Source organism: Plectropomus leopardus, chromosome 8 (genome assembly GCF_008729295.1).
Source record: "Plectropomus leopardus isolate mb chromosome 8, YSFRI_Pleo_2.0, whole genome shotgun sequence".
Taxonomy (NCBI): domain Eukaryota; kingdom Metazoa; phylum Chordata; class Actinopteri; order Perciformes; family Serranidae; genus Plectropomus; species Plectropomus leopardus.
The window spans coordinates 17,769,527-17,829,169 of NC_056470.1; the positions used below are offsets into that span (position 1 = coordinate 17,769,527).

At 41.7% G+C, this 59,643-nt stretch overlaps 2 protein-coding genes across 4 annotated transcripts; one reads left to right on the plus strand and one right to left on the minus strand.

Annotated features, from left to right (window-relative positions):
• Positions 1-1,966: 1,966 nt before the first annotated feature.
• Positions 1,967-3,457, plus strand: sp5l (Sp5 transcription factor-like). Its single transcript, XM_042492582.1, has 2 exons — positions 1,967-2,020; positions 2,420-3,457. The coding sequence occupies exons 1-2, from the start codon at positions 1,967-1,969 to the stop codon at positions 3,455-3,457; spliced, it is 1,092 nt and encodes a 363-aa protein (XP_042348516.1).
• Positions 3,458-5,239: 1,782 nt separating this feature from the next.
• arhgef25a (Rho guanine nucleotide exchange factor (GEF) 25a) lies at positions 5,240-59,332 on the minus strand. Of its 3 annotated transcripts, none has more exons than XM_042491801.1 (17): positions 58,977-59,332; positions 57,881-58,019; positions 22,777-23,084; positions 22,075-22,185; positions 18,018-18,142; positions 16,644-16,710; positions 16,111-16,214; positions 15,804-15,873; positions 14,254-14,343; positions 13,220-13,312; positions 12,692-12,742; positions 12,502-12,579; positions 12,181-12,372; positions 11,737-11,917; positions 8,791-9,020; positions 8,411-8,545; positions 5,240-7,199 (listed from the first exon to the last, which is right to left on the minus strand). In XM_042491801.1, exons 1-17 carry the CDS (start codon positions 59,070-59,072, stop codon positions 7,074-7,076), a joined length of 2,196 nt encoding a protein of 731 aa, XP_042347735.1. In that variant the 5' UTR covers positions 59,073-59,332; the 3' UTR covers positions 5,240-7,073. The 3 variants fall into 3 exon arrangements, with proteins under 3 accessions (XP_042347735.1, XP_042347736.1, XP_042347737.1); XM_042491802.1 differs by having other exon boundaries at positions 5,240-7,196; positions 58,977-59,331; XM_042491803.1 differs by lacking the exons at positions 57,881-58,019; positions 58,977-59,332 and adding an exon at positions 45,620-46,127.
• Positions 59,333-59,643: the final 311 nt, after the last annotated feature.

Below are 59,643 nucleotides of genomic sequence, written 5' to 3' on the forward strand. Positions count from 1 at the left end.
TGCAGCTGAAGTCACTGAGAGAAATCTTTTGTTTCGAGCTGAGGTGTCTCTGTCAAGGAGATAACATAAGATGTCTGCTCTGCCTTCACACCAATAACTTCAAAAAGGCCTGAACCAAATGGTACAGTTTAGTGACTGTCTTCACTGCCTTTCATTTCTTTTCTTTTTTTTTTTTTTTAAATCTAACAATTATAACCAAGTGGAATACAATAACTTTTTTTCTGTTCAAAATTAATTATAAGGTGTGCATTTTCAAGTTAATTTATTTCTAATTTTATCTGGCTCCTCCTCGGGGTATGTTTATTTAAGGATCACAGTCTGTGAAACAGGGAGCAGCAGATAAGTGAGGAACCAGGAATTTACATGAGAAACAGGTTCCCAGCCTGGATTTAAACTCTTAACATTGTAATGGTGAACAGAATGAGATTAAGCCTCAATCTGCATTTAATGGAGCAGATCTGAGGTGGCCTCTACTTGAACTCTGAAATGTGAGAATGTCACACAGGGCAGCCTATTTGACATGTCACCCACTGGTGAGAACTCGGAGGCTTTGACTGACTTTTATCAATTAGCTTTGTGAGGGAAAATACTGTTACTGTCTTCAGAGTGTGTGAGCCTCACGCCTGCCGGGCCGCAGAGCTGCAGCGTTAAGGCACAAAAGTTTGTGTCATCAACTAATAATAAAACAGTGAATTACATTAAGCCCACATATTTATTTATTCATCTGTGTGCAAAAAAACAGGTTTTATGCTGATCATCTGCTAATGCACAGAAATATAATTATGGTATGCATTAACTTTAGCCCCATACTGTAAAATGCTCAATTTCATTACAACAAAAGTGCTTTTGAGTGTTACCAGAAAATTCACAAATTGCATTTTTGCCCTGACATCAATCTTTCTGACATAAAGTTTTAGTTATTGCATTAAATGATGCAAGATGTCTGATTAAAACAGCTGAAATTATACTTGTATGATTTCCTCAATCAATTATTCTACATATTGCTGTTTGTTTGTCTCAATATTTGTTGACTGGAAATGATAGTGTGCCCAACTTTTTTTTATTTAACACTGCATCACTTATTGTTGCCAAAAATAAAAAAAATCCATTTATTTACTATCTTTACTTGAATTCCCACAGTGGAGTTGAAGCAGTATGCAAATACTCCCAGAGTGGAAAAATATATTTGACTAAGCTGGCTATTTTATTGTTAGATCTTTTAACAGACTAAGCATTTTTTGCAATATGAGGTCCTAAATGTAGAAATTGAAAGTTGCTGAAACACTAAATGTTAAGACTTTTGTTTGTTTTAAATCTTTTTTTAAAGCCAGTTGTGTGGTTTTATTTGAAATGTAAAGAAGTGTAACATAACATGAGATGTCCAGAAAAGTTTAAATACTCTCAAATGTAGATATTACAGGAAACCGCTTATCTTTTTTTTTTTTCAGAACAATTGGGGGAGGAGTCCGCTCTTAGGGTCAGCATTTGGTTGAAATTGAGTGAAATTATGAGTAGCCCACCCCTTCACCTAACAGCCCCCCTCCTCCCTCCCTCCCTCACATCTCCTCTCTATTGACTCGCTCTCCTGCATCATACTGGAGACCCCGTTGAGAGGATCTTTTCTCTCTATAAAGAGAAGATGCAACTGAGGCGCCTCTGAGATGATCGCAAGGATTTACCGCGCGCCTCACTGTCTCCAACTTCACACGGGCATCATCCGCTGCTTCAACACCAAAACTATCTGGACTGCTCGCGCTCTTTAAAATATTTACCTGTAGTGGACTGAAGGACATTTGAATGACGCGGGATTTCCCAGTCTACTCTGCCAAACTGCCTGAGTCATCCGAGACCTGAATGTGAGCATCTTTATTTCTCTGCGCTCCCGAGCTGTAGTTTAGACTTTGTGCGTCGTCGCCTCTCGGCGCAGTTTGTGTTGCAGGTGCGTGGAGAAGGAGCGCGAGGACAGATGGCTGCGCTGGCGATACAAAGGACTGACAACTTTTTGCACACCTTTTTACAGGTTTGTTGTATAATCATGTTTTTGACGCATTGCACGCGGATGTGTTTCCTGCTTTTTTGGTGGCGAAAGAAGCGATATTCATTCATTACGCAACTTGTGCGTAATGAATGAATATGTTTCACGTGTTCTCGTGTCTGTGTGAGGATAATCAAACTTGTTACTGTGGTAAAATTATTTTTACAAATAACAGAAAAGAAGACTAAAAAATGTTCAGAAGAAATGTATTTAAATATCAAAAATGTTTTGTTTTGTCTTTAACTTTTTAATTTTATATAGTTCCATTTTCTAAACAAATTATGACAGTGTCATTTAAAATAAAATATTTGTGAAAATAAAAACAAGCTTTAACACATTTTCTTCAAAGTGGTTTATGATGTGTGTTTGCTTATCGCCACACAGGACCGGACGCCCAGCTCCTCTCCAGAGGGAGCACCCAACGCCCTCTCCTTCCTGGCCACCACCTGTAGCCAGGCCTGGCAGGTGGGAGGCACAATGGGCTCCGATGGCTCCCAGTTCCCGTACGAGGGCACCGTCAGTTCCACATCAGGAATGTTCCAGCTCTGGAGCAACGACATGACACCCAGCACAGCCCTCAGCACACACCAGATGACCTTCACGGTGCCTAAGGTGCAGTTTCCCGGACACATGCAGCCCAGTCTGGGTCACCATCATCATCACCCCCATCATCACCACCACCATGAGTTGCCTCTCACCCCTCCGGCTGAACCTCCTTCGTCCTACTCCTTTGAACTTTCCCCTGTCAAAGTGTTGTCCTCGCAGCAGCAAACCACCGGCCCCTATTACCCTCAGCACAACAGTATGGGACAAAACTTCCCCAGCTTCCTCCAGAACTCCTCCGCCAGGCATCATCTGCCTGGAGGCCATGTGGATGAAGGGCAGCAATGGTGGAGCCTACCGCAAACCAATGCCACACCATCCAACCATCCCTTCTCCATAGGCAGACAGCTGGTTTTGGGCCACCAGCCGCAGATAGCTGCTCTTCTCCAAGGCACCTCCAAGGGCCTCCTGAGCTCCACACGCCGCTGCCGCCGCTGCAAGTGCCCCAACTGCCAAGCGAATGGTGGGGGGTTAGAGTTCGGAAAGAAGAGACTGCACATCTGCCACATCCCAGAGTGTGGCAAAGTGTACAAGAAGACCTCTCACCTCAAGGCACATCTGCGCTGGCACGCTGGGGAGAGGCCCTTCATCTGTAACTGGCTCTTCTGCGGTAAAAGCTTCACCCGTTCAGATGAGCTACAGCGACATCTCCGCACACACACAGGGGAGAAGCGCTTTGGGTGCCAGCAGTGCGGCAAGAGGTTCATGAGGAGTGACCACCTCTCCAAACACGTCAAGACCCACCAGACCAGGAAGAGCCGGTCTGGGCCGCCTTCACAGAGCACGGACCCTCTGCTCACCAATATCAAGAGAGAGTGATCTCTGTGGTCCGACAATCAGAATTCAATATAAAAAGACTGTGTGACTGACACTTACTGCCATAGGTTTGCACTAGAAGGCGAGCATCAAGCTCCCCAAACATCTCCTGTTGTCAAAACCCTAGTTTTCGACTTCAAGTAGTACCATAAAAATATATTTAAAGACCATTTTTAACAAAAGTTATTGTGTGCTGTTTGAGGCAAGGCACCTTTAAGAATACTTGAAGCCTTTTTCAGTGTAATGAGTGACATTTTGGCTGAATTCAGTGTACTTTACGCCACACAAACTGATGTTATGCCTTTAAAAATTTAAGATTTGTTGAAAATGCAACTCATGTGAAAGTCTAAATTTTTTTTCTGCATTCATTTTGTAAATATTTTATCCGTGTGAAGGACGTGGCAGACATGAGCGAAGGCTTACCTTAATATGTTGTCCTTATTATCATGTTTAAAATAAATGTATGCCTTAGTACAGCTAAAGGTTGCTGTATAAAATTATAATTTCTTCTTTGGAAAACAGGTTCAGAATGGAGCTTCTGTTGCTGTTAATTAGATTTTTATTCCAAAACACATCCTAATTTGTCGGCTTCAAGGTAGTGATCTTTTTTGAAATGTAAGTCTTTGATCTACAGATTTATCACATCTGCTCTTAAGCAGTAATGTGAAGCTCCAGATTAGGAAACATTTTAAATGTTTAAATTCTTTGTAAATTATGTATAAATATCATGAACAATTTTATTGGGGTTATGGCCGCATGTAAATTTTAATAAACATTGTCCTTGCTGAAACAATTTCACTGTTTCTAATATTTTCTTACATCTCAGCGACAGATTGTGAAGTAAATATCTAATATGACTCATTAATGCTTTTAACCCTCTTAGCTCATCCGGTAAATGTGTGAATGCCCTCGGTGCTCCTTAAAGATCTAACGTTTTATTTAAATGATAATTCGATTGCAGTCAGAATAGAAAGGCTGCTCATTGTGCTGCTGGTGTGAAGGAAGAAGCTCCTAAAGAAGCCCTAACATGGTGGGCTGTTCAAAGATTTTCACACCTCAAAGTAAATACTCAATCCATTGACGGGCCTGTTTGTCTCGCCTGCTGCAATCAAGTTCACAGTCATGTGGCTTTTAATGAGTGTTTTCTTTCTCCCAATGAAGAAGATTGAGTCAACAGATGCAACAGAGGGCACTGGAGAGGAATTCCCTGTGAATGGGACCCCTGTTGCTGAGACCCCCTCGGTGGTGACAGGAACTCCCTTTGATTTTGCACCCTTGTGAAAGTTAATACCCCCTTTACCCCTCCTCCCTCCGTCCCAAGCCTCCATATATCACAGCCGTGTTACGATCGGCCTTGCTTTACAGCCCAGAATGGGGCTTTATTCAGAGGCCAGCCAACCAGATGTCTGCTCATCCAGGGGTTTCTTCTCTTTGTTTTTAATCCTGTTTGAACTTTCTGCAGAGGGGGATGCCACAGCAAGCAAAATGCTTCGTCTTTGTCTTTGCCAGAGGCTCCCATATGTGGAGTCTGAGTACCTCCATGGGGTCTGTAGGAAAAATAATGCATCAGTTAAACTATTACTTGAAATGAGCTTATTGAGAATACATAAAGATGACAGTATTAATCATTGGAAGAGATTGGAGACATTCAAACTATGAAGAAATCCACAGAAGAGCAAATCTACAAAAGAGCAGATCTAAGTCTTTGTAGACATTAAAAGTGTATTTTAATAAGAATTTTTATACTTAAATTATATTTTACATAGAGAAATGCAAACACTGCACTCCATTTCAAAAAGTCACTTTTTATTTGATATGACACAACAGTTTCTATACAGTCAGACATGGCATTAACCAACCCTCTCCTGATTTTATGTCCCTGCTTTGGTTCTCTGTAGTGGTATTAACTTTGTATTAAAGCAAAACTGCCTGATGGGTAATTCCCATGAAAACACGCCCGTTCACATTAACTGCAGATGGGTTCTGTGAGATGGTTGCACTCACCTTTCAGTTTGTTTAGTGTCATTTATTATTGTGCTTTGGGACAGCAGCTTCTGCTTCACTGTGAGCACTGAAATATGAGGCCTACTGATCTTTGGTGCAGCTGTATGATCTAACTGGAAGTGGAAGTCTTGTGGGGACCTCTACTGGCCACGGAGAAGAACTGACCCGATACTGACAGGATTAGCCTCCCTCATCTACTCCGCTCTTGGCGTTACAATCCAGATAGTAACACGGGTATCTACAATTGTTTTGGAAGAGTAGTGGCAGACTGAAGTATAAGCATGAAACATTTGAGTGGTGAGCTACTGCTTTTTTTTGGCACTGTTGTCTGAGGAAGAGGGAGCATGCAGATTCTTCAGCATCGCTCTGTTTATCCAGCAACCTTCATTTTGATCAACGGTAACGCTTGTCACACTTCTTGGGATACCTGGGTCATTCTTCATCTAACAAGTGGAAATGTGTGATTGCCTTTGTGGTATGCACTGTACAGTATTAAGTCCATGAGGGCAAAAGCTAATAGAGATTATAGATATGGTGCACAGCCTTGACATGACAACAGTGGACTAATAAAACAATTTTAGTTTAAACCAATACACTTTTAAGGACTCATGTCCCCAAAACCACAAGCACTCTGCTTCAGCCTGAAAAAAAAGATCTGTGTAAAGTAGCATCGTGTCAGTCAATCACCAAGGAGATGTTGCATGCAACACTTAGGGTCAGCACAGCAGTCCCTCTGAATGCACCTAGCGTATCTCACAACTCCTCTGGAGTTGCCCAAAGAGCAAAAAGTATTCCAAAGTGACGTCATACCCACTGAAAACCTCCAGGGGGCTCCCTCACACCTTTTTTTTGTCCAGATCAAAGAAGGGCTGGTCAAACAGAATAAGAGAGCACACTGGGGCTCTCACCACTGTGGCAAGAAAGAAAGTTCTTCGCTTTCAGTTGGAAATTCGAAGTCTTTGTGGCGTGTTCACATCAAGTGTTCTGCCTTTCCCGTTCTTGTCGACACAAACAGCAGTTGTCAGCAGGGGAATGACAAAATGTATTAATGTAGCTGTACTGGTCTTCACAATGGGGCATCAGAAAAAAAAATATCAAGGAAACTTACCAGAAGGTACAAGAGGAGCCACTGCCACTCTCTGCACACTCTCATGCACTCAAACACATCCACACATTGCTGCATACACTCAGGCACACACGTAACTCCAGTGACCGCCCCAATTAGGAATGGATATTTCTTCAAACAAGTTCCCCTTGCCCTTTGAAAGAGAGAAGAGTACGATATACAAACTCTCAAAAAAGGTAAAAAGCAGAAATTGTCATAACACTGAGTGTTTTCACTCTGAGCTCGGTAACGTCCTACTGGGTGCTGTTCATGTACGCTCTAGGTGGCCGAGGCTAGTCACCTCCCACTGAATGGCTCCCTAAAAACAGGAGCAAGGTCATTCTATAGTCCAAAATTCCTCCATATGTCCAGGTTCCTTCATTATCCTCAAGAAACTACGAATGAACCAGGTTAATGGTTCAGCCTGGCATAAAGTAGACAAGTCCTCTTGTCTCCAGCTGTGGCGGTAGCTGTTGTCCTCCTGACCCAAGGGACAGGAAGTGTCAGAGTTCATAGGTCATCCTCAGCCAGCTGAGCCAGGTTGCTGGGGCGTCGTCCAGCTGAGGGGCCCGACAATGGAGCCTGGCTCCCTGCATCAGCAGCTGGACCTCTTCGGCAGCCCTCTCCTGCTCTCTGCTGGGGAGAGAGGGAACAGTCGTCACACTGATATAGAGTACGTCCATCTACTGCACTCATTTATCAGTCGCATGTCTCTGTGAACCAGTCAAATTACAGTCACACTTTATATCCGTGTTTATCCAGACTCATATGCAGCCATGTTAACTGCAGTTAACAGTGCTTAAAATTTGGCAGCAAAGATGTCTTCCCCCTAACAGCACAGAAGATTTATACAGTCACCAGTTTCAAGGTGGACACCCAAGATTAGGGTCTCCAGTTCAGTATCTGACCAAATGGCTCTACTTTTGTTCCTGAGTTATGACACTGTGTAATGGCCAAAATCTTAAAAAGAATATATATATATACAGTATATATATATGTATATATATATATATATATGTAGTTATTTCACCTTTACCAAACAACAACAGTAAAAATAAAACATCAGTAATTTCTCATTTACAGCCGCAGGCTAAAAATGTGCTGGCCCAACACAAGTATGGGAAACAATTATCTGACTTTGATAGGCATCTCTGACTTCCTCGTTTGGCTCAGCCTGCTTCCTGTTTATTATGTGTCGAGCCTCTCCAGCCTTAGTAAACAGAGAGAGAGATGGAGAACAACAACTGCTGGCCTGTCAACAACAGCCCAGTGATGACAGAGAGAGACGTCACTAATGGCAATGTAAAGCCCAACAACAGGATGCTCCTATTATCGACTGGCCAAATGGTTAAAACTTCAAAGTAAAGGCAGACAGGCCTGAAATGGAAAATTTTATATTTTGTGTAAATAACTGAGATAAGGGAATTTCCTTTCTTTGTATTTCACTAACTGAAACAAGCACATCTAACACTGTATTCCATTTCCTTCAGAAATACCCATATTTTTATTTATACCTTTTTCATCCAACAGGGGGAGAAATAACTCTTCATATAACTTAACAAATCCCTTCACTGTATGTGTGTCTAAATAAACGGTTACCATTTACCAAAGTCTTTCATCTTTTAATTACCCTTAATGAGCACATTGGAATTATCGTTAGTCGTTGTACAATGGTCCATTATTTCCCCGGTGGTTAGCTTCCCGTGGCTTGTTTTGTCATTAATTTTCTCAGTGCTGGTGTTGAATAATGACTTGCTATACAACTCAGCAGCACCATGTTCAGCTACATGCAGAATAATTACAGTTTAAATGTTAGAGCTGTATCTAAATGCACGCAGATACACTACCTGTGCGCTTTGTGTGGTGGGTGTGTACAGCCCATTTGACACAGCTTGACAGTTTGGCTGATCAGTGAAGCCCAGTTGGACATGTGACGGAGAAACAGTGTGGGAGTCAGCAGGGCATGGCTGGACCACAGTGGGCTGCAGATGCAAACAATAGGTCGGTCACTCACAAACACTGTAGTGCATGCACACATACCCATTTGCTGTTTTTATTACCCCATCTGTGCGACAGACCAGTCCCACAGCCAAAAAAGCTTTAGAGATATGCAAGGCTGACAGTGTGTTTCATAAATAGAAATATTGTGTTTGAGTGGGAAGGTACTGCAGAACAGTGTCTATGCACAGGATGTGAGGCAGAGAAAGAGACAACTAAAGGAACCTACGTCTCGCAGTGAGTATGTCTCGCTGGGTCCTTGGCCCTGGCCTTGGCTGGGCAGGTAGAGCGTGGGCAGGGAGGTGTTGTGAGAGTGAAGGGAGGGCAGCTTATGACGGTCAATGGAGGCAGAGGAGTGCGGCCGCAGGGCACTGGCGGCAGACAGTGGGGGCCTCATACTGCGGCCCAGGCTATTAGACTTGCTCTCTCGTCGCTGGTACTCAATAGGTGACTGTAAGGCTGAAAGACACAGAGGAACAGAGATGGCTCTTATAAAGCTATGCACTTTATTCTGGATGTTTTACAGAGCATTATATCGTGTGGATTCAGCATTTATTTTGTTATACTTGACTTCAACCCCCCTGTTTAGCATTTCTAAAGCCCTGTATGAGGATTTATAACTATAAGCGAAGAAAGGACATTTAGGTTTATATATGTACACTGTTTATCAACAAATATAATTCCACCTATGAAGACATTTTTATCATTACAACTGTGTTTCACTATGTATTGTCAATCATTAAATGCTCATACACCAGCCTCCACTTTAACACCTACAGGAGGATTTGTAATGAACTTATATCTACTTAAGACTACATTATAGCAGAGGTGTGAACTTGAGTCACACGTAGTCAAGTCACAATTTTTATGGCTTTAGACTCGACTTGAAGAAATCAAAGAGCCTTGCAACTTGGAATTTAACGACAATAATTTAAGAATTCACTTGAACTAGAGTATTTTGAAGATGCTTGATAAATTTAACCAGGCTAATTTAGGAACAGAAAGTCATTGACATTTTTCTAATATGAGATGAGATCAATTTAACAAGACAAGACAGAAACAATCCCTGCTATTGTGGTAAAGTTAAAACTGTTGTATGCTACAAATATGGAATATTAGTATTAGTATAATATTAGTACTACTTTTTAAAATGATTATATCGAGTCAAACTTGTTTTAACAAGTTTGTTTTAACAAAATATCTATTTAAAAAAATATTCATGATTTTTGTACTTTTGACTTGTTTAGGGCTTAAAAGTCAAAGTTTAGGGCTTGGGACTCAAGTGCAAATACTTGAGACTTACTTGCAAAACAATGACTTAGTCCAACTAAGTCCATTATAGTGTGTTGCAGACTTTTTATTAAGTGATTGCACTAGAAGTGTCTTGATATAAGTGAAATATTGATATGGTGTTGATAACACATATATGATAATATTGTGTAAATAATCCAGCACATCCTAAATTTGGGGTAGATCTACTGGAGCATCTACCCATCTTTCTTCTTCATCATAATCATCATGGTCCTCTTCCCCTGCCAGTATGTGAACCTCTTGTGCTATTGTGAGCATATCAGAGCTACTGTTTATGGAAGACTCAGTTTCCACTTCAGAAAGTGACAGCTAAAATGCAGTCACTGCAGTGTCTAGACCCTCCACAGACATAATAGACTCTGGTTATGATGTTCACAAATACATAAAATACAATCCAAATACACAATTCATAATATGCACTCAGTAAATAAACTTGTTAAAAAGATATCAAAAGATAGATCACAACACTAAACCTCCTCATTTGAAATATGCCTGTCCCTTAACATGTCCCTTCATGGTTTGCTACTAATGTGACGATATGATTCTCCAGATTCCAGCTGCTCAGTAAGAAGTGTGAGAACCAGTTCCCAATAGCATAATAAAAATATTAAAAATGCAGAAACAAATTACACAAGAGCCTTCACAGTGGAAAAGTGCCCCCTTCATAACATTAAACAAATGCTTCTTTAATGACAAACTAAATATGTTTATACATGAGGTTGGGGTTATATTGTGTCTCAGTGAAATACACCAAAAACAAAATCCATTAAAGCCTGCAGCGCTGGTGTTTTCACAGAAGAGTTTACTTGCCTCATGATCACCTAAGAACAGCCCAGATGCAGATGATGTTGAGAGGCTCTTTAATATTCCCAGCACTAAGGCTTAAGAGACCACAAAATCACCCTCACACAGGACAGTAAAGACAGCATTAAAGTCTCCAAAGGGCCTAGAGATCAGAGTTTGTGGCTAAAATGTTAATGCTAACATGAGGTGTGCATTTGATTAAGGATGAGCAAGAATGCCTCGAATTTCTTCATTTCTTCACCTCTCTTGAGCTCTCAGGAAAGGGCACTGTCACACCCTGATTGGCCCAGAGGGGATATGCACCAAGCTGCTCCCAGTTCTTAATTAGTAGTCAGTGCCTACACCCTGCGCAACAGGTGATCTGAATAACCCTCCAATCAACTCCAGGAAATTGTGACATTCAGCTAAAATTACTTTTAAAAAGGGAAAATGACAGCAAGTACCAAATATTGAGAGTCTGCTCAAATTATTTTCTATGCCTCCTTGTCCTCTTCCTAACACAGTCTAGGTGCCTTTTAACATCAAGTGAAACAGCTCTTTTTGTACAATTTTTGCATTTCTGGTCACAGACTCCATCTCCACCCCCCTATACTCACATTTCGAGCGTAAAATAATTACCAAAAACAGACAAAACACACAATAAGTTAAGTTTGCTTTTTTTTCCAAATGTATTTTTTTTGTGAACTCTTCTGGCCATGATCTGATATTGTGCTGCCCTCGTGTGTATACTGTTTATGAATGAATAAAGAAGGGTTGATGTAAAATCTAACAATTTCATCTGTGTTGCAAAAAGAATTCAGTAAATGATGCCTGTCAGAAATTCTAATAAAAGAGGGCAAAGAGTATGGAAGCTAGTTTCGACTGTGAAAAACTTCTGTTCTAATTTTGGCACAAATGGACTACCACAGACCAAGACAACAAGGTCAAACAAAAAACTAATCTCAGCTAACCCTGATTCAACTGTGAGCTGACAACAAGGTCAATAAATGGAAAAACTGTCAAGCTGAAAGATGATGTAAGGATAGGGCAGGATGTGCCGTGGTCTTCAGCTTTAACTAACCATTGAGGAAGTTGCGCTGGCTTTCCAAGATCTGAACCACATCATTGACCCAGGCCCTGCAGGTCTCCGGGGAGGAGGCTTGCAACTGGAAGCGCACTATACTCCCATCAGGGTTGCGTGACGTCAGTACAAAGCGGGCGTCATCACCGTCCACACTGGGCTCCACCCCCAGGCAGCTCACCTGGAACGCATCACATCTGATTAGCATCTGTGAGGAGACGGTCCTGCTGAGTAGCTTATTAAATAACACATGCAAGCCTCTAAAAAGTCTCTGCTCTGGGATTATGTAAACTGTGCTGATTTAGGGAAAAATCAGTGTGGTGTGAATCTGTTATGTAACTAATAATCTGGGAGTAAAATGTATTTTCTCTTTTTTAGGTATTTTATTTTGCTAAAACCTTCTGTGAAGCTGATCAGAGTTCATGAGCCACAGTAGGCGCCAACCTTGATGCTGTTCTTAAAGATGTATCCAGGGATGGAGAAGCCTTTCTTCCTGTCGATTGGCTCACTGAAGATGACCAGCTGCTCAAATAAGAAGATCCGTCTTTCCTTGGCTCGGGACAAGAAACCACTGTCCTGCTCCATCACAGTGAAGGTGTCTTGCTGGAGCAGTTTGCCCTGGGCTGTGATCTTGCCCTGGTACCACAGCGGAGAAAAACACAACAAACAGAGGAAGTGGTTACGGTTTAAATTTCTTGAGCTGAATAGTTGGCATAAGAAATGTTTTGAAGACTTTGAAGCATGGTTTAAATTCCTGAGATGTACCTCGAAGCCTTGTAGTCTGCCCACATTCATCATGTCATTGCAACGTTTTGGCACAAAGCACATCACTTCGACTGCTTTCTGTTTGAAATACAACAATGAGGATGTTATCAAGAATACTATTAAAAACGGCACGGCTCTTCACACATAAAACATTACTTTAAACCTTATTTTAATGAATCAGCACACCCACCTCCAACTCCTCTGTGTCCATCCCAGCTTTTGTGTAATACTTCAGGAAGTCCTGCTCAAATAAACACAGCATGATCACCAGAGCATTCCAGGTTTACTGCTCAGAGTAAGTTGAGGACATCTGGAGGAGTATTTATGGGTGCTGAACCCACCTTTCATTTGAATGCCGAAGGGCAAAGTTTTATATTTAGGCAAAGTTTTATACCAGGGATGTCATTTAATGATCATCTTCAAAGACTTTTAAAGAATGATTGTTTAAATCCTCTGGTAAGAAAGTCATTATGCATTATTGCCTCTTCCTCCTTGGAAAGTAGCCCGAACAGACGCTCAATATGTCCGGTGTGTTGTCACTGTTTCTGCACAGAGGGGTGTGTGTGTGTGTGTGTGTGTGTGTGTGTGTGTGTGTGTGTGTTTTTGTGTGCATGCTTGTATGTTTACAACACCGTGACTGACCCTGCTGTGTGTCAGACAGCTGCACAGTGTATGTGTGTGTGTGTGATCAACAGCACAGCAGTGCCCTGCTTTTCACCTTGAGCAGCAGCTGGTACTTCATGATCCTCTGGACAGGTTTGATGAGCAGGTCGTTTAGTTGCAGCCTGTGGCCCAGCTGCTGCCGCAGCTCCTGACAGCGGAGACGGACACAACAACACGCCACCAGTCAACAAGACAGCGACAGCACAAAACACGGCAGCTAATGGCCAATATAATCCCTCTAAGACTGTATATCACAGGGATTATGCAGTTTGTCTGTCAGTCTTGTGTTTGTTGCCAATGACAAGGAACTGATTACAATCTGAATAATAAATGGCAGCTGAAAAGACACTCACATGTATAATATATTGTTACACATCCATGCATACTAAATGGCCTGTTAACTACAGGCCTTAGTGAGCAGCTGATGGGTTTACGAGTGATTGTCCTGAATCAATAAGTAATTCAACAAAAATCTAAAAACAAACCTTTAGAATTTAATAATTATTTATATACTAAACCAATGTATAGGATTTAGGGGTATCTATTTGCACAAATGACATATAATATTCATTCAATATTCATTCATTAGTTTTTAATCACCTAAAAACCAGAACCTTTTTTTTTTTATTACCTTAGAATGAACCGTTTCCATCTACATATGGAGCAGGTCCTCTTCCAAAAACTACTGGTTGTGTAACAGTACTGGCTGTAGACAGAGCCTTGTACATTTTCGCCTTTTCTCTTCGGCTTCTGTCCGACACGTTTGGCACACTAAAGAAGTTCAAGTTCTGCAATATCACTGCTAGATGCCACTAAATCTTACACACTGGACTTTTAACTCTATTACGGTGGGTAAAAAAACCCAAGCATTTGCTTCAGCTTTTCATATGTGAGAATTTGCTATTTTTTTTTCTTTAAAAAATGTTATATTATGGGGGTTTGGATCATTGACCACACAAAACAGAGAATTTGAACATGTCCCCTTTGACTCTAGGAACTTTTGACAGACATTGTTCACTATTTTCTGACATTTATAGACCAAAAACACATTAAATATTGATGGGTTAATCATGAAAAGGAGGCACTTACCTCAAAGTAGGTCTCGATATACTCCGAGACGATATGTTCCGACTTGGGCTTGTTCTGACAGTATACGACATACATATGCAGGCGCCTCTCCTGCATTAAGGGCCAAACAAACATCTCATAACAAAATCATTCAGTTGAACCTTTGATATAAATAAGCCACAAAATGAACTGTGACAAAAATGTTACTGTATTGCAGATTAAACTGAAACTGAGCGAAAACAACAATGTGCAGAGCAGAGCAATTATGATTTGTCCCAGAGTCCTTTGAAGCCAACTCTGTCTGGTTAGCGCTTACTCTTCAGTGACTAATTGGCATGAGAGTGCAGATGTGGTAGCCCTAATGGAGCTACATGTAGATGAGCATCAGGTTATGTATAATTCACCCAAGTTACCCTCAGTGTAACCAGAGCCTTTTAGAGCCTGCCGATTTAAGGCTGTACCTAGCAACAAGCTGCACGGCTCTGTAACCTAGAGACCAGCGAACTGCTCCACCTGAATATGGACATCGTGTTAAGCTGCAGAGTACGGCTCAATGTGAAATGTGAGTGTGCTGTGCCTGGCTTGTATCTGTCTACTAGTATCCAGCATGCCGATGTGTCTGCATGTTTACATGTGTTTATATGTTGCATGTGTTTGTGAGTGAGCACACATGTTGTATATTGGTGACACAGCTCTTGTTAAAAGCAGATTCTGCTTTTCATTAGGGGCCGTGTTCTCAGTCTGCTTGTTTTCACAGTTTGACACCATGCTTAGATTTAGTTACAAGTTTCTTTATTCCCCCACAGGCTTTATAAGTTGATTATCCAGTGGGCTGAGCCTTATTGAATTGTTGAAAGAGCTACAGACAGAGGGAGTGAATATAGCAAAAAAGAGACATTTAACTTAATCATCGTCAGACAAGAAGCAAAGAGAAGTTGGTCAAATTACCCATCATGTCGGCCCAGCCTGCATGTGCCACCACTTAACCAATATACATAAATCTAATTTTGCTCCCCTTTAGCTCTGTGACCCCATGGCAAGGCTCTATTCTATTCTGAGAACAATACAGTGAATCTTTCTTTGCATGCATCGCATCGCTACATTCTTGAGCCAGGATATGTAGGAAGAATTAGGGCACTGTTTTGGGTGGAAAAAAGCACTCATATCAAAGAGACTGAGCTGAGAGTTTGTTATTTCTCGCCTTATTCATGTTGTCTTTTCTGGCTGTTTTTTTCCCCTGGTGTTTCCTGACCGGTCCAGCCCAGACTGGAAATGGGCCAGTGTGTCGTTGGTGTGTATGTGAGTGTTTGCCGTGTGCACTGTTGTAAAAACACAGCCAGGACTGAGACGTATCAGTAACAGGGAAGTGGAAGGAGAGACGCTGGCAGATGGTTGAGAGGAGAGAAGGAGAGAGGGTACGGTATAGCAAAAACAGGAGCTCTGAATGTTTTCATAGCTCTATTTACCCTCACGCCAAACAGCACAAGGAAGCAGACCCAGACACTTCCACTGATGTGTGTGTGTGTGTGTGTGTGTGTGTGTTTCTGTGCCTACATGGTAGTCATACTCACATGTTTAATGAAGAGCTGAGCCAACCTCTCTGGCTCTGCTAAACACTTCTCCAGCTCTCCCAGGAAGTAGCTAAAGACAGAAAATACACACACGCACATATACACACACACACGCACATGTACACACAAACACAGTCATCCCCAAAACGGAAGGTCAGATTTGTCTCCTGACCTATTGTTCCTTTGTCCTCCATTCAGCCGCAAACACAATACTCTGCAAATCGCTGTTTGTCTCTCTCTCTTTCAATGTAGCTGAAGCAAGCATAACATTTTCCATATCAAATGTGTTCAAATATCAGAGACTTACTCTTTATGCCAGTCAAATATTTGGTGAATGTTTCCAAAAACAATCTTGTCTTTTCCCTTCATGTCCTCCGGTATACCTTTGGATTGCATTGTGGCCATGTAGCCCTGCAAAGGGAGAGACAGAGCTGCTAACTTTTGTTCACACCCACAAAAAACAACACCTGGCTCTGAATAACACTAGTAAATATAACTTGATTGTTATAACACACCGCAGCATCACATACCAGCTATTACTGAACTTTTATTAACTCTCAGATGGCAAGAATTCTTCTCTGAACCAAAATATCTCCAGCTATTTAAGGCACCTGGGAGATGGATTGCCATGCAACATAATACTCTTCAAGCTAATAATTCACAAAATCTACTTAAGACTGAAGATGGTGGGATGGCAGCAGACCTAAGTGTTGAGGAAAGTGGAGGAATTGTGATGATAAGGATTTAGGGCTCTTTCTGACAGACTGGGTGGATGACTAAGTTTCCTTTTCTCTGTCAGGGCAGATTGTGTGTTTTTAGCTGGCAGACTGTGAGGTTTACCTCCACGATGAGCCCCAGGTCCACCACATAGTACTTCTCTGTCTCAATAAGCTCCTTCAGTACATACCTGTGAAGATACAAATAAGGCAGGATCAGTGTTAGAGTAAAGCTACCAAAGGTAGGTTGCATGCTGCAAAAATCTCACAAACACTTAATTTTACAGGTCCCAGTTTCCTAATAATTTTCCTAATAAGGATGTTATACCACAGTTTGTAGGACATTTCCTGGAAATATGATTGCCTCTGTTTACAGGGAAAACTGAAACAACGGGTACACTTTTAAATTAAATAAATTGAATTAATTAGTAATGGGCAGACTCAGCCCACAGCAATAAACAGAGCGATAAAAATTTCAAACATGAAGGTTCAAACTCATCCTGAAAATAATAATATAAAGGAATAATGTAATATCAAATAAAATAAAATAATCAATGTCTACTGACCATATAATTCTGTAAATACTGAATAATGTCTCAGTAATTTCTTAAAGTCCAGTAACTATGCAGGTAATGACTATATATGCAGTGTTGGGAGTAATGAACTACATGTAACTGAACTAGTAGTTTCCAGAAGCTTGGTGGTAGTTCAGCTACATTCATATTTGCAGTGATTTAAGTAGTAAAATTACTTTCTTAATATTTTTTGTGTCACCATCTACTGAAACCCCCCTTAACCCCCTTTAATCACAATTAGTCATAAGTATAGATTATTGCTATTTGTTAACAAAGACCAAGAGAAGTTATTGTAGCTGTTTTAGAAGTTCCCTGCCTAAATGAGTAATGCTGCTTGGTGCAAATCGCCCCACCTGGACTCTGGTTTCTGGAAAGCTTAATTGAGTGGCATTTTTTACTCACATGTGACTTTTGTTGTAATATATTTTGTTCTAATTTCGTATCACATGTACATTGTCGATTTGATCATTTTTTACAAAACAGTTTGAACTACTTTTAGTAGCTGTAGTTACCAAACTAGACTTTTACTTTGATAGCTTTGCTGTAGTTTAACTTCCTCCAGTGTGAATTGAAAGCTTGCAAAGATATTAAAGTAGCTTCCCCAACACTGCATGTATGTAGCCTAAAGTCTTAATGAACTGTGCAACATTAGCATGCTAACATGCTAAACTAGGATGATAAATATCTACATCTTAACATCAGCATGTTGAAAATGTCATTATGAGCATAAGATGGAGACTGTAGTACATATGGTGAAATCGTACACATTCCTACATGACGGCTACATTCCTCAGCTGCACTCAAATATTTTGTTGTCTGTGCCATAACACATATTTTTACAGAACGTGAGAGCACATTGTGGCCATGAGAATTATGATTGGTGAATTAAAATGATGTGTTTGGGTCTCTGACAAAACACATACATGCTTTTCTCTAAGGCACTCCTTCTCTCCTCCTCAGTGTCGGCCGCAGCTGACCATTGGCTGGAGGTGTCGTCCATTAACACAGAGCAGCTGTCATCTGGCAAAACACTGGTGGACTGAGTGTCCTGAGAGAGACAGACAGACAAACAGACAGACAGAGAAACTCTTTGTCAAAGGTCCAGTGGCAGTAATGGGGATCATGCCAGGAATAAAGAAAGCAAGGGGAGATAAAGAGCAGGAGAGAAATGATAATGATGCAGGTTGCCAAGGTGACCAGAAAGAGCAGAGAGACATGTGGAAGATTGGATGATACGAAGATCAGATTCAGATTGTCACCGTTAATGATCCGTGCTGTGCACATCAGCCACAGATAAATGGAGAGAAAGAGATTAAAAGATAAAGATTTGGAGGAGCAACAGGCTCCTATAGCTGTAGGAGATGACAAATAAAGCTGTGAAGGTTCTGGATGGAGTCTTGACTTCAGAGGACGAGGAATACATTAACCACAAGCATGCCAGCTATTGCATTTCTGATTTATGTGTTATTTAAGTGTTTTCTTGATTTGCCACCTGAGGATTGAAACTCATATGTAAATACATCACACAGTGCCTCTGCTATTTCAGCAGCTCCTACAGCAACATCTATGTCAGAATTTCCTACTGCTGCCTTGTTGTAACAGAAACGCACAGAGGACAAACTCAAGGTTACTCTGATCTAATCGATTGTGTTCAGGCGTTATATACATGACCTCCTTTTCATGCTTTTTCCTAGAATTGACATAATTTCCTGTGGGGTTCATGGTGCAAATATAGAGTCGTTGTGCACACCACAACAAAACCTGCAAAGACTAAAATCATCACTAACTCAATGGACACATGCACATGACCCTCATGTTTGTGTAACCTATTTCACTGGCACAATAAGGCACACTTATCCCCTTTATATGGTTTGAAAATGACTCACAGCTGCCTCTCTGTACGATTGTGTCTACTAACAAAGTTCATCCCTCTATTTTTAGCCACGCTGCTCCAACATTTCTTTTTAGACTATTCACTCTCCCCTGATTGTGTAAACTTATGGGAGCAGCCATCTGTCTTCACCTAAATCCCAAGTCAAGCAGAACCTCCCCACCTTAAACACATACACAAACCTGCACACACACCACAGACATCCCTCAGACTCCCCTGGCAGGCGGCTGCCCCATGGAGAAATAAATACATAGATTGAACAGATAGACATGTAAGCAAATGGAAAAAGCGATGGAACTTTCTCCTTTTCCCCTCTCGCCTAGTTCGATTTGTTCACCTGCCATCTCCATGATGAACTTGTTGGCGTCTACAAGTTGCAAGCTTTCTATTATGTCACAGTGACATGTGAGAGCAAGAAAAAGAATGAAAGAGACAAAGAGGGTAGAGAGGCAGCCAGAGACAGAGAGACTCCATAAAGACCCTTTCTCCCCCAGCTCGTCTTGCCCCGCTAGGAGTGCTCCAGCCCGGCTGACAGGTCTTCCTAGCTCCCTGATCACTTCCAGATGTGCTGTGGCAAAGCCCACAGGAAAAATTCCCCCTTTGTCTCCCTCTGTTGCAAGTTTTGTTTTTCTACTCAGAAGCCCACGGAAAAAAAGGACAACAGTTTTAGTAAAAGCTGAGGTCATGCTTTTGTGTAAGATCTTTAAAAAAAGGTATTTTCATATAAAGAAATGCCTCTCTTTATGGTATCACATGTGATGTTTTTAACACCAATTGTCAGGCATGACACCAAGGAATATTTGCTGATGCTTGAAACTGATGCGTTTTTTAAATGTAAGGTTGTGCCAACTAAAAGGGCCCATCATTACTTAAACATGCAAGCGCAAAAAAAAAAAGGATGGCGCTGTGTCAAGGATGAACACAGTTACATCATCCACTTCAAATGTTATCTCTTGATTGAATGGGTGTTATCAGTGGTTTTCAGCCTCATAGATATGGGTAGGTAGGTTCAAAAAGAATTATTAGCCTATTAAATAGCCTTTATCAGCTATCATTGGCAGCCTAGGCGGCAACTTTAATGGTCATCTTTATTATGAAGAGAGCAACAAAGTCCATATACAGAGGAGGCATGGGTCTAACTAACATAGGACTTTAGAAAAACTGAAAAAGGACCTTGAAAAAAAAACATGGGACTTTCACCCAGGAGACTTCTGTTTGTGTCTTGTGTGAAACCAAAAGTCAGTGTCGACTTTTTTTAACTGACATACTTCAGTTTGTCATGTTTGGTTATGTCATGTTAAATTGCATTAAGTAACAAACTTATATAAACCCAAACCATAATTTCTTGTCTAAACCTTCCCACATTGTTTTTGTGGCTAAACCAAAGGAAACTCAAAGTGAAACCTAACAAAACTATGACCGTTTTCATTACCTGATAACACTCTTCGAACCTGGGGCTGATAGCTACTAATTATATACAGTCACTAGAGTGATAACATTCAAAAGAGATGGTTAAATGATCCAAAGTGCTGACAAATGCAATTTGATAGCATCGCTGCCAGTGTCGCAAAGCAAGAGATTGGGCATTGAAGAAGTCTCACAGTAACAGCATTGTTTATTTCTATTAACCATTGCTTTTCCTGTTCCTGAGAGAAACAGTATTTGTTTAATTTTTTATCTCTGGGTTGAGATGACAGACTGTACAAATTGTTCTTCGGGAAAAGCTGTTTAATAAATATTGTAATCTGCAGTTCTGGCTTCCTTTTTGACACCACATTTTGTTTAACTGCTGACATACAATCACAAAAACTTTCCATTGCCCAAAGAAACATTTAATCAAAAACTATGTTCTGCTGTGGTTGTGAGATTAGAAACAGCAGCGTTAAGAAAAGGGGAAAAGACAACAATGCATATAACACTGGACACAAGGCCATTGAAGGTGGGGTACAGAGACAGAACCCACAGCTCGGATATGACTGACCTACATAATATCATGTCTCTACTTCTACCTCTGTCTCTCTGTTTCTCTCTCTCTCCAAAGATTGGCAGTAAAAACACCAAAGCACTGACCTCACCCTCTGATGTAACCGTATTAATGGCTTTTGATGTGTTGTTGAGACTGAAGTTAGGATTTCAGAGGAATACTTCAGAGAAAGTACTCTGGTGTCGATTCACCAACAGGAGACACTTCACAATGCCCAAATGCTTCGATATCATTATTGTTTTAATGTATATTGACAGAGCTGAGGCACCCCAGTCTCTGCCATGCTTCCACCTCGCAGCCTAAAAGGAACCCTTTGAATAGCCGACTTGAAATGCTCCTTTGCCAAAACCAACTGACTCAAAGTGTTTGATGGAGAAATGAAAGCGTATGTGAACACATAAGGTTCTTTGTCACCTCACAGAAGAGGAGAGTCATCTTTCATCACATCTGCTGTTCTGTGCTACATCCTATTTATCTCCAGGCACGTCCTTTTGTTACATGTCGAAAGTGAGTCATGCATCACACAGGTTGCCGTCAAGCTCTGCCCTCTGGTCCTCTGGTGCATCGATCTGCTCTGAGAGAGCCTTGTATTCATTTAGACTCCCATAAATGTGTGTTTGCTCTATGTCCATATGGATGAGGTTTCTATATCTTTGCATCATGGTCGTGTGTGTGTGGTTGCAGAGAGCGGCACTCCTCTGTGCATCTGTGTGTTTGTTTTGCTTGATAGTTGAACTCTGCCAGCAGCTGCGGAGTTAGTCATTTCCAGATCAGGCTGGAGGGTCATGAAGACAAACAGTACTGATGTCACCTCCCCGCCAGGCTCGGTCCTCACTGAGAATGTTACTGCTACTCCTCTCAGAGACTGTCTAAAGTAAACTATCAGCTAAAATTAATTATAAGTGGATGTCTTCCTCATAGTTTAAATCTAATCATTGATTCTATAAAACCAAGGGGTACACTCAGGTTTTCTGGCATCCCATCAAAAATGATTACTTGTATTCAGGCCAGAAACATCAGCTCTGCTTCATGTTATTTTGCATGACAATGACATTGACAAAAATAATATGAGGTGACAGATACAACAGGTTAAACGGTGTCAGACCTGGGTGTTTGGCAGTGATGTGCAGCCAATCAGCGAGTCAGTTATGTAGCTGGGGGACTGGAGTGTAGCCGGCGACAGGTCCTCAGGGCTTGCCAGGCCATCTTTCCACTCCTGGAACACACACACACACACACACACACACACACACACACACACACACACAAACGGACACAAACGGACACGCGTCCACTATGTCAGAATACCACAATATCAACATGATGCCGAATGTCTGTAGCATGCTCATGCGTCCGGCCACACACGCTGATGCACAACCACAAAAGAGAACGCAAATCACAGAACATGGCAGCATGAGATCCTGCAGGCTGAGCCAGCAGTGCTGCTGTTGTGTAACAGCATTGCCTCCTGCCATGATACTAAGTCCACTGTCCATCAACTCTACATTAAACCTGTCTCTACTGATATTCTTGAGCTACCCAGTGTAAACAAACCACCGTCAGGATGTTGGTTTTAGTCTGAATTTATATAAGACTGAAGCTTTGTTTACTTCAGAGCCAGTTTATTCAAAGGCCTTGTGATAATATGTGGGAATATTTCCAGTTAATGAGTTTACTTATGAGGTTGGGTCATCTGAAATGTGTAAAGGGGAATTTGAAGCACAAAGCCAGCATGCAAGGGCTTGTTTGATTAGTTCATGTTACCAAGACAAAAAAAAAAAGATGCATCCTTGCAACAATCTTTTACCAGTTCTCTGTGGGTGACGGGCAGGATAGTGAAAGTCTCATCAAGCCTCGGGGGGCTGCCCAGATCTAGGCTATGGCTGTGGGACGGAAGAGGCGGAGGCTTTCCCTCGAGTTTGCGGACCTGACGCTCGCCTTTGGCTGTGGCCCCGACGCTGAGTTTGCGGACGGGGTTTGTGAGCCACTTCTTCAGTGTGCTAACAGAGCGTCGGGAGCCCGGGGAGCTGGGGGCCGAGCTTCCTGATGCCTGTGGGGGCAGAGATGCCACAGAGGTGGAGATGCTGCCCTCGCTGCCTGCTGCCGAGTATGAGTCTGGAGAGAGGAGACAGGGAGAGAGACAGAGCAGAGGGTTATTGGTGAAACAATGAGCGTCTGAAGAAGCAATAATGTGGAGGTGAGGATGTGATAAATAGGCGATCATGGGTCAAAGTAAAGTAGAGTAGAGTAGAGTAAATGCGGCCTCTTAACGTTCAGAACTCCACAGTCAATTAATCTATGGACCAAGACCAGAGTGCAAAAGAGCATTTTGTTAAAGGCAATGAACTCCTGATTGACTATTGAAGAGTGGCTATGCCGGTCAGTGAGGTGATGTTAGTCTGGAGGCAGACGTGTCAACACCAGGAAAGAAGAAGTAAACGGAGACATAAAACAAAGGAGGGCTATATAAATAGCCTTCCTCATCAAGCACATCTGTGTAGCTGTGAGGAGCACCATAAAAGACACACTGTTCTGTTTATGTCAATCAGAGCATGGTTTTTATGTTTGAGCTGTGCATCAAATCACATGACCAGCACACACTCCGATACAAGGCAGACTGCAGAGGTCACAATGGTGGATGTGAAAATACTCCAGACTGGTTGAAGGCCAGCTGCTGTAGAGTGATGTCAGGAGGACATGGGAAGTGAGCTGGGGGGGGGGGGGCTGGGACCGGACATCCACTTTAAGCCTTTGTAGAGGGGAAGATCCTTGCCTGGGACTGTTTGTTTTTTCTGTCTTGTCCCCCATTCCCATCCTGCTTCATCCACCCAATCTGACCACCCTTCCTCAGTCCTGAGATAGCTCTTCCTCTGAGCTGTGTGTCTGGAGTGTTTTATCTACGCACAGTTCAGCCATACCTCCCCATCCATCTCTTTGCCCTCGACCCGACCTCTGACCCTCGATCACCACTCTCCTACAGATGGAGAAACACTCTCTCCTGCTCAGACTCACTGTCAAGCCTTATTATTGTTCAAATGCAGCCACTATTTCACACCAATCTTCAGCTGAGTGTGGCATGGATGATAACTACACAACATTTTGTTTCCAGGAAAATACACTTTTCAAAAAGTTTGCATTAAGTTTTTGAATTTGTTGTTCAGAAGAAGACAACACTGACCTAATTTCAGTGTTCCTTATTTGAGCCACCGAGGAAGATCTTATCACAGCACTGAGCCAGACAGCAGGAGCCTAACTGACACTGCGTGGCCCATTTTGTGAGCATACTGTCTTCAAAGGCAAAGTCAGAATAAATTCCTTCAGTTTTAAATACTTAAAGCGATTAAGCTTTTCTGCACTGTGTTCATTCAGATGCTTTCTCTTAGACATGCAATAGTAGCTGCTGTACCGATCAATGAAAATGAGCTGTGTAAAAAATGTCCCCAACTGCAGTCAGAGTGTTTGAAAAATGGCTAACCTCAGAGCTAAACAACTCACGCTCATGACGTGACATCACTGCCAGTGCACACGCAGTTAGGTAAAACACATAGTTTATAAATCCCACTAACCAAAAAATGTGCCTGTTTGTGTATTCACCACAGAGACAACATTTCCTCTGTAATCTTTATCTTGTTTGTCTCGCCGTACATTTTACAAGCATCATGCATGTGTGTGTGATCTGAGAGTGGCCAAATTCTCCATCGTCTCCTCCCGCCGCCATCTACATGAAAGGCTGGAGATGTAAGGAGATCTGGCAGGATGAGGGGTTAAACAGAGGGAATAGACAAGGCGCAGAGAGGGGTACAAAGAAGGGAGATGGCTATACGCTGCGGGGGGATAGACAGAAACTTTGAACAAACACTGGACAGATTTATAGACAGTGAGGCGACATAAAAAAGAGCCGCAGTCTGAGCTCAAGCCTTAGCTCTTTGTGATGTATTCTTGCTGTAGAAGACAATAGGATATCAAAAAGCATCTGAGAGCTATTGTATTTATGGCTGGAGCTGTAAAAAGCCCGGGGAAAAGCATTCAGCGTATCTGATGGTCCCCAGCTAGAGCAAAGAGAGAGAGAAAATAACGCTGAGCACATGTGATAACCCCAACCCCAGCTTTTCCAACCTCTAACAAGGGCCAGGCCTGGAGGTTTGTGTTTCCCAGTGTTCCCTGCTCAAGTTCAGTCAGGCCAAGGTTTACAGGGTCACAGTGCAGAGACACAGCCACAGAAACACAGTTTCTAACCAGCTCCAGACATCTGCTGAGATAGCTTATCACAAAAAAGAAATGGGGGAAGAGAGGCTGACACCTTCTCTACGCCTGGAAGCAATTAAAAGTGAGTGGAGGCAGCAGTGCAGCCTCATGATTTGAGACTCTACGTCAGAATGACACAGTGGCTCTGTCAAATGTACAGATTTACAATGTGTAGAGTGTGCATAATTCACTGGTTTTATAATGAAGATCGTTACATTTGCATCTGTCACCATGGCAACTCCACAGCTCCCCTACTGATCGTTGTGCATTCGGGTTGGTTTCCCTGTTGACCCTGGAAAGCCTTATCTCTGTGTTGTTATGAAACCTTATACTTGCCACTACAGGGACATCATTAACAGCAAGGAAACTGTAAAACACAAAGGGAAATGATGAACTTCCCATCGGAGCAACATGCCTCAGCTCTCCCTACACATTGCAACATGAGGAGTTGATACCATTATACACCTACACAGAGGAAACTGGGAAAAAACATAATTCCTTCCCACTCTCCCTCTGTCTTGCTTCGTGCTGAAAGTGCCCAGTGACATTCATCTCCATAATGGCGCTTCTAAGAAAAGATTTCCCCCTCCGGCTGATTTCGTTAATGCAACTTGACCATTGTTTATGTGTTCACGATAATTAACAGTTGAAGGCACAGGGCAACAGGGCTGCATTATACTGGCCCGATCTGTTGTGATCAGTTAATGCTGGGCTTTCACCAGTCACCCACTCACTGTCTGAAAGGCTGAGCGGAGGCCGGGTGGGAGGCCTGCCCAAAAAGTTGTTATACCATCATGTAACTTTAGAGCCGAGTGGGTTTCTGCTGCAGAGTCGTTCCAGACTTTCTCTTGATGCTGTTCACTCATAACAGTGAAGCTTGACAGTACTCATTGCCTGAGAGGGCAACTTAACAGAGTTAGATTTAGGCAGCCTACGTTTAATTTATCCATTACCACTGTTTCATGCACTAAATCAAGCTTTTGACCCCATGTCTGGTCTTATCATTTTAGAGCTGCAACAATTGAGTATTTTATTATTTTTATTATCATTTAATCTGCTGATTGTCGTCATGATAAAGTGATTAACTGTTTGCTTTAAAACTTCAGAAAACTAAGCCGACAGTGAGCATCTGTCGCCAGAGCTGCTGCAGAGTTCCCAACGCCTTTTTTCTGCACCCATTCAGCATTTTAATTCAGCATTGGAGGCGGTGGAGCCCATCTATGAATTAAAATCACTCTCAGTGCACGAGAAGAGAAACAGAAGTAAGGAGAGTAAACAAGTGGTTATGGGAGTGAGATAGAAATATACTTGTCATATAAGGTAAGACTGTTAAACCACTGAGCTCGTTAGCAGAAATGTTTCTTGATGGTTTGTATCATTGACGTCCAATGACGCACTGTAAATGTGCTGTGTTCTTTCAGCATTGTATTGTGTTGTCAATGTGCTCACTGGCTAACTAGCATCATGACGGTCTTCTGGTTTCCCTTTTTGAATGGTGAATTTGGACTTCTGCCATCCACTGGTATGGAGTTATTTCCTCTCATGCGGGCACAGAACATGTGTGCTGGTTGGCCGTTGGCTGTAGTCTGTGTGGTGCATTAATGTGCAACTTTTTGGCTGAGACACAGGTGACAAGTGGCGACGAAACAGTCGGCTTTACTCAACGAAATTTTTTTTTTTATGCCATTTAAGTGTGTCTGGGCCTTAACGGATCCATTGATACCAACTACATTGGCATAGCTTGTCGAGAAGGAGGTGAAATAATGCTCCAAATTTCTGCTTAACTTTAGCAAGGGAATAACTAGCTGGGTGATTTCCAAAGGGGCCGCTTCAACTTTCACCTCAAAATATCTGAATGAAAATGGGTTCTATGGGTACCTACAAGTCTCCCCTAAACTCCAGAAGGCTTGTTCCAAGTAAATATTTCATTAATCACAATCAATGTACTCTGTCAAATTCAAGCTGCTTAGGCCTATTTGTCTTTTTAAGGAAAAGGACAACCAGCCGATTTGAAGAACAATAAATCGCCTAAAATATATATATACACGGATACAATAAACATTAAAACAGGACTGCTGTGGAACTCAAAATGTTAACTGCAGCGGCATTAGTTAAGGCACATCAGATAATTAGTAATATTATCTGTAATAAAGCTAACCAAAGTACATCAGAATGCATGTCCTTCACTCTCATATTGACACTTTTCAGCAAGACTACTTCAACAATATGAAATAATTCCTGAAATTCAGTTGTGGATTAAAGTTTTGGTACCCCAAGATTTTAGTGGCCCCATCTCTCTTCCCACCTGAAGAGTTTCTGAGGTTGCCACTGCTTAAAATCACAAAATACTCTGTTTAGTGGAATGTAAGAAAAGGAAAAGCAAAACATTGTTACATTTGTGACAATGGGGGGACCTTTAAATGTCTGGCATGTTTGCATGTAAATTAACCTAAACAAATAAATGACAAAGATCGATTAATTGCCCAATGGTTGTGGCTCTATTTAATTTTATATTCATCCATATTTTTTATGTTATTTACAGTGAACCATGTCGGCTCAGCAAAGTTTTAATGTAATTGCAGCTGAATTGAATTATCCAGTGCTTATCTGCCACACAGCTTACCCAGTCATCAAAACATCAGATGCAATATTCTCATGAAGGTCACAAAGGTCTGATTTGGATATGATTGAATAAAAGACACAGTTCCTGACAATTTATGTTTGAAACAGAAAACCAAAGGGCAAAGCAAATAAGGGGCAAATCACAAAGTCAAAGCAGCCTCAAGTTTTTGATTGGATGATGTGGATGGATGGGCTCTAAGTGTTGGTCCCCCTGAAGAAGTTTGGTCCAACTTCCCTTTATTGATTAGTTTATAAGTGAGAGCTGCTGAGCCAACAAATCAGGCTAAAAGCGTTGGCTGTAATGGAGCAAACTTGTTCACAGCCGCTTCACTCTGGAGCTCTCTGTCAATCCAACTGCCTCTGGGGATCATATAGGCAATTTAGGCATCACTGGACTCCAACGATACACACATACAAACAGACATGCAGGTGCCCATACACTTGCACATACACAAAAAGGCAAAAAGGCACATCCACGTTTTCCCCAGGGTAGCTGTCCAGATGTGTGGCTGCAGACGGTTCACTTGTGATATGAGCTGTCATCTATCTGTCATAGTAACCCACATGGAGCACATCAGAGGCAGGTGACCTGCTGGTCAACGCAGTGCCAAACATGTCAAGCATCCAGCTGAGTCTAAGAGACTCTTAGAGCTGCCAATCAATGCTAGCACTTCGGTCAGCGGTCAACACACAGACACCAAACACCCCTCTGAGTCATCGCTAACAACACTCATCAGAACACCATGCTAATCTTCTTTATCTTCCATCTCTTGTTCATTGCCTTCGCTACCTCATGCACTTCAGCCATGGCTCTCCTTGTATATTACATTTCACCAACTCAGAGGAAATGGACACTCTTCCCATCAGCTAGCAGGACCTGGGCTGCACCCATGCACTCAGATGTGCAGACTGATAGACCTGTGAGACAATGAGGCACTTAGTACCTGAAGCATATGACCGGAAATGCTTTAAGCTGTCCTCTGATAAACTTTTGCAGAAATATAACACGAGGCAACATTTAAGAACTCATTTTCTTGTCAGCAGTGATTTTCAATGAAAAGCCAATTTTTTGGACCGTTTGAGACTCCTTTTTTCCTCATTACATTTCATCCTGTTGGCCCCTGGCTGTTTCATGTGTGTTTTGTTTATGCTGCTTCTGATTAATAAATCCTGGCACTTGGCTGTTCTCTCTTTCTCCTGTCCTCCCACTTCCCTTCCTCTTCATCTCAACTCTTTCTGTTTTACAACATCCCCCCACCCCCCCACCCTTTGTTTTTAACTCTACCACCTCTTTTGCACTCTTCCCCCTCGCTGCACTGCAGTGTTTTTACACTTTGGCTAGGTCCTGTCCTGGGATCAGGACACACAGCTCCCTCCTCTGATGCAATGCCCTGCTCTGCCCCAAAGCTGCTGAGACCAGCACAAGCTCGACAAGCAAAAACCAACTGGCAGAAAAGACAGTGACAGAGGAGCAAACTAAAACATACTTGGAAAATCTCTCTTTTCTTCTTCAGTGGTAATTTTAAACTGTGCGAGTGAACTTTCAACCTTGAAATCCTCTGAAATTATCCCACTGATGTATCTTTGCAGTACGTGCATATTAATGAATGGCAGAAAGACGAAGAGGGTAAGAGATGGGATGATGGGGAGACCAAGGATTATTCATGATTTCTGCAAGCAGCAAATGAAGGTTAAGCACAAATGCCACATAGATTGAAGTTAAAATCTCAAATGAGAGTAGAAGATGAGACACTGAAGATAGGAAGTGAAGAAGGGCAATTAGAGCTCATGTTTGCTTTTACATATACTTGAGAGCTTATGCAATCTCATGCGTAGAAACATGCACATGTAGGCAAAAGGGCAACTGTTTTCATCATTGTTTGAGTGCGATATGTGAGCGTGTTTGCATCCAATAACTTTTGGAGACATTGCAGTCAGACAGACAAGTGAACAGAGATTTCCTGTCCTCCTACTGACCTAGTTTATACAGACACACATGCACACACACACACACTGCTGTGATTCCAGGAGCACAGAAGAAAGTATGCGATACACAAAGTCATACAAACAAGCAATGAGGGTCGATCTCCTGCATCAGCACTCTCAGACAGACTCGGTGGCATGTTTTTCATCAGCATAAAGCATCAAAGCGATAATGAAAGTCAGTCACAGAAAAACAGACCCAAATAGATGACGCTAACATTAATCCTATTGTCTGTGGGGAACAATGTAAAAGAGTGATTCAGACACTTCACCTGATGAGGGCTTATGAAACGGCCCTCAGCGATGGAAAGATCTAAACCACCTCTAGGGCCATTGACTGTCAAAATCAGGTCAACATGAGTACAGCGATGCATTTCAAGCGGTGAAGGTTGCGCATTTACGTCAGAGCTGCTGCTTCCATCTCAACAGAGGTTTCAATCAGTCCCACAGCACCTACTTTGCATCTGAATCTCACTTTGCTAAGAAGACAAAAAAGATGCATCCCTATGAATAGGCAATAGGCTCAGTTTCTTTCACCCCATATAGTCTTAGTCCTTAGCAACTGCCTGGGTTCGATTTTAACCTGCAGTTCTTCACTGCATTCTCTCTCCCCTGTTTCCTCTCACTCTACTGCAGCTATTCCATGATAAAGGCATAAAAAGGCCCAAAGAACAAAACAAAACAAAAAAAAAACATTAAAAAAATTACAATACCAAGACCCTTAAAGTGATACCAGTAGAGTAGTTTTTTGAGACATTTTTTTCTCTATCAATTGTCAACATGTGAATGGAAGCATTCAGCTGCATCAAATGCTACCAGACACCATAGACATGTTGTAAAGCCATACTTTCAAAGATTTCAGTGGCATCTCAGTGTGCACCATCAAATACACCGTGCTTGACTTAATCACTCTACCGACTGAATTGGTTGAAGCTGCGACAGTCACAGTCCAAGCACGTCACTTTAAACCAAAGAGCGCTTGTAGTTAACCTGGAAGCAAAACCACACAAATAGTCATTTTTACAAAAAAGTTCGAATGCAGATGTAATTTGAGCCAAGAAGTTTCAATAACACTTGGTAGTGGCTTATTTTGGTCGGTATCTTACTTGTATAAGCACCGATACCTAGCTCTAGTAGGCAATGGTGTTCTCACAGCAGACACGAGTTTTTCTTCAGCTTCTGCTGCAGCTGGCTGGCTGCGTGAGGCTGGAACCATGTTTGTGGTCATTGGGCTTAAAAAACTCCAGACATTCTTCAAGAACCATTCAGAGAGAGACGTGCCAAGTACCTGGCACCATCGGCCTGTATTTCTCTTCATGTGAGCTCTGGAGAACTGTATGTGTCAGAATCAGGGATTAAAGTTTCAGTGTGGTCCTTTAAACACTCACACTGATATTAACCATGGAGCACCATTAACAGGAGAATACAGAGACACTGATTATGACTCATTTATTACATTATTGAAACTTTTAAGAATGGTCAAAATCAAAGCAGCAGAGCCAGATATTCTGACCTTTATTCTCTAGTTTGGATCAAACTCTAAAAAACACTCAATCATACATTTCATATAAAGCAATGTGCCCTTCATTAAACATCCCTGCCTGATATGCATAACTCCACATGCCAAGTTTATCACACTTTTTTTTCTTAAAAACCCACGATTTTTTAAACTTTTAAAAGCTTCCTTAGTGTGAACGTAAATAATTCCCAAGAGATGGATCTCGTAGTGCAATATTTTAATGTTATTAATTCAGTAGTACGTAGATTTTAACAGCAATCAGTGATTAAATTTCAAATAAGTATTCAGTTTCTAAGATTCAAATCTTCATGGTAATTATTTGCTTTCATACCTTCAGAGCCACAGATGACATTATCCTCTGTAAGTGTCTGAATGATGTCTACCGTCATAACCTATAATTTTCTCATGCTTGGAGTAAATATTGATCACTATTGAGCCGTGAGAGGCAGAAAATCAGTCTTTGTCAGCATGGCAATAAATGACAGCTGCTGATCCTGAGGGATTGCACCTTGTGGTCAAACAATTTTGACTCACATCAGTGTTTTTGTGTCTATAACACAAAGTCTGAGAGTTGGGTTGGATATCTAACTCTCTAACTTTATTTGTCTGCACCAACAATGTTTTCATAGAACCAACTTTTGATGATTAGGAACAAAGAGCGGTCATTAAAAGGTTGGTATGAATCTTGATATGTTACTTTGCCAAAGCATACAGTGATGAGAAAATCACACACAGGTGTTCTTTCTTGGTAACTCCCACAGTACTTTTTATCTTTCAGAAGCAGCAGATGAGCATGAGGCCTTCATTAAGTAGCCTGTCAAAGAATATTTACTTTGCTCATTGTGATCAGACAAAGAATTTATAAAGACTAATGTCCTGTCGAGAGGGCTGTACAACAGATGACTGATACTGAACCATATTTTACTTAAAATCGGCCTTATTTTACATGAGGTTCAAGATCAACTCAATATTTCCTGTAGTTCACTGATTGGAGGACGTACAGATGCTTCTATTTCAATAAAGGTAGCTACTGTATATCAGAGTGTAGAAATACTCTGTTACAAACTGAAGTCTCCCCTTCAATATCTGCTACTATGAGGTTTTTAGTTGCTAGTGGAAGGAAGCTCCAGATTCTGGTTTATATTCAAAAACTGCCCACTTTACCATGTTTGCTATCAAAACTGTCACTATGCAAATACTAATCTACTCTCTGTACAGATGAGTCCACTCAGGTTTCAGGTTTATTTGCTGGAGTTATGTGAAAGTCTGATCCCCCGCAGATATGTTTTTACTGTATTAGACAGAAGCTGACATTTGAGTTCTGCATTTTGGTTTTCAGGAGCCAGATGTTACTGTATTTGGCCAAAAGGCTGGTGCTGTGAAGGAGAAAGAGGAGGATCTGACTCAAGACTGCAGATATGCCTCCCTGACAGAATGTCACCAATGGGTCCCCACTCGAAAATATGTGTAACTTTGGGCCTAAATAAAATGTAAACAGGTGAGTTATTAAAAACACAGTAACTAACTAACAAAACACCCCTCATACAGTTGTACCCCTCAAAACCAGTCTTTTGTAGCAGGCTATAAACATATTAATTATGCTGTAATTTTAAAATGGAGGTCTTTGGGCATTGACTCTGTTTTGGAGCCATCATGAAGTGGGTTTTGGCACTTCCGTGTTGGCTTAATTTTCCAGCCTTGGAGGCTGCCGCTTGATTTGAATCTCAGATTTTAGGAAAGTGCACAGACCTCACCCCCCTTAGGAGAGGAATGTGAAATTACTTCTCTAAATTCAAATTTTACACAGATGCAAATCAGTATAATCAAGGTCAGACACGTTAGAGGACATAAACATGATAAAATTACATTTTGAGTGAAGGGGGCATCACAATTCACTTAAAGTATCTGAAGTAAAAGTACTTACTGTGCAGAATGGCCCATTTCTAACAATCTGTATTATAAATTAGATTATAATAATTGTTGTATTAGTGTGTAAATCACTTTAATGTTGCAGCTTATGAAGGTGGAGCTTATGCATCAGAGGACTTACATGACCTTGCAGTGTCAACATTGCACTCAGAATTATTGTGGGTGGATGTGTGCACTCGTGTGTATGTATGTGATTGTGACAATCATAGTTATGATCAGCGCTACCCGTTGAGCCTCTTTAGCAGCAGGCAGCATCAGTGCACATACTCACACACACTGTACTGTTAGTCATCACTAGGATTATCTGAGCACACATACACAGACACACAAAAGAAAGGAAGTGCAAGAGTGGCTCACACTCCTGTTTAGGGGTAAACAAGGCTGCCATTAAGCCCGAGGTGGCTGAGAACACAGAGCAAATTAAAAGCGATTGTGATTCCATATGGCAGCTGTGGCAGTGCCAGTTAGGAAGCCTGCGAGGACAGCTGGAGACAGAGCTGTGGTGCCTGCTGGGCTGTGGGGATGTGGAGCCTCTCCTTCTAGCCCCAGTCTGCCCGACAACTCTCTGGTCCTCTCAGCACTGGGCTCTTGCTGTTTTTCATGCTGGCTATATATAAAGTCACTTCTACACTACTATATATAATCAAATGAGACAGATGTGAATTGTAGGTAGTATTTTTTCTGAACTGCCCAAACTAAATTCTGCAATTATTAATTACATACTATAATGTCTTTAGTATCCTACACATCCAGAAATACTCTCCAGGGCTGTTGCTTGAACTATAGGCTGTACTTGCACATTTTCCTATTGCACACTACCTGTGCCATTACTGCAGACACAAAAAGTACAGAAGCAGATCAAGAGATAGAAATGCAGCTTTCTCTCTTTCTTTATGTCATACTTGGTAAAACAGTAAAAGTAGGCATTAATCCTAGGCAACTAGGCATCAATATAAATCAAGAATATGTTACTGCACTGCCTTATTCTTGCCTCAAATGTTCTTTGAAACATATTTTAGTGCCTTGTTAAGCTGTAATAGAGTTTGTAAATAAGGAAATCTTTCATGTGAACAAAAAGTAGGCGAAAACCAGGCCTGAAAAACCTTAGATTGGTAAAACTTAGCAGTGCTTATCATATATGAACCAAGATTCTGTTCCTGCGTTGTCTGTTTCTCGCCTCAGATGTTTTGAAAAACACATTTTAGCATCCCGTTTTCACATTAATAAAAATTCACATTACATCACCCACTAGTAGGAGCATAAACATTACTTATTGGTGCAGTGCATTCTGATAGTTGTAGATTTTCTGCCTCGTGAGCAGAAGTGTCCTTTTTTCTGTTTTCTTTGGTCATATAGCTCCAATTTCAACAGTATTTGCATATTTTACAGCAGAGACATCCCAGTATTATTAGAAGGAAATCTCTCCAGCAGTGAAATACTTCTTTAAGGGGCTGCATTATAAAACCACAGAATAAAACAAAACGGCAAGTGTAGCTCTCAGGCTGATCTGGCACACTGTGCCAGACAAAAAGGCCTGCAGACAAAAAGATGTGCAAGTACAGTTATTCTCAGTCAGACTTGATGGGCTTTCCAGACACATATTCTCATTCCTTTCCATGGCTCTACACCTCTCCCCACTCAAATTGCCATAGCAACTAAACCCAGAAGGGAGACAGAGTGGGGGACAGGCGCACAAAAGATTAGCCATAATTCCAACCTACACATGTGGGCACACACACGTACACAGGTCTGTCTGCAGCAAACACAAACACACACACACACACACACACACTAATACACCACTAAATATTACCATGCCTTATGGTTATTTGTAAAACAATGCTGTGTGCACAAAGGATGCCTTTGAAAAGCTAATTCAAGAAAAGCATCTGCCCCGATCAGCTTTTGTCTATTATGGATCAAATCCTGCATTTGGAGCAAGAGCTCTCCATATGGCAACTAAGAGGGTGTCTTATGAATACGCAAAATCCATTCAAGTGTTACAGGAAGACCACCTGTTACAGGTCCACCTGAAAGTCCATGGAGTGAAGAGTGTTGACTGCTTTATGGACTATCAATTCTGGATAGGCTTATACAATCTCATGAGAGTGAAGCAAAGCAATACAAAAATGGAAGTGCTGCAGCTTCTAACAACTGTTTATATCCTCATTGCTCACTGAACTGCTTTGTTAGTAAACCACAAACTGAGTTAAAATGTTTTTCTCCTACTGTAGTTGTCAGCAGATGTTATTTGAGTGTTACCAAAAAAACACATTATTCTGATACAGCCAGGAGGTTATATCTTAAAATGACTGTAGCTATCTTTGTCTTAGTTTGAGTTACAACTGTTGCACAAAAATGAAAAAAAAATTATACAGGGGTAATAGTTTATAGTGAAGATGCTGAAAGGAAACACAAGGAGGGAAAGTGAGGGGTTCGACATGCAACACTTACATTCTGTGTCGCAGTAGTTATCTGTAGTTTTTTGTCTTCACCACTAAGCCACCAAGGCTGATTTTAAACCTCTAGTATTATTGGAAATAGACAGCTGCTGTGTGTGTGTGGTAACAATCAATTGTACCTGCTGACAACTGACAATCAATCTCGTCTGCTGACAAAGAGGAAGACAGATCAATTTTAACGTTGCTGAGCAGGTAAAACTAGGGGAGGAGTTGGAAATGTTTTTCCTTTATCCTTGACTATTTACTACCACTGAATTTCCCAGCAAAAAAATAAGATGCTGGTTTTCTGCTGGAGTGAACAGAGCCAGGAGGTCAGCTATGTTTTAGTCTTAAATTTACCCTGAATTCATTTCATGATTTTGTAATACTTAAGTTACTCAATGATTAGAGACATTTTGCAAGTGATGAACTTGTACAACTAGCAAACCAGCAAACATTGTGTGCATGGTGACGTTGTGTCCCTGGCTAAGAATTTTCCCAATTGGACGACAAAAAAATGCAGCATGGTTATAAGGTGGACAGCCAAATGAGAGCATTATTTCCATGTCCAATCCTCTCTTAAAAACCGGTAATTATTGATCATATTACTGCAATAAAAAGAGCAAATGCGTGTATATTTGTTTCGTTTTTAATACAATGAATTTTATTGACAATTTATTTGTTTGGTTTTAGAACGGTTGAAGTCAGATAAGACATCCACATGAATGCCATTTATATATATCTACATGTAAATTGTATTCCAATCTCATCCTTTGAGCCTGTGGTGTATTTCCTGGCGAGTATTTCCTCCGAAACAGGGGCTATAAAGTCCCTTAAAATAACGTTCTAAGTACTACGATCATTCCTAGTTCTTGTGGTGTAGAAACAACAAATAGGGGCGTCCTTTAAACTATGAAGTTTCTCTGGTCCAAAAATGTCTATAGCTTGCTGGGATTTGATTGATTAATTGATCATTTACCTCTAGAGTTGCAGTGTGAGCAAAGGTTTTGGGGCTGCCTTTGAAAAACATTAGTAGTCACATACATCCAAAGACTGTGCAAGGCAGGCGCAAGACAACCATACAAACTGGCTGGGCCATTACATCCCCAGTTTGAACTGTGCATTTGACCAAGAGCAAGGTACCTTTCTCCAGACAGGCTGTTGTTGTCGGGGTCAGTACATGCAGAACCAGCATCCTCAGCTCCTCTGAACTGTAGTCAAGGCTCAGGCTGTTTTTTCAACACAACTCCACATCACTTTTAATATTGTCAATTTCCATTGTTTGTTTTTCTTTGCACACTGTTTTGGAAAGTTTTTAAGAGAGGCCTTAATCAAGTGTTCTCTGGGGGAGAAGTGCAGAGGAGAGCAGCCAGAATCAGAGTACCTCTACTTGGGCAGCCTGAAGGGTCGCTGAGGCAAACGCTGTAGTCAACCTGTTGCTTAGACTTACAGTGAGCAACGATTAATAGATGTTCAGAGCAGAAAGTGAGCTAGTTTTTTTATAGACTGTGCACTACCTTCTTTACAGCACAGTTAGAATTTGACAGAACATAAGAGGGAGTGTGTAAAACATCATAAGAGTTTTAGTAGAGTAAAAACAAATGTCACAGACACCCCTAAAGACTGCAGACATAAAAAGAGCCATATGGGCTGAAAGTGGGGGTAGAATCGCAGGGGGAAGTGGCTCCTCTCCCCCTCTGCGCTGTAGGAGAATTCTTTCTAAACAAGGTATGGAATGCACTCCTGTGTTTCATAATTTGTTCCCTCATTCTTCTCCTCTGCACGTTTACAAACAGAGGCCCAAGGAGGAGAAAAAAAGAGAGGAAAAGAGAGAGGGAGACAGAGGAGGAAAAGGGCATGGGAGCCCTGGAAATATGTCAAGGCCGTTTAGTAGAGCAAAAGGGAAAGGAGGATGAACTGTGAAAAAAGAGAGATGGCAAAATGAAAACGGGAGAAGACATAATTAATTACTGTCTGACTGGCTATATGCCGACCAGTCTGAGAGAGCGCTGTGAGAGGAGTGAAGCGGAGAGGAGGAGAATGAGAGAAATGAGAATGCCCCAGGAATGATCTTAATGCTCCACTTGGTGTTCACATTCCAAGCCAGCAAATCATGAAACATTCATCCCAAAATTAATTTCTTCATTCAGCTGGGAGACTGGGAGCACTGGTTTGCTTCTTCATCCTTTCTCTCACTCCATTTCTCCCCTCTCTTTCTCTCTGTCCTGTCTCTGTTTTATGTGCGTGTGAGAAACAATATGGAGGAGATCAGTTGCACAGCAGAGAGGAGTCAGGGGGCCGAGGGGGAGGGCAACAGGAGATGACGAGGTGGAGGGTGGGCAGGGGTGCAAAGTTTAAAAATATCTCAGACTGCTGAACACAAGGCTGGGCCACAGCAGTCCAACAGCATACCTTCAATTTCAGCTATTTTTGTTGCTTTTTCCATAATGTCTGAAAGTCTGCCTTATAAGCTGATGACAAAGACGGTTCTCCAGCTGAGACATAAAAAGACACGCAGCTTCTGTCACGGCAATTTTCCCTTGCGTTTGCCAACAGGGCTGCTTTCTGTCAAAAGCACATTCGACTTGTTATCAAAATTATTCATGGGTCTCAGGGGTCTCAGGGAAACCTGGGGATCAAATTCCTGTGTTTGAAAACAACCATATACTGCTAAAGAGCCTATGAGCAAGACACTGAACCCTACTACCTCTGGGGGCTGTTACACATCACGTTCTCTGACTGATCTGAGAAGGAGGGCGAGGGGACAAAAATAATTTTCCTATACAGTAAACAAGTATTTTATTTTAAATTGCCTGGAAACTGCAGCAAATGAGCCATGTGTTGAAGCTGAACATGGCCAAGTAGCTGTACAAGTATAGGGGTGGACAAAGTACTGCAAATTAATATCGAGCTGAAACAATTAGCTGACCAACAGAAATCATTGCATAGTATTTTGATGATCGATTAATCTATTGCAATTGTGGGAAATTGATGCTCTTTTTATCTTTTGTGACAGCACAATCAATAGCTTTAGGCATTGAACTGTTAGTCAATTAAAACATGGAATTTGTGAAATTTTGATGGATAGTTTACCCTTTTTTTCTGACAATTAGCAAAATAATGAATAATAAAAATACATGTAAGCTGTAGCCCTAATTTCAAGGGGAGCTACTTGAAATTCAGAGTTTTATCCACATGGTTAACAACATGGAGGTGGGTAAGCAAGCTGCTAGCAGCTAATGGTGCTAACTCCATAAACTATGCTAAAAAACAGGAACAGTGCTGACAGAGTTTACGGTGTTAACCAGGGCGGTGATGGAGGCTGGGTGCTACATTTCTGCCAAGCTGCTGTCCCAGTATCAGTGGTAACCGCTGTATGGCCGCAGTGCAAAGCAGCGGTAATGAGCTACACGCATGCATGCGCAGCAGGATCAGCTTACTGCATCAAACCAAAGAGAAGCTCGGATTAAAACACATACAGGAGCGTGACTTCATTTTCAGCTCAGAATACTATTACTCCACCATATCTTTACATAGCCAATAGTGGTTTGCTTCTATATTAAGGCTCTCAATTTTGCATACAGAACCTTTAACATAACTTCACAATGTAATATTTATTACAGGTCTAATCGTCAAATATATTCTCTTATATATTCAGTGTAACTCTAATTATTCAGTACAATGCCATCGATGTTGATACAATGAACTATACACATGTATGTCTGATTATGTCTGTCTATACATTGCACACACACACATACACACGCACGCGCGCGCGCGCACACACACACACACACACACAGGGACAAAGCAGTTCCATTTTTGTTCTTTGAGTTATTTTTTTTTAAAGCTTTTCCATGTATTTCTCTGTTCTCTCTGTCTCTGCCATTCAACCATGTAAATATATGTGTATCTGTGTGTGTGTGTCATGGCTGGGGGGGATCCTTGTCCTAACTCACTGCATGCATGAGTCAACACCAGCCCCCAACACTCACAAATAAACACTCTCACAGATGCACAACAAACACATGCACACGTACAGATGCACAATGCAGCATGCAGCCTTTTCCTTCTTTACTGGAACATAAAAGAAGGGAAAAAGAGAGAAAGAGAGTGATATGAGAGACAGAAAGATTGTGGAGGAACAGATGGATATTTTGGGTCCAAATGTTATTTTAGTTGCTATGCCACAGTTACGGCTGCAGCCAAGTCATCTTTCACCTAAACTCTCAGACACAGGTAAAGCTGCTTTCTGTCTCAGTGGGAGAACAGAACGGGTCAGGGACATGTTGAGAAAAACATAAATGTATGAAAAAAGAGAGACTGAGAGAGGGTCTGAAAGACAGCTAGGATAAACCTGCTAATCTTTATAATCACCAAGTCAGAGTGTTCTTGTAAAGCGTAAACTTGTCTGTGCAGATTTTTATTACATGACTATTATACTCCAGTAAACCAGAAATATATTTGACATACAGTACATGTAAAGTACACTTTGTATATGAAAAATATATAGTGTTTCTAGCCTTATATTTTGACAGTGTATTATTGTTACACATTTCCAGTCTCTTTCAGGAAAACTGTTTATGTATTTCTTATTCAAACTCCTTCATGTCTTCAAAAGCATTTAATACTGCTGCAAATGTATGCCAAACCAATTTGAAATGCATCTCGGAAGTGCATTGTCTAATTCAATTATATATTTATTTTTCCTAAAAGCTGCTTAAAAGGCATTTTAAATAGATTTCCTTTGACACATTCAGGTTACATGCTTTTTTAGACCACATTTTAGACATTAAAGTATTGTTTTTATTCTTACATGGCTTAACATGCATTCTGGAGCGCCATATGGAAACATGTTCATTTCAATATGGGTTTACAATCTGTGATCTCACATCCATCCTTGTCTTACTTTTGTTTCCTTCATGGATGTCAGATTTACCTCAGGGTGCATCCCAAATACCTTTAGTGTGTGGGAGGCTGTAAAATAAATGGCAATGTAGAAATGATTGCATTGGCTGAGACTGCAGTAATATATATCATCTTAAACATCATTACCATTTATGTATAAGGAAAACAATGTCAGCATGTGCAAGCTTTATGTGAAATCCTCCCTTTGTTTGAAAGTTGCTCTTTGATCCTCAAAAAGAATAATGCACGCTTTGCTCCTCTTGATGTCCCACCTGGGTCATCAAGAACGGGTCTGTGACTCAGAGCTACTTTGTTGGGGGGTGGGCTGTGGGGGTTGTTTTTAGATACCCCCCCAAAATTAGAATACATCTTAAAATACACAATGTATCCTACATATTATTAGCAAAGTCAAATTGGCCTGGCACTTATCCATTACAATGACGTGAACTGAGGTGACTAGTTAACAGTCACATACTATGGAAACATACTGGCCAATTAGTTGAAGTATTATTCCAAGTGTACGTACATACATGTGAACCACAGTGGATCATTTTGTAACCCTGATGTGGGCATTTCCAGGATTTCAGGGCACTGGGGGCTTAGCTTGGAGCTTGGAGTTGGTTCGGGGGGATCCTTCCCTGTTTTTTGGGGTTTTTTATTTGACGAAGAGGCTCTATTTTTTATGATTTTTTTTTACGCAATTTGGCTCTGGCACCTTGTTTAACAGATTAAATTATTTACAAAACAGTTGAACTTTCCAGATTAGCATGAATGGTGATGAGAAAGATATAAGTAGTAGTAGAAATTAGCATTGATTACAGAACACTTGACAAATGCCATGAATAAAAGTTTACAGGCTAGAGTTGGAAAAAAATAGTCAAATGTATGTATTTGTGTTAACAGTAATGGAATGGAAGCTCAAATGAGAAAAGACGTGAAAATATTCAAAGAATTATCTGAAATACAACTAAATTTATACAGTATATGTAGTAGGAGATCTCAGCTTCATCTCTCCCCTTGGCCTTGCCCTGCTCTGGGATTTTCTAGATTTTAGGAGCAACACTTGCTTTACTCCACCTCACACTTAAAAAGACATTCCCCAAAACAATGCTCCTATCAGATCTAAATTGATGAGTCCACAGGTTAAATTTCCTTCCTATGGCCTATGGAGGCAATTGACTGAAGACAAACGATGGCACACCATCTATTTTTAAATGGTTTGTCAACAGTATTTGCTGGGAAGCGGCCCTCACTAATGGCCCTCTGGCAGACAATCTGCTAATGTGCCGTGCAGAGCAGCGCCAACATCAGAGCTAAAATGATATGTGCTTTTCTCTTTATCTCTCCACTTGTCCATCTCTCCGGGCTTCTCTATCAAGTTGAGTACTGCTGCGATCAATAATCCCCCCCCCCCCGCGCTCATGTTTATATATTTCCTCTTGACTCTGTTTTTCATGCCTTCTGGCGCTTGACTGTCCTGTAATAAACCTGCAACACACACAAACTCGGACACACTTTCACAAATTCTTAATCACGGGCTCTGTTCCTCCTGTTTCAGTACACATTGATTAAGAGATGAAAAAAATAGATAGTATAAGGCCACAGAAAGCCATTGATCCCCTGGTTTTTCTGATGCACTACCGAGCCCTTTTTTTGCATTAAAGCGAATTGGCTAGAAGCAGGACTGGTAGTCATTTAATATGAGTGACAGCAGCTGAAATTAGCCATTTATTCACTGATTGCTTCTTGTGAATGTGTTTATCTGAGTGTGAATGGAGGCACACACCGGATACACATATGGTGTGACATAATGGCATACTGCGCTGTGTGTCATCATCCAGCGTACAAGTAAGTGTTATTAGGCCTAAGTAGGGAATGAATCATGCAGTACGCTATCATTTCCCCTTGTGTCAGTGAAGTGGCTTTTTTAGAATCAATGAATGGTGTAGATGCATTGTACACAGTTTTTCCAATACAATAGTCAGCCTGTCACTGAGATGAAAATGACTAGAAAAGAGTAAAGTCTTTGTTGTTGATGCTAGAATCACATTAGAAATCTGGCAGCTCACACCAAGCCAGTATTTAGTATTCTAACCCTGATTATCTTGGTTTCGAGAATGCAGTCAGCTAATATTTTATAAAAGAAAACTCTCCTACAGCGACACATAAGCCTCTTTCACAAAATTTTCAGGCAGATTACTAGGACAACCTCTGAGACAACAGTGATTTTCACTGTTCACACATGCACTACAATCAGAAACATTTCAATTTTGTGCTTTCAGACATGCATAGGTGTGTATTTCAGGGGGGATGCAGGGGACACATCCCTATCAATAGTTTGAAAACGTGCATTCATTAAAAGGAATTTTTCCCTGCAATGCTACTGCTTCCCTTGACAACACCGCTGTAGCAGCATTTCTCCTAAAAATGTTACAAACATTAGTAAACGTTTGGTTTAGATGGGGAGTGGCACCTGGGTGTGTGCATGAGGCACGACATGACGTGTATTACATTGCAGTTTCGTAGATGTTTCCTAATTTGTTCAGAAACAATACAGTCTTTTGCCATTTATTTGTCTTTTTTAGACATTTTTGTTGCTGTCTTTGTGTAAATGACTCCTCTGCTTCATCCTCGGATGTTTGTTTTCTTACAGTTGTCATCAACACATCGACTTTGTCACTGTGACCTGTCCAGACAATTACAAGCTCAACTTACACATGGTCTCAATCGGAAATCACACAGGCCCAGTTTTTGCCTGGTTCCCTTCAATGCCTGAATCAACTGATTTGGGCACTTGAGTTCTCACAAATAGCTCCTGTGGGTAATTTCTCAATAGTTTCAGGTTTGCAGTACATGTGTAAAAGGGGGCATAGGTTATGAGGTGGGAAATTTGTGGTACAGATTTCCCTGAACATTAGTCCCTGCACCCATTCACTCATGCAGGAAATGTTCCTGAATATTTCAGGGACAGGCTGCATGTGTGAAAGAATCTATTCATTATTTGGCACAGTGACATGTTTGACTTGTAAGAACATTGTCTTGGGACTGCATGTCGTGCTGAGGACCTTGGCTAGTGAAGTCTGACCAGCATTGTTCAGTTCTTTTCCTGTAAACACCACTACAGAAACAATGGGGTCCTTGGTCTCTGCTTAGTACCGCACACAGAGAGACACAGTAAATTAGTTTGAAAATTTAGCAGATAAAAAGTCAGAAAATAGACAGTTGTAAAGAGACCTTATAATAAATAAGAGAAAGAAAAAGTCCCCCGCAGCTGACCCTTTTCCCCTTGACATTGTGTTAATTATAGAAATGACGTTACAGTATTGGAGAGGACCGCATAAGAACTAGAAATGGGAAACCCATGGTAGCAACATACAAATGTACTTTAAATGCTCCGTGAAGAGGTTTTCTGGAGCATACATCTTCACATGAATAGTCAAGTTACTCTAAGAAACTACTGTAGTTTTATTATGTGGTTTCTCCAGGGGGTACATTCCTTCTTCCCAGCTTGTAAAAAGAAACTGAAAAATATAAAACATCCTATCTGAATAATAATAATACATTGGATTTATATAGCGCCTTTCAAAAACTCAAGGTCGCCTATCTTGTCATGTTGGACCAAGAACAGCCTCTTGATGCATTGCAGTTGGACTATCGGAATAACACACTAACTGCATGTTTACTGAGATTTCTTTTAATAGCCTGAAATGTTTCATTCTTCCAATCCCCCACATGTTTACACATTGTGATCTAAGCGTGCATGTATTTGCTATGATAACAAGGTGGAGGTGCAGTGGGGAGCTACAGGCTATGGAGAAGGAGAATATCCATTACATAAGAGATTAAACTGAAGGAATCTGAGGTATGCATCCAACAACACCAGCCAATAATATGAAAGCCTACTTCATGAGCCCCCCCTTCATGTGTAAGAGCCTCAGCAGGGCGGTCGACTGTTTATCCCTTTGATGTAGGCTTGTAAAAAGGTAACAAAAACACAGCGTGGGACTGCACGTCAACTCATATAGTGGCATTAACCACTGCTGTTTTAACTTTGCAGCTGAGCCACAGTAACAAGAGGTGTGTGCACAAGACAGAGAAAGTGAGTGTTACAGTTAGTCCAAAGTTTTGTATAAACTCTGATAGAAAGCGGCATCGGCCTTGTTGTTATTACATATCCTGCCACCCGCTGCTTTTACTCAACCACACTATTCTAATGGACCGCTGCTATTGCTGCTGCACTTCATTACAACAAACAGGAGAGTTGGAGGGAGACATACAGTGAGACAGAGACAGAGACAGACAGAAAGAGAGAGAGAGAGAGAGAGAGAGACAGAGAGAGAGCGAGACAGAGACAGAGACAGAGAGAGAAGGGGGGGGGGGGATTATTGCTGTTTTGGTCAGCTCTCTGTTTAGAGTTGAGTGATGTTTCAGCTCGGTCCCCCTGTGTTTCATCCATCCACGTGCTGTACATACCTGAGTGACACACACTCATCATGATGAGGACAGTCACTCTCCAAATCCCTCACACACACACACACACACACACACACACACACACACACACACACATTTTTTGCCTTCTCTATTTTTAATAGATGAAATGTGTGATGCATGTCCTCTTCCTCACTGTGCAGTCATCTGTAGGAAGGACTTTTTTTTTCCTCCGCCTGCACTGATGTGTATGTGACACACATCTGTTGCTTTAGCTGGAGGCGGCGAGAGCAGGCGAGAGGATTGAAGCTTACACTTAAACCATTAGCATACGCTCGCAGGAATGGAGGGAGAGATAAGGAGGAGAGGTGGGTGGACATGTAAGAAAATGTGGAGAAGAAGGGGGGGGGTGTAGAGAGGTACTGTATGGAAGGAGAGGAGTTATTGCTACAGGTCAGCCTTGATCAACAAAAACACACATGGACGGGCTCTCAAACGCAAGTACAGTAACAAACCTCAAGGCAAAGAAACTTAAGACTGACAACATTTGTTTGTACGTGTGTGAAACTGACCTCTGACTCGGGCATAGCAGCAGCCACACTTGGCCAGGACTTTACGGAACAAGTGTTGGCAGCCACAGCCTCGGTGGTGGCGATGGTGATGGTGGCCCCCTTTCATGTTGTTGAACCATGAGCAGAGGTGGGCATGGCCCGGCACTCTCTCTGTCTCCCCACCACCCCCCTTCTATCTCTCTCTCTCTCTCTCTCTTTAAGTCTCCCTCTCTCACCCTCACACAAGTGGAGGTTTACTCCTTAAAGTGTAAATCCCCAAAAAGGTGTCAGTTGATCCTCCTCCTCGGTTGACTGCAGACAGACTTAAAGCCCACATCCAGACCGAGAAGCAGAAAAAGAGTCCCCAAAAGCAGCTGCCAAGAAGAAATCCAACCTCACAGGGGTTTTCAGATGGTGATAAGCAGCCGAGAAAACACTCCAGCAAGCATATCGTTATATTGAATGTGCTCCCCTTCCTTCTGTCTCTCTTTTCTCCTCTGTTTTCTATTTGGCGCTGAGCTCTCGCCTCTGTGAACTGCCTGGTCAAATGACAGACTAGGAGACTGCTTCAGAGAGAGAGAGAGATAGGGAGGGAGAGAGGAAAAGAGAAAGAGAGAGAGAGAGTAAGGGGAGGGGTGAAAAGGGTGGAGTCTGCAGCTCTAGTTGCTGGCTATTCCAGGATAAGGTTCCCACTCCCCTAGTTTTCTCTCTTCCTGTCTTCTGTTTCTCTCCTCTCAGCTGTTTTTTCTGTGCTCCCTCCTGTTTCCTTTGCTGCTGTCCCCAACTATCCAACTCTGAGACCAGACGAAATGCCCCCTCTCTGATGGAAATCTAGCTCTCCTTGAAATAGTAACGCTGGGGTCTGTAATGATACATAAAGCTATTTACAGTGGAGAGGCTATGTTGGGCTGAAGGTGTCATGTATTTCCTGGTAACGCCAGTCATCAGAGGCAGCATCTGTAAGTGTATCAAACTGACAGCTTAAGAGTGTGTGTTCACTCATATAACATAGAGGGCTTTCCTGGCCCCAGTATTGATTTTTGTGTCCATTTATGATCACGGGGCCAGCATAGCAAGTGTTTTTTCTTAGTGTTTCCATGGAGCAAGCAAGCGATCTCAAATTTCACTATGCTGGCATGTCATTGGCATTCTTTGTGTGTTTGTGTGTGTGTGTGTGTGTGTGTGTGTGTGTGTGTGTGTGTGTGTGTAGCACTAGTGATTTAACCTGAATATTCATTAATACTGGGGCACACAAAGAAACCCACAGACTGAAGAAACCCCATATTTTCTGGGGAGATGAAACTTTTACTGACCCTCTGAATGAGTAATCATTTAGGAGTGGGCAAAACAGATAAAGTCTTCAATGTATGTAATTTCATTTCGCGATTTTATATCGCTAAAAGTCTGTTTTATAGAAACTACATTAAAGGTCCAGTGTGTAGGTTTCAGAGAAATACACTGGCAGAAACGGAATATAATATAATGAGTATGTTTTTAGTCTAGTATCATCTGAAATCAAGAATAATCTTGTTTTCATTACCTAAGAGTGAGCTGTTTACATCAACATGAGGAGCAGGTTCTCGTCTATTTTGCACTCCCAAACACTGGCTCTAGATAGGGCCATTCACATTTTTGTAACAGCCAGCGTAGTGAGCAGCCTCTCCGTGATGAGCTGAAGAGCATTGGAGAAACATTTGATTTATGACATGAACCTGCTTTATTGAGTGTTTTTACTGGATTTAATCACCTGCTCTGTTTGTTTTTAGGAGAAAGAAATCTCTGCAGGTAATTTACCTCCTGGTGAAAGCCCTGTGCATGAATCTGCAGTTACAAAATAAAGTTACAAAATAAAAACATTGCTGGGCTAGCAGCCTGTCTGCCACAAGACAAACATCATCAGAGAAACACTTGTAACATGAAACTGCTTCATTCAGTGTTTTCACCCATTTTAATCACCTGGTCCGTTTGTTTTGGAGAGGTATAGACATCTGTGGATAATTAAGCTCCTGCTTCAGAACCTCCCTGTATGTCTGGATCTGAAGTTATTGGTGAAGAGCTGAGCACAGATTAGCAGGTGCTGAGCCAGCAGCCCATCTGCCATTGAAGAAACACTGATTTTCAATGTGAGACTGCTTTATTAGGTATTTTTTACCAGCTTTAATCACCTGGTCTTTTTTGAAGGGGCAGAGACCTCTGTGGATAATTTGTCTACTGCTGAAAGCCTCCTGAATTATGAACAATGAAGGAATCCCAACCAGGACTTCGCACTTGGCACATGGGAGAAGTTTCAGCTGGTTGCACTCTGCAATCCTCACCGCTAGATGGCACTAAATCTCAAACATTTCTTTTATTAAAAAAAACAAACATGCATACTATAGTAAAAAAATACATGGTTATATATGTTTTGGGCTAATGAAGAACATGCACACCTGGAAAATCAAGGTAGGCTTTTTCATCAAATTGATGCAAAAATTCTGTAAACCCATTACTACAATAAGGCAGTCTTGCTCTTACACCAATAGTTAATAAGGTACAGTCAGTGGAATACCAGTACAGAAAAATCTGACAAATTTCTCAGGATATATATTATTGTTATCATTATTAGTATGATAATTAATATATGAAAAGTACTCTCATCATATACAGCAAATATGAATATATTTAAGAGCTTTGCACACCAGTGCCTTTACTAATGCCATTTCTTGATTTTTTTCAACTCTTAATCGAAAAAACAATGTGTTTGTGAGGGTGTTTGATACAACACATGCATCTGTGTGCAAGACTGAATGAGTGCATACATGAACCTTAATGACATGAGCGTGCATATCTTATGGAGGGGTTGTATGTCTAAGAATTAAATTGCATCACTGAATCTGTGAAGACACACACACAATCAGCCTTCTTTATAAAGCTTTTTATCATGATGATCACGATTATGTTGAACCTGGAAGCTGCAGAGGTCTAAGCCCACCATATTTAGATGTGTGCTTTACATCACAGCATATTGAGGTCAATCAAAACCACATTATGACTCATCAGCCTTCTTTACAGATGAACTCAGAGTCTGTTGACAGTTCCAATGAAAGAACTCAAGACATCACTGACTGAGGCAGGAAAGTTAAAAGGATTGGTGATGATGCTATTGTGAAATGCTACGTGTTCTGAAATCAACCAATTATTTTGTGACCAACAAACATCATTTCTTCAGCCTGAAGCTGCTGCACTATGACTCAGTATGTGATCTCATCTCATTTTTGCAGCACTCATCACGCCATTCTCCTCTCACACAAACTACAGTCTGACCACATGGAAATCACCACCTGGTTACAGCAACAAAGACAGGCACCCACTCAGGTTCCTCTTCAGGGGCATCAACGGAAACAAGAGAAGGCTGAGTATCAGCTGGCACTGAACCAACAAACACACAAGTATGCACATCCCTGAGGTACACTGTCAAGCGCTTCAATGGTTGGCAGGGCTGTCTCTGCAGCATCCATCTCTCCACAGTGACAGGGTGGTGGCAGATTGCCGTCAAGATGTTTCTGTTGTCTACAGGAGACAGTCAGCTCAAACAGAGGCCTAGCTGCCTCACCCATTAGCCACACAAGTGGAGTACACACACATGCATTACAGTTTACTCTCACACCATCACTCATCTAAACACAGGCCGGACTAAAGAAACTACAACATATAAAAAAAGAAAGTTATTCACAAAAGAAACCCCACAGTGACAGATATGTTATCTATTCTCAGATTCAGACAGCACACTGGTTTGCCACATGCAACTCTTTAACACAGATACATCTCTCCCTTCATCTCTCCCTTTCTTTGCTTTTAATGTATGCTTTAAGTGACTGTGATTGAAGGGGCAATTCATCAGAGGAATATTGAACAGCACTGCTGAATGTCTCCACTTGTCTGATGCCGACATGGTTGCAGCACTGTCGAGGCATAGGAGCACAATTTAAAGACGGGTTTAGAAACAATGGATTTGGCAGCAGAACAGAAGGTTTAAAAGATAAAACACAGACACCAAGACAAGAAGCCGAGGGCAAAGCATTACAAATTGAACGCATGCGCCTGCACCATCGTTCTACACAAACACCGAGTACACAGCAAAGAGATAATGAAGAATACACTGCTCTTGAGATGCATTCAAAATTCATGAAGTGAATACAAGGGAATCTTTTCATCTGCTCCTAAGTAAGAGGAGTGTGTTTCTACAAGGTACCCAGTAGGGGGCATTTGTACTTGTTGCATAAGGTTGACTGGTTGGTTCATTCACTTTGCATGAAGATTTTTGTTTTATTTTACCACAGTTGATCATTTTTTCTGCAATAACAGCATGACCAGTGTTTGGAATATAACAAATTTCATACATTAATACATAAAATTCATTCCTTCTGTGTATCAGCCCTGACGTTCAAAACCTTCAGTATCACTTCCTCGATATGAAATGAAACCTTTGAATAAGTGAGCATCGAAATTGGCCCAGGAAACATGTATGGAGCCCTGAATATTAACAGAAATATGGAAAAAATGTTCCTCCCCTGGTTGAAGAGGGGGGAGCGGGAGATGTGAGGTGAAGCATGCATTAACACCCATTCATCTCTCCGCTTTTATCTCCCTCACTCCTCCTCTCTCTCTCTCCATCTCCCACACGAGACAGACTAAAGATGATTCATCCGCACACGTATGCTTGTGCAGATGTGGGGAGAGAGAGAGAGAGAGACAGAGAGAGAGACCTGGACTGCCACAGTGGTAGAGGATGGATGAAATCCATACATGTACATTCACACAGGACTGGATTTAAAGGCTTGTCTAGAGATAAGCACGCTAGATGGATGTGTGTGTTTTTGTCTGAGCCAAGCTGGCCAAAAAGGGAGAATGTATCGTTGTTTCACTCTGTAGGAAACAGTCAGTCGCATTTAGGAGGCGTGGTCAGAGAGGAATCTGGAGTATGATTTATGAATGTAAATCAGCTTGTGTAGATGCATTTTCTAATGTTCTTTTATAGTGACATGCTTGGAATACAGATACGTCAACCCTGCTGAAGTGAACCCATTCATAATGTAAAGATTTGATGCAGTTGAACTGCAGAGGAAACAGGCAAATACACAGAATTCATACGATATAAGCATGCATACTCATAGCTACAGCAAGTCTCAGTTCAGCGGATATGCAGTTGCTTATTGCAGTGTGTTCCCTAACCCCCCACTGACATTAGCCTCTCCTCACCCCATCAGCCAGCTGAAATCCTGCCAAAATATGCTCACTTAGATTTTCCTTCCTCCCTCTCCCTCGCTTTTTCTCCCTTAGTTCCTCTCTTTTTTCTTCCACCCGTCATCTCTCAGCTGAGCGCCAATTAAGGCAAACTGGCATTCTGGACAAGCCAGTGTGAGGGGGAGGCTTTTGGTTTTTGGCTGAGGTCCCATCACAGAGCAGAAGTCACAGAGTAACTGTCCTGTTCTCTTCTCTTTTGTGCCGCTGGTCTGCAGAAAGCTGCTGTTTTTGTCTAATTAGACCAAACCACACTGCTGGCATACACCAGGGAGACGGACAGGTGGGTTGCTCTGTGTGTGTGCGCATGTGTGTGTGTTTGTGCATGTGTGTGTGTGTGTGTGTGCATTCATTTGTGTGTGCACTTTACCATAAGTACCACTCAGTACCTCCCACTGTTAAACCTCACCATGCAGCAGCTCTCAGGCAGCAGGAGCTCTACACTACACAGAAGGGAGGTACACCAGCCATGGAGACTTGTTTCTCAAAACATCCATGATATTCACGTACCACCCACAATTACAAGCATACACTCCAAGATACACTTTGTACATTCACACGAACACATACTCCCTATCCATCCAGCTCATCTTTTTTCAACAAAGCCACTGTGATAGTACTCAAACTGTAGCTTGTCAGAGTTTTCCTCCTCTACCTGACCCACAGCCTCCCTCTCTTTATCTCTCTGGAACGGGTTTGTGAACCTTGCTCTAGAAGCAGCACTGCAAGCGCTGAGACTCTGGGACTGCTGCTGACTGTGTTCAAGGCTTAAGCCTGAGGTAAAACACCACCCAAAGGAGAAAATTTTAATTAAGCAAAAGCAACCCCAAGGACCACACATGGAGAGACACCGCTGCTTTATCTTTGATTAATAATTACAGAGACCAGAGGTTCAAATGTCAAGGGAAAGAGATTTTTTGTTGGAAAAAGAGATATAAAGATAGTGTTTCTGCTACAATAAAACACAGTTTGAATCATGCTGCAAATCCTTATATATGAACTGATAAAATTGTAAACCAGTGTTCCTGATTTTTGATGTGAGTATATGTGGCACATTTTGGAGTATATTATGGTGTGCAGATATATGTGTGCATATGTGTGTGCCTCTAAGACTGTGTTTATGTGTCTCCATCTGCCTCTTTCCTTCCAGGTCAGTCTGTGGTCTAAATGCCAGCTGTGCTGTGGAGCAGTGACCTGTGAGGTGTCTGGCCTGACCAAGCCTTCCAGCTATCCCTCACTGACCCACTTCGCTGAAACGCAACATGAACTTTGACAATTTAACTCCACAAAAACACACTTTCAGCTCTTTTATCCTTATTATTCACGTAAAAAGACAGGGTTCACGTGTTTCAGCGTCTTTAGCACTCTCAGTCAGGACAGGCCACCTAAGGGTTTACATATGATAGACCTGTGATTTTCTTTTTTTTTTTTTTAGAGCAGCTATAATTGATATTTTTACAAAGATGTTTCAAATGTGAAAGGGATTGTTCATAGTGATACACCTAGAGAATTTCCACCTGAATCTGCAGCTCCCTTCAGCTTTACAGAGCTTTATAGTGAATTCAGGCTCATTGTTAAGCTGTCTGGCCTGCAACTTTACTTACTCTCTGTGCACTCATAGTGTCGTTTTCAGCCCCAACAAAAAGTTCTAAAAACCACCATTGTACTGCTCAGCACCAAACAGCAGACAGACAAAGTTAGCCTCTATGGTCAACACAGTGCAGCATTTTGGAGCTAAAGAGCAGGATATTTCCCCCAAGAGTTTGTAGATACCAAAAACTATGCTAAAAGAGTGAAATCGCACATAAAGCTGCAGTTGGCAAAAAACACTATTCCAAATGAATAATAGTGCAGGTCAGTAACTTCTGAATTTGTACATAAATAGTTTGCAGACAAGTTCTCCATTAAGTGAAAAAGGTAAAAGATATTTGTCGTTTTCATCCATGTTGGGTTCACAGCTCAATTCCCCCGTGAAGGGGGCAAAATGTCTGTTGTTGCACGCTCAACAGCAAGCTTAGGAACTTGTACAATGTTTCTAATTCAAGGCAAATTGAATCCATGTAGTAAGAAGTCCACATATACTTGAGGTTAAGTGCCATTATTTCACAATAAGTTCTGATCAGGTCAAAGGTGCAGATAACAGAATCATGACTGTTCTTTATCAATTGTTTACAACACTGGAAGCATTGCAAAACTGATATGGAGTAATGAACTACTTTGACATCACAGTGGAACACAGACAGTACTTGGTATAGCTTTTTAACATAGTATGACAACATGGTCATGTCTGACAAAAGCCTTTAGGCACATAAGAAACATTTGCTATTTATGCGCTAATTATATTTTCTGATTAAGAATGTAAAAAGTCATCTGAAGGAGTGCATCTACTCTGCCTTACAATAGAGGACACGTGAGATAATATAATCCCGTGAATAAACACACACACAATTCCATCATTAACTTGTGTTAGGTAATGCTGTCTAATTTCTGGCCCTTACAACACAAGATGATGCAGCTTCAGGTTGAGCTCTGCCCATTTAAGGTCACACACACAGTTCAGTCCTAGGGTCCTCTGGGATCAGCACTCCTCCTTGGATGGCACACTCTCCGAGTCTGTCCCGAAACCCGATATGGACAAGGACATGCATCTTCCACATAGTTTACCTCGTATCTACTCATGAATATGGTGAGTAATGTCATTTAATTTGCACCCCAGTGAGGTGCTGAGTAAAAAACAGGGTACATAGGCCTTCCAAACTTTCAATTTGAGATCTCTCTGTTCATCAGGAGACTGAAAAAATGTTTTTAAGAGATTTGTAGAGACTAAAGACATTTAAAGTTTCTCCAAATTCTTGTTATGATCTCAAATATTTAAAATCTATTCAATATTTCAAGATTATATTTGTGGAAATGTGTGTTTAATACTGGAAAAAACACTATACTTGTGTGCTGACTGTGAAGACTTTGTGTTACAGAGAGTATTATGCAAGGGTTCATCATTTGTTCCCATAAATCATCATCATTTCTGTATGTCTAACAGAATATTATGTTTCCTATAAATAACACAAATAATTGGCACAACTTTCTCTACTCTAATAATAACCATGTGTTGTGTGCAAATGCGTACATTGAAAGTTAAACAGAGATGTCTATAGTGTGTGTGTGTGTGTGTGTGTGTGTGTGTACATAAGCAGTGTGTACATGCAGTTATGGGTCAAATGCAGCACTTCTTGTTTTCTTTTTTACTGGTTCACTGCAGTTTCCTGTTGATGCGGCTTTATGCATTTTACCTTGAAAAGACAACATCATAAAAATCACAGAGTGTTTGGACACACATAGCCATCCATCACTCATCTGTGTTACGAAACAGGCACCATACACACATAATGTTTGGGAAGAGTGAGAGTATATGGCTGCTGGGAGTTTGTGGAGCCAAGAGACAGAAAAAAAGAAAATGAGATTTGAGAGAAATATGACCAGCAGGTCTGTGGACTTGGAGAGGAGGCCAGGTTTAAAATCCACTGCTGAAGACATTGCTTTGAGGAAAAATTAAAGGAGATGGGGATTGAAGAACAAAAGGGAGACGGGAGGAAAAACAAAGAGAAGATGATCAGAGGAAAAAAGAAAGCCAAAATCTAGTAAGGGTTACTACCAAGAGGAGGGAGGAAAAGTAAGCTGAAAATGAGTAAAGGGGGAAAAGGGATCTTAATTTGTGGAGGTTGGCACTGTCTTGTGCTTCCTGGGAAGCCACTACCAGGCATGTTGTGTCTAATATACAACAGATGGCCCTTTTGGCCCCGTGAACCATGTCTTTAAAGAAAGCAGGGGCCTCTCCTCTTTTCCCGATCTCTTCCACTAACACAGCAAGCGATGGAAACAACACTTTGACCTCTGCCAGTCAAGCCATAGCTAAATGGAATCACATGTCTCACACGTTTTACATGTTTGAAGACTGACCTTAACAGCTAGTATAATATTGATTACATAAAAAATAATTTAAAAACTATTTCTTGGCAAGTGCATTAAAGACATTCATAACAGACAAAAAAAATAATTTAGACCAGGGATATTCAATTACACATTCAATTGGGCTGGATTTTAAAACCAAGAAACCAAGATGGGCCGGACATTTTTAACAGCTTATTCAAACGTTTTTTAAAGCTTTTGGCAATGACAATTGTTAGCAAATCCAAATGACTGTAGTAAAACAATATCTATGTGTATCATTTTACTTATGAAATAAACTAGAATTACCACCTTACAATTGTATGCCTCGAGAAACACTTATGTTGCACTTACAGTTCCAGATCCATATTTTTGAGTTCATGGATGCTTCACACAAATCTTCCCCCCACAGCACAGAACATCTCTCCAATCAGCACAGTTTCAAGGTGGACACTAAAGATTAGCGTAGTTGTCAAGATGCCATCTACACATGCTGGTAAGTGATAAAAGGATAGTCTTGAGATTAAAGCATTTTGTTGAGATAACAAAATTAACTTATGATCTCAAGATAAAGGCATTGTTAAAAAATAATTGCAAGCAAGGCCTGTTTGGGCTTTAAGAAGTTATTCGGAAAATTATTTTCAAAAACTTCTCAAATTAAATCTGTTCGTTTGGACAATAAAAGCACGAATCATGATATTGCATTATATGAATTTCGCCATGGTTCAATTATATAAAGAGCCGGTAAATGAAAATACGTCTTGTCCAGGCCACTCTGTGCTGTAATGTTTGTATCTTGTTGTGGTTCATATGTTTTTCCGCCTTGTGTTTCATTGATTTTCCATCCAATTTCCCATCCGGAGGAAACTGGGCTATGCAAAAACAATTGAGCAAATGAGCTTGTCTGGGACCTGGAGCAAACAATCTCCCTTTCGGTCATTGACGTTCCACATGGCCCTGAATAATGCATTTCTTTACTTTTTCCTTGATTTTCTGAGCGCTGAGCTGTGCACTAAAATAATATTTGGCAGCATTAACCTCAACAGCACACCCCATCTGAGTATGAGCATTACAGATAAGCATCGCTGACAGCCTCCTCTGGCCTCAATCACACCCCTTCTGTACACCATGTACTCTTCTGTACAACAGTTAGTGATCCAGCCACATGGTACTCGCCACCAAAACCCCCTATATATACACACACACTCTCTTTAACCCAAACCCAGATCCAGCTACAAAGGTCCTTTTGTTCCATTCCACTCAAGGAAAATGGCAATGCACGCAAGCCTTTCACAGCAAAATCAGAATAAGTGCAACCAACAGTGTTAGGGTAGAAGGGGAAGGGAGTTCAGCTGAACATGTTTTCCTGTCGCATCTGGAAAGTGTTGCATGTGTATACACACAAGAGCTCTTTCTCTCTCAAACGTACTTATGTATGGTACATTAAAGCAAAGCAATTTACTGCTATCAGTGCTAATAGAGGATATAGAGGGTGGAGTTTAATGAAAGGAAACTGCAGACACTCAGGTGACTCCAATCTGATATTTTCCCTGAAGTTATTACAGCCTAATGACCACCATCAGATATGGCAGATGGGCCTGTTTTTATCCAGATTCACATATGGCCAACATGCAGGAGCAGGCTGAGGTGAAACTAAAGGCCTGGGCAGTAGCTCACGTGGCATATACACACCAACACCCCCTTTTACACCAATATTAGTGTGTTTAAACATGGGTAAACCCACAAAAATCAGCTATAGACTCCTTTGGCTAGTAAACCAGAGTTGTGTGCACTGCTTTGCAGCTGACAAGTATGTCTTTCTGTGTGGGTTCTTTTTTTTTTTTTTTTTTTGGTGTGCCACGTTCAACATCACGGGCAGGCACTAAAACAGGTTAGTAAACAGCAGAAAGCGGCATAGATATATATCTTACTTTAGTCCTTCTTTCAAACTTAGTGCCGACTAACTTGGATAAATGTTTGAGCACTGCTTGGATGGAGACAGACAGCATTTTGTGTCAGCACGTCATTGCCTTTTGCTGGAAAAGGAGCTAAAATAAGTGCGTTCACCCAGGTGTAGGCTTGGGCAGTAAGTAATACTTCATACCTTCCTGAAGTTTCACCAAGGTATAAGGTATATGACGGTATAAGTGTGCAGTGCTGATACGTGCTGTGCACTACATACAATGAGTTTAATAGAAAGAGGAGTCCCTGTATTTATGACAGTATTAAAAAACATAACTTCAGGATTTCTAAATACCATGGTATACCGTAATACTGTGATATCGTGAAGCAGGAGCTAAGTCGGAAGGCAAAGCATTTTACTTATCAGTCCATCTATGTTCCGACCCTCACCTATGGTCATGAGCTTTGGGTAGTGACCAAAAGGAGGAGCTCAGACATCCAGAGGCAGCCTGGAGTGGACCCACTGCTCCTTTGCATTGAAAGGGGCCAGCTGAAGTGGTTCAGGCATCCGATCAGGATGCCTCCTAGGTGCCTCCCATTAGTGGTGTTCTGGTAGGAGGTCCCTTGGCAAACCCAGAACACCCTGGAGGGATTACATATCTCATCTAGCCTGGGAACGGCTCGGGGTCTCCCAGGAGGAGTTAGAAAGCAATGCTGGGGAAAGAGACGTCTGGAGTGCTTTGCCCAAGCTACTGCCCCCGCGACCCAGCCCCGGATAAGCGGACAAACAATGGATGGATGGATGGCTGGATATACATACATACATATATATATGTGTGTGTATATATATATATATATATATAGAGAGAGAGAGAGAGAGAGAGAGAGAGAGAGAGAGAGAGAGAGCGAGAGAGAGAGAGAGATGTAGATAAAACAGCAAGCCACACTGACTGAGTGGCTGAGCAGGCTGTGTCAGACACTGCACAGAAATCTGAGACGTTTCACACAAAGAATCAAAGCTGAGTCTGGAAGTTTGCGTTTCGGTGAGTCTCTTAACTCTGACTGGTTTGGTCAGGGCCAATGTTTGGACTAGCATTGTTGGTGTGGGGTCACAAAATGGTCTGTCACGCTCAGTGCAACCGTTTCAGGTCTTACCTGTTCTTTCTCTCCGCTCTGGGTTTTCTGTTGTAGTGGCCTGCTGCTCCCACTCCAGCCCCTCTGGCTCCCACTGGCCCTGCACAGGCCCCTTCTCCTCCTCGCTCGATGGGAGGTCCACCTCACCCCCCTCTGAGATCTGCACACAGAAATGCCTTTGTCAGCGGTGGAGCCCTGCTCTCAAGGAGGAAATGATGGTAAGATTGTACAGAGTGCTTATGGTCACATAACCACAAAACATTATATCAGTGGCCGTGCTTTTCCACTTTTCACTGCATCTTTTCCATCCTTTTCTCCATTACGCACTGAGCAAGAATGCAATAGAAATCGCTGAGTTCCAACTTCTGCCACAGAGCTTGGATAAGAGCTGCCTCTCAGACAGCAGTTTTGGTCTATTTAAAACCCAGCAGCACCAGTGGTCAACAGAGGCAGTTATCAGCCTTCTGCAGGGATGGAGGAAGATTCTAATCACCATTGTGTTTTTTAGCACTCTGCCAGGAAGGAAATGATTGATCAAGATAATCATTTTTTTAATTTTTCAAAGCGAAAGCACATTTTCAAAGGGAAAGCCATTTGGGGTCTTTTGGGACATCTCTGCATCTCCAGTCATGTCAACGCTGCAGTTCAGTCGAGTTCATTGGATGCAATTTGTGTATGAATATACGTCAGACTCCATAATGCAGACCCTTTTCTACTTTTGATGGCAGATAAAGGGAAGGAAGAGAGAAAATGATTGATCATTTGCAGGATTGCAGTGGAGCGTTAGACCTGCATGAGTTTGTTTATGGTCGGAAGGTTTAATCACCACTACTCTGCTTCCTGTTCCCTTGAAACATCCAAGATTCCTCCCGAGCACTGAACGGAGACTAGCAATCCTTCCGTCGCTCTCTCTCCTCTCTCTGGTTGTGCAGCTTGACCATTTTAGGTTGACTATTATACAGATGACAAAAAATAAACTAAACAATATAGGCAAAAAATAAGCTGGATGTCATGCTCACTTAAGCATTGAAAAATAACTCCATATGAGCTTTAGTTTTGAGGCATTATGCATTTTATATTATCAGCCAGTAAATACTCAGACAGATCTACAACTCACCCACTGCTGACTGGGCATGGCCACAGAAGTAAGCACATCAGCCATGGCTCCCAACATCTGGTCAGTGCGTCCCTGATTCTTTTGCAGAGCCTTCATTCTCCCAAACAACAAGCAAACACTCCTCAAATTATCCTCCTCTGCTGTTGTGACCCTGTCCCTCTCCGGGCCCCCTCTCTCTCTCGTCCCCTTGTTGTCTGCTCCTTCTGCTCTTGTCTCACGGCGCACTGTGCCACAGTTTGGAGCTGAGCCACTGCAGCCCGCCTTGTTTTAGCCTGACACACAGGAAACCTCATGCGTGTGAATAATTGATCCTGGAAGAAGGGGGCATGCTCCTGTCTGGACAGGAGCCTCAGACCTGGTCCCTCCTTGTCCCTCACTTAGCTCCCCCAATTCAGACACAGGTGAGCTTGCTGGAGGTGTCTTTAACTTTTGCTTCGTCCAGTGAAAATATCTGCCTTCTGCTGTCAATATAAGCTTCCCCTGGACACTTTTCCTGGGCCTTCATGAGCAGAGTCAGATGTCCTCTTCTTTTGTCATCCCTCTAAATAAGTCTAGACAGTGTGGAAGTATTTCTCAGTGAGGCTGGTCTTCCACTACCCGTCTGTCTGAATGCTGAAGCCGCGACTTCAAGGGTTGAGCACATCACCCTCCCTAAAGTCTTTCTTTC

Bases quoted from the DNA above. Each gene is read 5' to 3' on its own strand.
- sp5l (XM_042492582.1), top strand. From the start codon at position 1,967: ATGGCTGCGCTGGCGATACAAAGGACTGACAACTTTTTGCACACCTTT. The intron at 2,021-2,419 runs GTTTGTTGTATA...ATCGCCACACAG, and splicing joins TTTTGCACACCTTTTTACAG to GACCGGACGCCCAGCTCCTC.
- arhgef25a (XM_042491801.1), bottom strand. From the start codon at position 59,072: ATGAAGGCTCTGCAAAAGAATCAGGGACGCACTGACCAGATGTTGGGA. The intron at 14,344-15,803 runs GTGAGTATGACT...CCCTTAATGCAG, and splicing joins CTCAGCTCTTCATTAAACAT to GAGAGGCGCCTGCATATGTA. The intron at 12,580-12,691 runs GTGGGTGTGCTG...TATTTCAAACAG, and splicing joins TGGACACAGAGGAGTTGGAG to AAAGCAGTCGAAGTGATGTG.